General features: G+C 44.5%; 3 protein-coding genes and 1 long non-coding RNA gene across 4 annotated transcripts; 2 read left to right on the top strand and 2 right to left on the bottom strand.

Annotated features, from left to right (window-relative positions):
• The first annotated feature begins 13,985 nt into the window (after positions 1–13,985).
• Positions 13,986–23,535, top strand: LOC311204091 (fructose-1,6-bisphosphatase 1). The gene is made up of 7 exons (XM_084278959.1): positions 13,986–14,187; positions 16,654–16,816; positions 17,725–17,817; positions 18,817–18,960; positions 20,200–20,337; positions 22,078–22,197; positions 23,137–23,535. Exons 1-7 carry the CDS (start codon positions 14,018–14,020, stop codon positions 23,326–23,328), a joined length of 1,020 nt encoding a protein of 339 aa, XP_084135085.1. The 5' UTR covers positions 13,986–14,017; the 3' UTR covers positions 23,329–23,535.
• A 6,305-nt stretch (positions 23,536–29,840) lies between these two features.
• Positions 29,841–50,846, top strand: LOC311204139 (fructose-1,6-bisphosphatase isozyme 2). Its single transcript, XM_084279025.1, has 7 exons — positions 29,841–30,078; positions 32,659–32,821; positions 33,727–33,819; positions 38,292–38,432; positions 39,653–39,790; positions 46,073–46,192; positions 49,632–50,846. Exons 1-7 carry the CDS (start codon positions 29,906–29,908, stop codon positions 49,824–49,826), a joined length of 1,023 nt encoding a protein of 340 aa, XP_084135151.1. The 5' UTR covers positions 29,841–29,905; the 3' UTR covers positions 49,827–50,846.
• LOC311204140 lies at positions 48,630–54,461 on the bottom strand. Its single transcript, XR_014618003.1, has 4 exons — positions 53,874–54,461; positions 51,155–51,224; positions 50,893–51,084; positions 48,630–48,868 (listed from the first exon to the last, which is right to left on the bottom strand). It is a non-coding gene; the product is annotated as an uncharacterized lncRNA (long non-coding RNA).
• A 5,961-nt stretch (positions 54,462–60,422) lies between these two features.
• Positions 60,423–65,583, bottom strand: CTSL (cathepsin L). Its single transcript, XM_084278655.1, has 8 exons — positions 65,551–65,583; positions 64,912–65,047; positions 64,439–64,561; positions 64,205–64,357; positions 63,639–63,863; positions 61,990–62,158; positions 61,557–61,674; positions 60,423–60,835 (listed from the first exon to the last, which is right to left on the bottom strand). The coding sequence occupies exons 1-8, from the start codon at positions 65,562–65,564 to the stop codon at positions 60,736–60,738; spliced, it is 1,038 nt and encodes a 345-aa protein (XP_084134781.1). The 5' UTR covers positions 65,565–65,583; the 3' UTR covers positions 60,423–60,735.
• Positions 65,584–70,913: the final 5,330 nt, after the last annotated feature.

Genomic DNA, 70,913 nt, shown 5'->3' with positions numbered 1-70,913 from the left:
CTGCAGAGAAGGAGGAGTTTCAGGCCTCCCAGACCTATCCTTTCATTGAAAAGAGCTCTGTAACACTGTATTTTCCCCAAGCCATTTTAGATAGCAAAGCTCTTATAAAAAGCATTCAAAACAAGGAGTTCAGGGGGAAGCAAGAATACACTTGCTAAATATTTGTGTAATTAGTGTAAAATCAGGACACACAGATTTGCTGATAAGCTGATTTAACTTCCAGGGGAGGATATGATCTCTACCAAGAGGCTATACCTGCAGCAAAATTCATTTATATGAAGCAAAATAACCATCGCTTGTACCCACTCGGAAATTTTGTACATATTCAGACAGGCCTTTGTGTGCTGAACTGGCAATCTCTGGCACTAATGTGTCATTAACACTAAGTGTTAATGCTTAGAACTGCATGTTGTTATTAGGAAAATGAAGACATTATTGCTGAAAGACAATGTGGAACCCCACAGGCCTTTTCCAGATCCAAAACTACTTGCTTTGGATGGTAGACAAGAAAAGGCTAAATCATTGGAAGAAAAATTGGGCTAAATGTGAGAATGGGTTTGGGTTTTTCTGTGATAAGGATATCATTAAGCATTTGCAGACTGGCAAGTTGACAAAAAGAAGCACTCAGTGGGGTTTTCCGTTACCACCTTGGTATTACTGGGGTATTAATACAGCATGATGAGGTAAATTTGGTTAAATATGAATGTTTTCAAGTTTATGAGTTGAAGACTGTGTCATATAAAAATATAATTTAAAAGTAGAAAAAAGAACTGGTTTGTGCAGATTGAAAACAAATACTTCAGAAGGCAGCGCTGGCATTGGTGAAACTATCTGTATTTCTGCCACGAGATTTTCGCAGTATTACAAGCATCTGCTTCCATGAAGCAGCACTGTTTCCTACTCAAAAGTGCTGGTGTAACATTTTTCTTCCTTTCTTGCTCTTCTCTTTGGCTGTCTCCATCCTTTCCCTTTCCCCCTCTCCATTTTTATTTGATTTCATATCTTTTTTTGTTTCTAAAAGCACTTAACCATAGAATTTATATATGAAGCATTCCCCAAAATGCCATTAAAATCAACAGTTGTATGCAACTGCTGTAACACACAAATACCCAAGAAAGAAGCAGCCAGGTGCTCTACATCTTTTTTTGTCCCTCAAAACCTGTACTGCTTGCTGTGTGAGATCCCAGGAGCCTGTTAATCTTCAGGTGCCAGTCTTGCAATAGCTCTTTAAGTCCTGTTCAGCTGTGAACACCTCTTGCTGGCAGCCATCCACATACATAAAGCAGGTTAAATGTATGCTGCAGGTTCCTGTTCATTGGAACAGGAATACTTTATATCCTGTATAAATTGGAACAGAATCATCCTTTTGGCCGGATACAGGACAATGGATGTCAGACCTCACAGCTTTTGTCCGTAGAGCAAATTTGGATTACTGCACCCTAGGGGGTATAAAAGACAATCCACTGGGGTGCAGGAAGAAAGCTATTTTTTACCATTAGAAATAAAATTTTAAAATAGCATTTGGTGTTTATGACAAGGTTTTAAAATTTCTATTTTGTGTCTATATTTTTATTATGTGCATTAGTACAGCAGTACACGCATGTAATTTGTAAATAAATATCCATATATTGGAGTGCAGACTCAAAAGTATTTTACTTATAGGGGTGCTTAATGAAAAAAGGTTTGGAGACTGCTGCCCTGGAGCACCTAGTTCACCTTAAGCTATTACATCTGTGATGAATAAAATGTGCTTACAATCCTCTACTTAGGCCTGTATCTGTGGCGTGAAAGGGAAATCCTCTCAGCCATATAAAAACAAGTATCTGCTTTCCTCTATAAAAAATAAGTTAAATTGGCTTCCAGCTGTTCCTTGTTGTGCAGCGCTTGCTCATCGTTTGCAATTAAGTCACAGTGGAAGCTGAGGGCAGGACGTTTTGGCTCCTGCTGTCTCATAAGGATCTCATGTCACAAAGGACGCATAGGGTCTGTTTAATTGGTTTGGTATTCAGCCTATAAATGGCTGAACCCATGATCGGGGCTTACAGATGGAATCAAGGACTGCACAAGGACAGTTTGCCATTTTTTTCTTAATGTTAGCTAGAGAAGTTAGGGATCTGTTACTTGGCAACCTCACCCACTCTAGGCACTGAAAATTACCTTTTCAAACTCAATATATGTTATTCTTACAGGTTGCTCTTTTGTTTGTTTGGGCATTAATGCATTCTCATAGATTTCCTTCCTTCTGTTTTTTCCTTCCTTTTCTTCTGAAGGTGATCACGTATTCGGTATGCGCAAGCAAACTGTAGTCACGCAGAATGACGTGTAGGCCGCAGAATGCCGTGACGGAAAGGTGACTGACTGACTGACTGACTGACAGGGAAGTTTTGAACGACAGCACAGGTTGTGTCCACACGAGCACTGCAGCAGCTCACCCATAAAGCCAGGGACATCCTCGTACCCCCATTTTCACCTCTTTTCTCTTACTCTCAGATGGTGCAGTGTGTTAGGCAAGGACTCTGGTTTTGTTCTCTGCCTGTACAATGCCAATAATTACTTCTGTTGCTACAGCATCATGATAAGCAACAGCACCAAAAATAAGGATTGCAGCCATCGCAACAGAAACACTTAGGGATGTCACATGGAGAAGATCTAATCCTGTACGGCTGAAGCAGCCTCACTCACCCCTGGAAACGGCCTGGACTGACGCAGTGTGAGAAGTACTCGGCAAGCAGGAGCACCGACCCCCGGGGTAGTGAGCATGCCGTAGGAAAAATGACAATTATGTACCAGCAGTAGGTTCAAAACACAGGGCCAGCTCAGTTTCCTCTGCCGCCACCGGTGCTAGCAGCGTCACAGGAGGCTGCCCAGAGCAGGCCCCGCGCCTCCGAGAGCGGCTCTTGCGGCAGTTCGGCACAAGTAACCATTGCCATCTGATGGCGGAGCCCTGGTACTGCACGGCAGCTCCCTGGCAGCGGGGAGGTGACAGTGACCATGTCGGTGGCTAACCGCCAGGTTTCGTGTTTTCTGACACCGTTTTTGATGATTCTCTCATGAGGAAAATCTTGTTTTCTCGACCTAAGCAGGGTTTAAGCAAGAGAAAAGAGATAACTTCATGCTTGCAACATTAGAACCCCTTCTCCTCTCTGACCAACGTGTTTCAAGCTCTTCCTTAGAGACCGGATGCTGGAAACTTTTATTCTGCTTTTGCTTTTCCCTTCCCTAGGACCTTCTGCAGTGTCTCTCACAGACGTTCAGGCAAGCACAGGACAGCCGACATTGAAACCTCTCTGAGCGCACATACTGTGACTTCGGTGGGTTGGCGTTTGCCAAGCCCCATGCTGCTCTTTCAGGTGGCAGTGTGTCTTGTGCTTGGGCAGACACTACTTACAAAGACCTTATAGATAAAGACGTACCTCAGCTGCCAGGGTGGTGGTTTCACTCTCTGCTAATGCACTTCAGACAGCATTTTGTGTAACTGCGTCTCAGCCTCACCATTGTGAAGTTTGTTTGCCAGCACTGCCAGGCTTACTGCTTTTCCAGCCAAGGCTCTGTCCCTGCTTGCAGGTCAGTTAGTGTCAAAGGAGACATACTGACGGTCTTCATGTTACTGAATTGAAATAACATCGTATTTTGCACCTGGAAAAGGGAAAAAATTGGTTACTACTAATTTCTTTTAGGAAGAGAAAAATAAGTAGCTTGGAATTCTACATCATATTCTGTGCTAGAATATCAAAGTGCTTTGCTAACTGATAGCCTTCACAGCTGATCCCACAAGTGAGGCAACTCTGATGTGTTGCATTTCTCTGAAAGCAACAACAAAGACCAGTCAAATAAGTCAACTTTTGTAACGCGTGGCTTTTCACTTCCTTGATTTGGGAGAGCCACTCATGACTTTGTAACTTACCAAAACCCAGAGTCCATTGAAAACTGGAACAATGCGTCAGTCACCCGACCCTTTTAAAACATGACTCTTGGGTTTATTATCCTTCAGCATGCATGAACTTGCTGTTCTAAGAGTTCTCACTGTTTTAATGTCACTTGGAGAGTACTGTCTCACCTTCGTAAAAAGATACTACATTCAGATGGGAACAGTGCTGGATATCTGCTGGTGTCCTACTCAGCTGTGCCATATTCTGCACTAATGCCTTTCTGGAGAGTGAAAACAGAGGCAGTGTAGGACTTTTTTCTCATTCATACACACACATGAGACTGAAGTGGAGATGTGGTCCAAATCTATTCAAAAAACCTTTTCCTCATCTTACTTCTGTGTGGGAACTGCACCTAAGAGGTTAAAACCACAGATGTCTGCTTTTGTCTTATGCCAACACTGTGGATGGAGATCTGCAAGGTCAGTGTAAGAAGCAGCTAAACTCTTACAGGAATCTTCCAGCAGCAGGATGTCCATGTTTTGGCCAGAGATTGTGAGATAAACAGATAGATGGTTTCTAGACAGAATCTTGAAGGCCACGGTGCTCAGAGTGAGACCTTTTGCTCAATTATCCATTAAATGAATATTAAAGTTGGCATCCTTGAATAAAGTTGACACCTTCCCCACAGAGGGGAACAGCTAAGTTAAGGGTACAAAGGAATTGAGGAAAGTACCCCTGTGGGGAGAGAAGACCCTGAAGAGCCAGTTGCTGGACCATGCTCCATCTCCTCCGCCCAAGACAGGGACGCCTTCCTGGTAAGTATTGCGGCTTCACCTTTTGGTGAAGAATAGCTGGGATAGCAGTTTGCTGGCTCCACCATCCTACAGTAGCACTGCTGAAGGAAGTGCATTTATCAATGGCAGCTCTGAACTCTCTCTATCTGTCATTTTAATAACCTACCAATCTGCTTCAACTTTGTGAAAACACCCCAGTGAAAGTCCTTTAGGGGACTCTAACAGGCAAGTGTTCACTCTGCTAAATGGCTACTCACAGAATCCTTTAGACATTAACTGTTGACCAAGTCTTGGACTAACCTGGACCTACCCGCACCTAGGCTCCTCTCCAAGAAGGAGTTTGAAAACAAGGGGATCCTTTCTAAACCTCAGCCACGGGTCCTCCCTCAGCCACACATCTATTCTTCCTGGCAGGTGTGTGAAGGCAGCAATCACCTTCCTCAATACTGAACACAGATAGCGTTAACTGGATGTTACTTGGCCAGGGTGTCTCTACCCTGAAGGGACTTTTCTCCCTTTCAGTGTTCATGAGGGCAGTTCATCATGCTAGCTGTTTATACCCACAATCCTTTCCAGATTTCCCACTGACGCAGCTGACAGCTGCCACCATCTGGCAGCATGTTCTCAGAATTCAGCGTTCTGAGCCACCTTCTGCTCCATCACCTTCCACATGCTCTGTGGCAGGGCAGACATCACACGTTGCTGCTTCAACAGGTCTGTTCCCATCAACCCAGAAAAACTAATAGCCACACCAGGCCTGCTAGAAGTGTGTATGTGTGTGTGTGTGTGTGTGTGTGTGTGTGTGTGCATGCGCATGCAAGCGTCTCCCATGCTTGAGTGCTATCTCTGCAGTTGCACATCCCTGTCCCCACTCACACAGTGGCAGCATCTGGCCTTAGTGGAAGATTCTTCAGCAGCACAGCACTTCTGACCTTTCTTAGTGTCTCCCTCTAATCGTTCATACTGGTTCTTTTAAGATAGGGGTTAGAGGAGCCATTTCAAATATATCATCAAAAGTGATATGTTTTTCCAAGGTGGATGATGTAACAGCCAAATATCCCCTGTGGAGTTAGGGTGCACTGGAGAAACAAGGACATGCCTGTGTTTTGAGGTAATGGGGTGGCATCCCTTTTCGCTCTCTCCAGTCAATGCTGAATGTCCCATGGGCAGCACTGAGAAGACTTAAATAACTCTTCCACCACAAAATTTGTCTCCTGTGCTAGGGACTCTACAAAGCTTGACCCATCATTACTTCAGATGCTAGCTTGGGCAGTTGGCCAAATTTTCTAAGTTGTTTCTAGGGGCAGAAGAACAGGGCAGAGCCAAGAATTTCTGTGATGCTTACAAGGCCATGGTGTGATGTTTGTACCAACACTTTTCATCTTGAAAATATGTGCATCTCAGCAACAATGGCCACGACATGTAGTAGTGTCAAGGTGCTGCTCTACCGTGGGGTACTATGTCTTGGAAACCACTGCCTCTCCCATGATCATCAGCATCTTGTCTCGGGGGATAAACTCACACCTCACACTGAATCTGGACCTTAAAAGGAGCAGGAAAACACTGGTACTCACAGAGGAAAGATACCACCGCCATAAAAAGGAAGAGATCCTAGCTAAACACCAGTGCTGAGTCCCCAGCTCAGTTTGAAACAGCACCTCATGTAGATGTTGGCTCTCTTAGTGACTCTCACTGCATGCCACAGGATCTGAGATCCAGGCAAGACATTTCTGGTATACTCAGAGAAGCATGGGCCTGCAGCCTCTGCTGAGCTCAAACTGCATCCATGAATTTTTTTTTCCTCTTCAAGCACTGATTTCTATCCTGTTTCTTTATAAAAAGCATACAGTAACACTTTGTCTAGTTTGAGAGCTGGAAAGAGACTGTGGGACAGTTTCTTCCCTTGTTGTTGAGATCTCCCTCAGCACACATACAAAAAATCTCTATTTCCTTGGAGTCACACTGAAAAAGAGCTTCTCCAGATGGATCCTTGGTATCCTTGTTGCCTCCTCCATGGGTTCATGTTACTTTCCTCAGATTCACAGAAATTAGTTCAACCAGCAATGCCTGCCTTTGTTATCAGGCTCCTGAGTGGCAGGGCCATATCTTGCAATTTGTTGTGTATTTTTTAGGTCATGGTTTCCTATTAGGTTATCTATCAGAAAAGTACCTGGCTGGTGAACACTCAAGCAACAGACAGAGATGCACCTCCTAGCATCCCTAGTCCAGTTACATACAGAGGGAGTGGAAGGGGAAAGGAGTAGAGGAACATGCAGACTCACAATCTCCTAATGGCACCTCTGGCTGCCACCATGGGAGGTGGACCGTGGGCTAAATACTCTCCTCAGCTCTTACCGGTGTTCTGAAATCAGCTGGGATCCCATATACCTGGATGCTGCAGGTTGAGCAAACTGAAATATATTCCCAGGTGATCAAAAGCCTGATTCTGATGTTGCCACCTACAACACCTTCTCCTTGTCTTGACATGCATTGTGCCTTGTGTTTATGTGATGAGTAGGCACTGGGAACTGTACTAGCACATATGCAAAGCAAGGCCTGGGGTTTAGCCTACACAAGCTATTCATACCTGCATGAGTCATGAAACTAAATTCTCAAGCAGTCTTAAAAATTATCCCTGGCATTTTAACCCTGCATGTGTATTCATGCATGGTGAATTTACTTTTACAATGGATTGTTCTGTCAGAATCATAGAATAGACAATGACAGAATGGTCCAGGTTGGAAGGGACCCCAAGGATCATAGAGCTCCAATCCCCCCTGCCACAGGCAGGGACAGCAACCTCTAGGCCTGGATCTACACAAGGTTGACCAGGGCCCCATCCAACCTGGTCTTGAAGACTTCCAGGAACAGGGCATCCTCCACCGCTCTGGGCAGCCTGTTCCAGCACGTAACCACTCTTTCTCTAAAGAACTTCCCCCTAACATCTAATCTAAACCTTCCTTCCTTTAGCTTCAATCCATTCCCCCTTGTCCTGCCATTATCTACCTGTCAAAGAAGTTGATTCCCCTCTGTTTCTCTGCTCCCTTCAGGTACTGGAAGGCTGCAATGAGGTCCCCCTGCAGCCTTCTCTTCTCTTCTCCAGGCTGAACAAGCCCAGCTCCCTCAGCCTCTCTTCGTAGGGGAGATGCTCCAGCCCTCTAATCATCTTCGTGTCTCTCCTCTGAACCCTCTCCAACAGTTCCACATCCTTCTTGTACTGGGGGCCCCAGACCTGGACACAGGACTCCAGATGGGGCCTCACGAGGGCAGAGTAGAGAGGGACAATCACCGCCCTGTCCCTGCTGGCCACTCCTCTCCTGATGGAGCCCAGGATACCACTGGTGTTCCTGGCTACAAGAGCACACTGCTGGCTCATGTTAAAGTTTCTCATCCACCAGTATCCCCAAGTCCTTCTCAGCAGGTCTACTCTCAAAGAAGCAAGTATATAAGGTCAAGACAAAGCTTCTCAGCATGCATCTCAAGCAAGACCAATGACCGTGCCTCTTCTGTACTGCACTACTGCCTGCAAGACCCACTCCCAGGCTAGATCCCTTGCATGTTAGAGGCTGTGCAGAGAAAGCACTAACTGGCTGTACATGTGTTATTACCAAAGGAAATGGTTTTGCTACTACTGCCATCAGTAAGTGAGGCTACTTGCAACAATGGTGGGAAGCTGTAAGCTAAAAATCTGACTTTAGAATAGGATTTTATAGCTATTTAATAACCAGTTAGTGGAAAAGGATTTTGAGCTACTGATTACTGATTTGACCTACCACAATAGAATGAACTCCATAGAAATGTATAGGTATCTTTCTACTCACCTCTCATTCCAGTTTTTGAAGTCACAACACCTTGTGTGTCTGTCCTAGTTGTGCGGGCTGAGCTTCCTCCCTGGTTCCCCAGCACTGACCCACCATGTGCTTGGCATGTGTTTACTTTCTTCTGTACTGCCTGCAGTTGTATCACCAATGAAATATCATGTTAGCCAAGCAAAAAGAAATAAACAGAAAAGCAATTACTGTATTGTTGAATTAAATGTGTCATTTTCCCATTTTCTCCCAGTCTCCCTGAAATTGTGTGAATTCTCAAAGCAACCAGCCAGCTTTTCATTTTAGCACTAATTTATTCCGTGGCCCAGGATACATTTTTTTCTTGAATTTTCTTTACTTGCCTACCTACTTCACAAGGCAATTATATTGATTATTTAATGCTTTTTCAGAATTTAGAAGCTGTGGGAAATTATGAAAATGGTAGATTAAATCAATTTTTAAAATACAGTAACTACCAGTCCTTTGAAACGGTTTTATTGCCTGTGCTTTTGGCGTTGAACAGAATGCAGATGGTAAAGAACAACAGGGAATAACCATATAAAAAGCCACTCAGACTCATTTTCAGAAGCTTACACAAAGGGAGTCTTTTCTAGATACGATACCATGTCTCTGCATCATGCCCTGTAGTGTGTATCTCACTAACAATGAGTTTCAGGTCAGATGTCCCTCAGACTGCCAATCAATTTGGAAAAGCCCATCACTCCCTGCTATGTGCCTACATGTAAGAAAGGCCTTACAGTTGTGCACTTGATATTACCAGAACACTTGATATTACCAGAAATTACCAGAGCTGAAAAAAGGCCTTATGGACCTTCAGAGGTTTACAGAATCATAGGCGTTGGAAGGGAGCTCCAGAGATCATCGGGTCAAAGCCCCCTACCAAAGCAGATTCCCTAGGTCAGATAGGTGTCCAGACGGGTCTTGAATATCTCCAGTGAAGGAGACTCCACAGCCCCCCTGGGCAGCCTGTCCCAGGGCCCCTTGTCCTGTCTCCACAAACCATTGAAAAGAGGCTGGCTTTGTCTAGCACAGTTGAAATATTTATAAACATTAATAAGATCCCCCCTTCGCCTTCTTTTATCAATGCTGAACAGCCCCAGTTCATTCAGCCTTTCCTCATAGGGAAGCTGCTCCAGGCCCTTAATCTCTCTGTGGCCCTCTTTGAAAATGATCCTTGCTGACACCGTCCACGTAATTCACCCCAAACAATGGGACCTGAAAAACCTGAATTGATTATACTTTGAAATACAGTGATATAATTCGGGATTTAAGCCAGCAACTAAATCCACAAGGTTGTTAATGGAGATCTGTCCCAGCTGTGTAACTTAGGTCCAGGGTCTGAAAGCAGAGTTTAACCTTTTATACCAAGTGTTCTTCCTCCAGCTGGCTTGACTTTTGCAGGCTCGCAGTTAAAATATTTTAAAAAAAACAAACCAAACCAAACCAAATTCGATCTCTCCCCCCTCTCCTCTCCTCTCCTCTCCTCTCCTCTCCTCTCCTCTCCTCTCCTCTCCTCTCCTCTCCTCTCCTCTCCTCTCCTCTCCTCTCCTCTCCTCTCCTCTCCTCTCCTCTCCTCTCCTCTCCTCTCCTCTCCTCTCCTCTCCTCTCCTCTCCTCTCCTCTCCTCTCCTCTCCTCTCCTCTCCTCTCCTCTCCTCTCCTCTCCTCTCCTCTCCAATTGTATCACACGCACTTCCTTCCTTCCCAGGACCCACTGCCTGCACGCTAACTTCTCCGTCACACCGCAGAAAACTGGGAAGGTGCCGTCCTCACAGCAGCAGTTCGGGCTCCCAGGAGAGGGCAGCAGGCAAGCATGCAGCGCAGGAAAATCCCTTGGCACTGCATGTAAATTAACACCCACATTATAGTCCAATCCTGCCTACTAATCTTTGGGAAATCCATAAAACTGTCAGATTTAATGATTAATATCAGATTAATTCCATTTTACAGCTACTATAGTGAGAAATTACTTTTTAGCCAATTTGTACTCATAATTACATATCCCTTTGAAGGTTATGCCTCCTGGTATCTTCACCTGTGTCCAGAGATGTTAAACGCTTTGCTATTGCAATCATAAACAAATATTCTGGAATGCATGAATATTCCAGCAGGGGAAATTCATGTAGGTGAAACGAAGCCCTTTGTGAAGCAAAGAGTACAAAGGATTGGTTGTCTAGCTAGAAATCAGTGTGGCAGTTTGACACATGAAACTCTTCCCTGCCTGCAGCTTTGTACATGCTGCTGCAGCTCCTCCCAATCCATCTCCTGCAGCAGCCAGGACCAGCCTCAGTCACCCCCCCCCCACCCATCACCCCTTCACACTGCTCCAGCCCTGACCATCAGGGCATACCAAGGTACAGAACATCTGCACTGGTGGAGTCACGATGCCTTTTGAGTCAACTCAAACGTGACCTGCTGGACCTCCATCGACCCATCTGGCACCAAAGTTCCACACGTGTCAGACTTCTGTGCTGATGAACAAAAATAAAAATCAGCAAAAGTGGGATGTAAAGCTGCCTTTCCCACAGGGACATGCTTACTTCAGAAAATGCATAAAAAAAAAAGAAAAGCACCTGTGTGAGGTTTCCCTCCCATTGTCTTTTTGGCTGTCACATGAACTAAGAAGAGACAACATTCACAATAAAATCCTAATAAAATACCTTGGGATTTCTCATCATCATGTGTTTTATTTTCAAAATAATTACAGGTTTGGAATTTCATGTGCTGGGAGAAAAGTTTGTTTCAAAGAAGTTAGGTGTTCTTGGATGTTTACAGTTCTAATACAGCTGTGAATTGTGTCTAGTTGAATGCCATCTGTTTGCAAGTAAAACTGTGCTTTCTTCTACATAGAACTGGCCTGTTTCAGCAATGTTTAATCAACCAGCACTGACCTTTCTTCTCAAACGCCACAGATTTGTTTTCAACAAATGTTTAACTACTGATTTCTAAAGGGAAAGGTTCACAACATGCATAATCCACTTTTAATCTTACACTGATTTTATTGTTACCATATAGCATGGTTATTGTATATGGGTTTTAGGAGATTAATTTTTTTGTCTGTATTCCAAACATCTCTTGACACTTGTGTTACCTCCTTTTTTCATTTGCCTTCTGACATCTTTCTGTGTTCTCTTAAGATACATGAAAATACCGACGAAGAGGAAAAACAGTAAGTCTGTAGTGTAACAATGGCTAAGCTAGTGACCTTTTCCCTTATGCAATGCGTGTTTGAGAACTGATCCAAAAAATCTCAGGGTGTACCTATACTGCAGTCTCTGGCTAGCACAGACAAACTTAGCTGGTTAGCTTGGCTACACAGCCACTTGTCCTGGCTGGAAACTCATTGCAGGCAATGAATTCTGCCAAAAAAGTTGGGTAAATGTCGGGCAATTTATGGCACTAAGCTTTACATGCTCACAAATTGTCTACCCTCAAACAATTATTTAGTTAATGTCAAATCAACTTGAGTTACTTTGGCTGCAGAAGATTATATACAAGCTATATCTGCTAAAAATAATTACAGTACTTCCCCGCAGTGGAAAACGAATGTCTGCATGGGCCGGTGCAAAGCCAGCATGCCTTTGGTGATTGCTATTTCAGTTCACAGCTTGCTTGTTTATACCTGGCTTCAGTGGTAAGAATGGAGGAGTAAAACTCTTGCCCCACTCACCTTACCCATTCCAAAAAGCACACCGATTTCAGCTCAGGACTTGAGAGTGTGCATAGCCCTACGAGTAAAGCAAAAGAGCTCAGTTCTCCTCAGGCATGGATACTGAAATCTCAGGTTATGACCATTTCAAACTATCCTGACTATTCCACACTGAAGTGCAGCTCTTCCTGCAGGTTCCTGACGTCCTTCTTAGGGTCTTCACAATTAAGGTAAATTGTCCTAAATCAGCAGCTCTGGGTTTTGTTACCGTAGTGCGTGTATTCCCAGGCTGCTCTATCTTACTGCCTTCTTCCCAGTTTCAGTGCATTTATCCAAAATGTTATGGGCTCTTTGCTGTTAATTCTTCTCAGCTATTCAGACTGAAGTAGCAGCTGTAAAGAACTGTTTACCCTTCAAGAAGGAGATAGTTTCAATGTTCTGTTGATTTTCCCAAACCCACCTCTGCTTGAGGAAAGCTTTTATGACGCTGTGCTGGTAACCACGTTCTGCAGAGGCTGAAACGCCCCGTTCAGAAGGGCATCAGAGCTACTCACACCGAAGACCTCTGGTATTGTCTGTAATTCTGTGAATGGGCAAATTAGGCCTAAGTTGCATGTGCTTGCAGAAGACATTTACCTTTGGGATACCTGATGTATAGGCATGCCATGTGCGTTGCGTGAAGAGCACCTCTGTGAAGAGGTGCACGTTTCAGAAGGGTTTTGACTTGCGTTTGATGCCACCTGGAATGATTCCAGCCTGTGCTTTTCGATTTTAGGAACTGAGGCTGTGCTTATCCAACTCGCGGGTGTGTTCTACTGAATAGGAGTAAAAATTTCTTGGGTTTACCTCCTTAGATAAGGCAAGCATAAAACAATCTGTGTAACAAGAAACCTGCGCTGCGCAGAGTGGATCATCCGTACCTAGATGGGTGTTTGCCAAGTAACTCTGAGAAAGGGTGTGTCGAGGGTCAGGTGTTGGGTACACCTGGTTTCACTGGATTTTTCTGATCAAACATTAGCCGCAGGACGTATTGCTCGACTTCACTTCACAACCAGGGAGACTGGAGTCAAAAGCAATGAGGTTCGGGAGGGTCTAGCTTCCTAGGTGTGTCTCGCAGTAGCGTTTGTGTGAGGTGCTCCCTGTAAAGGTGGGACCTGGGCTACAGTTTGCTATCAGACAGGCTCGGGGAGTTATAAAAGTTATAAAAGTCTTCGCGGGTCCAGCGGCTCTTTCCTGGTGCCTTTTTTGTGGTGAAGGGTAAGCTGGTACGCGTGGGGTTACCGTGATCTCTTTAAACAGGAGAAGTTAATACTTGACGGGATGGGTAACTCATTGTGTGTTTTCCCGGTACCGCCGGGTCAGGGTAAGCGGGTTCCTGCGAAGCGGGGGGTTGCCAGCCTCGCTCCGTAGGTTGGATGCAGTTCGCCTTAAGCCCACCCGGGCGTTGTGCAATCGAGCGGTGAAACGAAGCGGACTTCTCAGTCCTTTGGGCGCCCTTCCAGGAGCGTGAGCAGTGCAAGCACCGCGTCCTGCCACGACTTACTTTCGGTGCCATTTGCACACGGGATGCTTCAAGCACCGCCCCCCCTCCCGCCCCCTCCCCGCCCCCGTGCATGGGAAAGACACAGGCTTTGGTAAAACAAAACCCCATACGATTTGCGGGGGGGTTCCCCGCCGCGGTTATTGTAGGGGGCACAGGGGGAGGTGGGTTTGGGCCCCTCTCCTCATCCTCACGTCCAGCCTGGAGAGATGAGGGGGTGGCGAGGGGGGGGGAGGTGGGTACCTCCCGCCCCCCGGCCCCGCCCCCTCAGGCCCCGCCCCACCGGGGCTAGTGGCGGCAACGCCGGCAGCGGCCCCACTCTCCCGCTGCTGCCACCATGACGGACCGCTCCGCCTTCGACACCAATGTCATCACCATGACCCGCTTCGTCATGGAGGAAGGCAGGCGGGCGAAAGGTACCGGGGAGTTCACGCAGCTCCTCAACTCCCTCTGCACGGCCATCAAAGCCATCTCCACCGCTGTCCGTAAAGCGGGTATCGCCAACCTGTAAGTCCTGGGATGCCCGGGATGGGGATGCGGCGGGGGGGAGGATGTCGGCAGCATCCCGCACCTCACCCCTTGCACGCGGGTCCAGGGGATCCTGCCACTTGCACGGTGTCAGGGATAGGGAATGGGGGGGTTGTCACCCGCAAGGCGTGCACGTGGTGTTGGATCCACGCACCCTGTCGCACAGAGCTGCAAGGGGCTCCTTTCGCATCCTGAACTCCTGCTTTTCTGAAGGGAAATAGCTCCTCGGGCTTTCTAATAACATAAAGCACGCGTTCTCTGACAGATGCCTGCTGCTGATAGACCCTCACGCAGATCATCAGCAGGTTTTGGGTGCTTTGAAGCAGAACGGCAAGCAAACAGACTGAGAGACAAAGCCTGAATTATTGCTTGCTGTACTCAGTAGCTTAATATCAAAGCACCGTTTGGTGCTATAAGGCCTTTAATCAAATCCAGTGGAGTTTTTTTCATCTTGCATCACAGCAACTTGAGTTTCTGTATGAAGCTTTGGATGTCTAGCCCTAAGGCTTTTAGAAAGAGCATTGTTTAGGAGCAGTAGTGCCTGTAGTCAGCCAGCCAGAGGAGAGTTGCTCTAGAGATGCATCAGTGGGAAATTAGAGCTCTTGAAATGTTAAATAACTGAAACTGGTGGTAAGTAACTAATCTCCCTAAGTATTTTACATCTTGTTGATAAGCCAAACTGTATGCTGATCAGGGCTTTAGAGGTGGGCTCCTTCATTACTTAATGGAAGGTGTGGAAGAGAGACAAATGAAGTTTACTCTGCAAACCACACAGGGGAAAATACAATAAGCAACAGGCCTGTGGCAGTACAGAGTAATGTTTACTACAAAATGTACCAGAGAGCTGAAAAACTTGGCAACTGAAGTTAATTAAAAGTCACCGGGGGAGAGAATAAAGCCCCCCACTTTATATCTTTCTGAACTACTCTTCTCTGTCTTGACTTCTTGACACTTTATGTATCAGATAGCTTTGTAGTCATGATGTGCTAGCCCTTTCATGTGCCCCCTGTGTCTGTCTGTAAAGACCAGGGTTTCCCATGGGTGACCCGATTTGTAAGAGTCTGACATCCTGCTACCTCTGTGTCTGTTGACAGCTGCCCACAGGTTCAATAGCTGTGCTGACAGCCTTGCCTTGCAGTCCATCCCCTGTGGTGGACTTGACTCTCCACCAGCGCTGGGGTAGCTTGTGAGCCTCCTTGAGCACTACATCTCCCACCGTGCGAGATGCGTTTTATAACCAACCAGTGATGGCTTTGCTTGGCTGTTGGGGAATGTGAAAAGCAGGGATCACCATCTCTTTGGGTCGTCTCCAGGCTCTGCTGTATGCTTGGTGCTGCCCAGCAGTGGAGGTGCAGAACAGCTGGGGAAGGCAAAGACCCTTCCCAGCTGCAGTCTCCATGCAGGGCACCGTCCCCTCCCAGGACTCCCCAAGATTCAAGGTGTGAGAGCTGTACCTGCTGGACGAACAGTTTCCACTCTGAGGTTGAGGACTTGTGCCTCACTCACAAGCACGGTGTTCAAAACCGTGGCTTTCTAAAAGCACTTTTGTGCTTGCAGAAAAATCTTCAAGCCACTGTAGCAGAGAGAGACAGAGAATCACACTAGGTCTTTTTCTTTGTCTCAAGCATTAAACTGAAGAAATGAAGTGTGTTTGAAGTACTGTGCTCAGCCTTACTACGGAAACCTGAAATACCAGAATTCAGCCTAATCAATGAATCGTAGCCCGAGACATCTGAATGTATGCAGAGCTAGCTGTTGTTTTTCTCTTCCAAGAGCTGAACTTCCCCTCTCTGTTTTGCATGCTTTCAAAATCACAATCACACGGTCTCCTGGTACTTCCTGAAGCCAGATGGTTTGGTTTTGATTCGCTGTCAGGGTTTTATTTGTGTTTCATGTTTGTATTTCTCAGTTTTACTCCCAAGGAAATGTTTACCACTTACTATGAAAACTGAAAACATCGAACCATAAATATGTCCATTTACCTGTGAGCACAGAGTTTCTCTAGGAAGTCATAGTGTAACCAGTACCATCTGGTTCATCATTACTTTTTGTGTTTTCCAGTAAAGTTTTAGGTTTTAGGCTATGCAGCCATAGTGTCATGGGAGCCTAGGATTCAGGGGCAGTGTTTACATCTTGAGGGGGAGAGCTCATTCAGCAGCACCGTTACTGTAATTCAGCCTGTGATGCCTGCTCCAGCTGTGTTTGTCTATAGTCTAGGGACAATTGACAGGTGATTCCTTGCTCTCTGTTCTGGTCCTATAGATTTACCATCACAGCCTATGTAGGAAGGTCTCAGCAAGAACCCGCTGGACAGTAAATAAACAACAGAGCTGACATATCATGAAAAGCACTGTTTGTTTTACAAGGTGTTTTACAAATACAAAGCTGCTTTGGACGATGGAGCGCCCCGTTCTCACAAAACGTTCTCTCTTACCCTTGCTCTAGCTATGGGATTGCTGGGTCTACCAACGTGACAGGAGATCAAGTAAAGAAGCTGGACATCCTTTCCAATGACCTGGTGATTAACATGCTCAAGTCATCCTTCAGTACCTGTGTTATCGTCTCAGAAGAAAACAAAGATGCTGTGATAGTGGAAAGTGAAAGACAGGTTAGTAGCCTTAAAGGTTCTCCCAGCTTGATTACCATTCAGCCTTTGCAAGTCTAAGAAATTGAAACTGGAGAGCAAAAATGTCAATGTTTGTCCTTTCTGTTATTTCTGTTCTTGAGATTGATGCTTGGGTTTGTTTATTTGGTTGTTGTTTTGGTTTGTTTTTTTTTCCTCTGTTGTTCTTCCCCAGCTTATTCTGTTATTGTTAATTTTGGGGTGTAGGGAAGGAATCCCCAAAACAAGACCAAAGACTGGCTAAGGTAATCTCTGAGCATCTACCCATCCATTTCATTAAGGAGTTTAAAGTGGAACATGCACTGAAGTGCAATATGCAGTTTATGAATGTCAGGTGTTAAAAGGCCTTTTTAATCTCTCTCATTTTAGCTCTGCATAAAAAAGGCTGATGTTATTCACTTGCTTGTTTCCTTATAATTTAGAAAGCTATTCTGTTAGAGATGCGAAAGTGGAGCCTAAATGGTAGGTATTACAGGATGTCTACCAAAGTGGATCTGCATTAATTAAATAGATGAAGTTACACTAATAATTAAGAAGTGTATATATATATGTGCACACACTAAATATTACATATATATACACACAATTTACATATTTATTTGTGTGTGTGTATATGTATAAAAAATTGTGTAGGAACAATTCACCTTTCTCTTCATCTATTACTTTAAAGATTTCCCAGATTCTGCTGCAGCAGAAATCGCACAGTTGTAATAAAGAATGAAATCTGGGCCAAAGAATTTGGGTTCACTTCCTTCATAACCTACAAAAGCCTTTTAGCTTGAATTGCTTTGAGAGTCTCTGAGAAAATTTTCCCACTGAAGTATTTTTATTTGAGGGAAGGGGATAAAACGATGTCACTAACCTATAGTTATTCCCTCTTTTGTGTTTTCTAGGGTAAATACATAGTCTGCATAGACCCTCTAGATGGCTCATCAAACATTGACTGCCTTGTTTCCATTGGGACCATCTTTGCCATCTATAGAAAGGTAAAATGCTTTCTGTAAGAGAGGAAAAAACCTCTTTTTGTGCACCTTTTAATGAAATACAATTGTATGTGGAGGCTTAATAAAACCTAGCTACACTTGTTTGTGAAAGGCTTTCAGGACTAGCTGTGAGTTAAATCTGCTATTTCACGGACACTGGTATAAAACATACACAAGGGATTTGCGCTGTTCTCACAGAGGATTAGCTACCTTTATGTGCATGGAAGTCTGGCTGATACTATCCCTTACAGACAGATCAGGTCTTAGATTTCATGAATATTTGTGTTGAGACAAAATACTACGTGGCTGTCATCTAGTTGGGGAATGTGCTTTCAGGCTTTCTTGTGCTCTGTACTAATCGTTCTGTTAGCCCGAGGACAGGCTTCAAACACAAACCAGAGCTGAAACATGGCATGTGCATTCGAAGTGTCTAATTCACTCTGAAGCCTTGTTGGAAGGAGCTTGAAATACCGGACTTACATGTCACCAGATGGGGGGAAAATTCTGTCAGATAAAACACACCCAACTGTCCATTTTAATCAACTCTTCTGTGTTGCCATACATCCTGAAGTAACTATTTTCAGCTTCATTTTTGTTTGAAGTAAAAGAAAACAAAAATAATCCCAAGTACTTTTGATCGGCTGTGAACTCCGTGAGTCATGTTTCATGGCTTGCTTTTCCACTGTGCCTTTGAGTTTTCCTCTGAGCAGTGTTCATCATCACCTGCAAGGAGGTGCGCAGCTCTATATTATCTTCTTAATCCTTTCCTGCTTCCTGCATTCCAGCTGGGCTTATACAAAAGCATTTCTGGATCAATGTGTTTGTCCCCTCCATATAATTTGGATTAGTGCATCCAGTAGGAATCTCAGTTGTGGATCATTGAAGCATTTGTGCCACCTCATGCATGGATGTGGAGCAGAAGACCTTCCCTACCCCAGGGAGTCCAGTCATGTAAGAACTATGGAAATGAAGTAAAGTTGGCTGTGCTCCTTCTTATTCTAGGTGACCCCTGATGAACCTTCTGGGAAAGACGCTCTACAGCCCGGGCGCAATCTTGTGGCTGCTGGTTATGCTCTCTACGGGAGCGCCACAATGCTGGTGCTGGCCACTTCTGCTGGAGGTGTCAACTGTTTCATGCTGGATCCGGTGAGAACATCTTCTCTTTCTTTACTGGGGATAACAAGGTACCACCTGTAAGAACTGCTTGTTGTTCCCCCCCAAAAAAAATCAAATGAAGGAGCAATTTCCAAGCTAATATGGAGAAGTTAAGTACACTTAGTAACCCATCAGCAATAATGTCAAAGAGATGTTTGTGTTCTGCCTACCTGCTGCAGCAGTGCTCTGAGTGATGCAACAACGGGAAGACCAGTGAGTCAGTGAAGCAAATAGCTGGCGTGTGCCAAATCACGTGATATTTAAAATGAGCTGTTTTCTGCAATGCAGAACACCCTTTAAGGCTTATTTACCTCCTCCTTAATGCTGGGACCTTAGTAAACCAGAGAAGTAGAAATACTGAACTTTCTTTAAAAACCTTCTTTGTTTTCAGATCCCACCATGATGTGTCAAAGTAAGTGATGTCTGTGGGTGTGTTTCATATTCCAGCACACATTGTCTATGTGGGTTTTAAAATAAAAGTCATGTTGATCATGGCCAAAAGTAGTTTGCTTTAGTGACCCCTGTTTTGTTGTCACTTAGCCTGGCTAACTGATGTCAGTACCAAGTTTTTAGGACCTGCAGTGGTCAGCCAGCAAGAAATAAAACTTGCTTCTCCCTGTCCAGTGACAGCTTAAGTAGCTGCATGTATTTTTGTCTGTGTTCAGATGGCAGATTTAACTTCAAGCATGCCTGCATGTTATTTTGTTTATTTTTAGCACTAACTTGGAAATTGACTTTAGTGAAAAATAAACAGACCAGTCCCCGATTACAGAGATTGGCTCTCTTCACTTCAGGCTTCCATCTTTGCCCAAGCTAAAATGAACTGGAATTTATTAATGTCTACAGCTATTTGGAGATGTTTATGTATTGCTTCAACTGGCACTCTCAGTTTCCAAACTCCTTAAAGCTGTACTTTTATTACAAGTCTAGTAACAGAGTGGAGAGCTAAATAAACTTCCAGGCAGCAGCATTTTTTTGGCATAAAAACGTGATAGAGAGCTGGGAATGAAGAAGCATGCATGACCTCAGGATTCATGTTCTGTCTGTGGTTTATGGATAAACAAAACACTTTGCATCTAGACTGCAAATACCACTTTCTTGTAGCTCCTGAATTATTAAAGAAAGTGGTAACTGTGGTAAATTTTTCCTAAATTGTGTGTGTGATTGGGTTTTGCCTTGGTGCATAAATAGATGAGCAATTAACAGGTCATTTTTCTTTCCTGATGTTAGGCAATTGGAGAATTCATTTTGGTGGACAGGGATGTGAAAATCAAAAAGAAGGGAAATATCTACAGTCTGAATGAAGGCTATGCTAAATACTTTGATCCTGCAGTCACAGAGTACCTCAAAAAGAAGAAATTCCCTGAGGTAAAAGATCATTTTTCAGAGAAACTTTCTGATAGCAAGCAACGCTCACAATTTCCAACTTTGTGATCAATCACTGCCTCATACACAGCTCAGGGCTTGTTTTCCTCTCTTGTCTATTTAAATTCTGTCTCCATGTAGGGCAGACAATTGGGGCAGCATTTGATGTGAACAGATGTTTCACCGACCTTCAGTACTGCACCACACTTACTCTTTTTTTCCTTTTTTTTAAGTTGGTTTGGGTTGGTTTGGGGTTTTTTTTGTTAACCTTCCTTCCTGGCTGAGGCCCTGAGTAACGGTGCTGGAGGCAAAACTGCCTGTTTGGTAGTCAGTTAGAGGAGGTGTCATCTAAAGATGAAGAAATTTGATTGGCATGTTTTTTAGATTGCTGTTTTCCTCACTGTACTGTCCAAATAGAAGAAGAGCTGAGTGGGGATGGCAGTGGGTTGTTGCTGGGTGGTAACATAAACTGGGTCCTGAGGGGGGCCTCTCAGCTGGAAAACTGGAGTAGTTTTCAGGGTCCTCTTTGTGGTCCTGCAGTTTTCTGGTATCAAGAGGCCTGGAGCTCTGAGGAGTGCCTGTAAAAATCATGTCTGTTCTCATGCCTTCCATCTGTCATCACTGAAGTCATTATGTTGCCAATGAAGTGTAAACATTTACTATTGTTGAGTGTTCACGCCCCTTCTTGACTTCCTGATCTTGCTTTGAACTAAGGCTGGTGTTTTCATCTGGCATTGTGCCAGGCTTAAGGTGTTTATTTAGATAATAAAATTGACTCTCTGGGATATAACAAGGAAATGGTATCAGTAGTCAACTGTTAAATTTGCCTTACTGAAAAAAAGAAGTTGTAGAGGTTAGCAAAAATGGGTAGAAATAGGAAAGATTGCAGAATCACAGAATGTTAGGAGTTGGAAGGGATCTTGAAAGATCAACCCCCCTGCCAGAGCAGGATCACCTAGACTAACTCACACAGGAACATATACACATGGGTTCTGAATGTCTCCAGAGAAGGAGACTCCACAACTCTCTGGACAGCCTGTGCCAGTGCTCTGTCACCCTTCCAGTGAAACAGTTCCTCCTTACATTCACATGGAACTTCCTCTGCTCCAGCTTCCACCCATTGCCCCTTGTCCTATTGCTGGCCATCACTGAGAAGAGCCTGGCTCCATCCTCCTGACTCTCGCCCTTTACATGTCTATAAACATTAATAAGGTCATCCCTCAGACTCCTCCAAGCTAAAGAAGCCCAGCTCCCCCAGCGTCTCCTTGTAAGGACGATGTTCCACTCCCTTAATCATCTTGGTGGCCCAGCACTGGACTCTTTCCAGGAGTTCTATGTTCTTGAACTGAGGGGCCCAAGAGATCGCTAAGATCACTTTCTTTGTCCCTTGGTTTGTTGGTGGTTTTTTTGCTACAAAGGAAAAAACGGCAACATTACTTCCTTGCACTAGATCTTTTTTGCTACTAGAAATGTGGTATTTTCCAAGAGTTAGAGCATTGCACTTTCTGTTGTTGGCACTAGCACTCATCCATCCTGAAATCTCCTGTCAGTTCTTTTCCTTGGATTTTCCTACTTACAAAATGAAAAGGAAATGGAAATTTTCTCCAAAACTGCTTTGAATATTATCAGTCAATTACAAGATGGAGAAATCAGATATTAGGACCACTAAGGTGGGGGGGGGGGGGAGGTACAGACTACCCTGATGTGCTAACAAATTATATTCATTTAAATATATTTCTGTAGGATGGCAGTTCCCCATATGGTGGGAGGTACATTGGCTCTATGGTGGCTGATGTGCATCGCACGCTGGTGTACGGAGGAATCTTTCTGTATCCTGCTAACTCTAAAAGCCCCAAAGGAAAGGTAAAAAATAAGACAAATTATAGAAAATGTTACATTATCTAGGTATCTCACTATCAGTAACTTGATTGTAGAACATGTTTTTTGTAACTTGGTGTTTTGCATCTCTGGGTTGTGGGTATGGCCACCTCTTGTGCTCTATCACAAGTGACAGCAACCTCTTACCAGACAGCTATCTAAGGGGTGCTGCTAAGCACCTGTTTCAACTGTACTGACTTCTCCCAAACATAACACAGATTGTGGAACATACCAGGGATGTGCAGCCTGTGCAAACATGCTTCTTTGCACCACCTCAGCCCTGAGATACCTATTTTGAGCTGGTATTTAAGAAGCCTAAGTGTAGTGAGTCCCTTAGGAGAAGCTCTGCCAAAGAGAAAAAAACCACCTGCACCTTGTAATGCTGGTAACTCCTAGCAATGCTGCTCATCTGGAGGAACTACGCCTGGCTGCCTCTGCTAGGACAACAGGACAGTCTGTCAGGGAACATCACACACTTACAGGGTGACAAGGGGACTGTTTATTCAGCAAAGACCTTTCATCTGTTTTGTAATTGTCCATAAATTATTGCTTCAGGTTGCAGATAAGATGCAGTTATTCATTAGAGAAACGTAATGGCACACTTGCGGCCAGTGCTTTTTTCTTTTCACACAGACCTACGTGGTCCGCTGCCTTGTTAAAGGTTGCATCTTACATCCGAGCTTTATCTCTGTGTAAAGAGCACAATGCAAACATGAGCTATGGAGAAAGCACTCAAACTGGGCAAACCCAGTATCCACTGTGTTTTGTTTAAAAGAAAAGAAATAATTATCAAGCGGTAAGTTTATATGAAATACATGTACCTGGAGAGGTGATTGGTTTTAAATCATAGGCCAAATATATTTACATTTCACAATCTCAGCATCACCTGGGCTGACCACTGCCACTCTGATTTTTGTCTTATAGCTGAGACTGCTCTACGAATGCAATCCTATGGCTTTTGTGATTGAGAAGGCTGGGGGAATAGCAACAACTGGGCATCAAGCAATACTAGATATAGTGCCTGAGGACATCCACCAAAGAGTGCCTGTTGTCTTGGGATCTCCTGATGATGTGAAGGAGTACCTGGAGATAGTTAAGAAGCATTCTGTTAAGTAAAGAAAGGCAGCTGCAGTCACTGTGCAGAGGGGGATAAATGAACCAAAGAACACACCACGGTACTGCAAGACTGAACTTCTAACCACTGTAGCAAGGAAGCAAATGAGCCATATTTTCATAATTTTTTTTTAAAGTCTGGTGCAATTGCATTGTGCAATGAAAGGCATTTAAAGATTGCATTAAAGGAAGCATTAAAAGTAAAAGCAAGGGGAAAATATGTTTGTGTTTTCATTTATCATCTGTGATCAGACAAAAGCCACTGCACTACAAGGGAACACTGAGTTGCATTCAGTAACTAGGGGAAGACAGCTTGCTCAGACAAGCCTCAGGCCATCACCAGGGACTATCTGACAATGTCCCCGTCTAAAAATCTTGGGGGTAGGGCTCGGCAGCCTCCTGCAGTAGGTGACCTTTCCTAGACCATTCTTTAGTTCTTTGGCATTAAGTATAAATGCCAATGTGGGCACCTTCACACGTTTTCTCAAGGCCCCAGAAGCTGCTCACTGTACGTCACCCTGGGCTTATTCTGACTGAGAATTAACATTTGTGAAACATGTACACTAGCCTACGTTAGCTCTGACACATGCTGTTAATACTGCCAATTGGCAGTCTCTCAGATCCAGTCACACAAGGATGGGAAATGACATTTTGGAGGTCGATTTTGAATTGGGTAAAGAGCTGGTGTAGACAGCTTGTCACCATCCTGCTGTGATGAGCTGGCTGTATTTGCCAGAAAGTAACCTGCTTGCTTGATTTAAGAATGCACCTGTGTGTTGGTAGCCGTCCCCACCAGACCAGGTGTTCTTTGTGTTATTTTGGGGGCATGCAGTACCCTGGAGGAGGACTCTGCTGTGCAAGCAGAAGTAAGCTGTGAAGATCCCCACAAAGCGTAGTGACATTCAGTGTGCTGATTCAGGGCATGCTGCTGGGAACACAGCGTTAGTGCCTGGGAGCTGGGTGGGCTGCCCAGCTGCCTGTGCATGGTTTATGGCCGTGGCTCATGAGCTTTTCTGAATCAGTCCAAATCTCCAAATCTTTGACATTTCTTACTGCCCACTTAGCTTGGCTGAACTCAAACTGAGGGACACATGGATGGCACTGCTGGATAGACTGCCACTGAGCATTCACTCAAGCCACGGTCTGGGAGCCCCAGTCTAGGGGTGCGCTGAGATGTAAGCGTCCCTGTCTGAGGATTTTGCACACATCTGATCTTTGTTCTTGTAAAACAAGGAAAGAGTGTGGGGAAACCCAGGGGCCATGGTACAAAGGCATGCTCTGTGAGGGCTCACGCACATAATAAACTTGGGGCTCTTGTTCTGACACAGGTTGTGTTTGGAGGATTTGGAGATATACTGGGAAACATCAGATGGGTGTACATCATAGAATCATAGTCCTGCAATGGAAGTGACCCATAAGGATTATCAAGTCCAACTTCTGGTTCCACACAGGGCCAGCCAAGTCAGAGCATGTGACTGAGTGCATCCTCCAGACGCTTCTGGAACTCGGTCAAGCTCGGGGCTGTGACTGCTTCCTTTGGGAGCCTGTTCCAGTGCCCGACCACCCTCTCAAAAAAGAACCTCTTCCTAACATCCTGCCTAAACCTCCCCTGTCACAGCTTCATGTTGTTCCCTCAGGTTCATCACTGGTCACCAAAGAGAGATCAGTGCCTGCCCCTTTGCTCCCCCTCATCAGGAAGCCACAGACAGTGATGAGGTCTCCCCTCAGTCTCCTTGTCTCCAGGCTGAACAAGCCAAAGGATTTCAGCCTTTCCTCATAAGACTTCCTCTCCAGACCCTTCCCCATCCTCACTGCCCTCCTCTGGACACTCTGCAATAGTTTTGTGTCCCTCTTGTCCTGTGGCACCCAAAACTGCACACAGTACCTGAGTTAAGGCTGCCCCAGTGCAGTGTAGAGCAGGACAATCCCCTCCCTGGACCAGCGTGGCCGGTGTACCCCGGGATACAGTTGGCCCTCCTGGCTGCCTGTGCACACTGCTGGCTCATGTTTAACTTGCTGTTGACCAGGAGCCCCAAATCCCACTCAGCATGGCTGACCTCCAGTGTGTGTATGTTTGTACACATGTATATATAAATATATATATATATACACACACATCTATTACATATAAATATATCTATTTTATATATATATATACACACAGATGCTCAACTGTTCTCCAAAGGGTGCTTCTGGCAGGCAAAGAATGGCTTAGTTTCTGCTGGAAATGCTATTTCTGTTAAGGCTTTGTTAGTGAAGACAGAGCTGTCAGGGACCTGAGCCCTTAGAGGATTGGGACAGTCTTGGAAATTCCCACCAAGCTCTCGTCTTGCTTGTGTGCTCATTTTCTCTCTGAGAGGGCCCATGTCTGGCCCTGCACAGGATCCAGCTCCTCTGTAGGGCAATCTCTGCTCCAGGAAACCATACTTTGCCTAATACGCACCTGCAAACTCAGGCACCCCATGAACCATGACCATGCGGTATGCTGATTTCTGATTACTTGCCCTCTGGGAGAAGGCTCAAACCTACATGTCCCAGAGGGGTGCCCTTGTTGCCAGTCTGGGACAGCCTGGTAGAAGAGGGTTTGGTACCTTGACCTGTGAACGCTGTGCTGTTACGTCGGAGAGGACTTTATGCGGCCAGACAGTGAGTGGGACAGTGGTATGCTGGGGCACTCCTTGGCCTGAGCTTTTCTTTAGAGGCAGCTCTTTCTTGTGTGAGGGCAAATGCTGCTTCTGCTGCCTCTTTGTGTCAGCAGCCAAGTCTCTCTCAGTTTTTGGTGAGGGAGCTGGAGCTGCCTACCTCGCACACTGCAATGCTTCTGAAAGGAGCAGCACATCCCCACACCCAGCATTTCCTTACTTGCTGGCTGTGGCACATACCCCACAGCACTTCAAAAGGCTCCAAGGTCACTAAATCATCTGCAGCAGGCAACATGCTGAGAAGGACCCTAGACCTTTCAGAAGGTTTGGATGCTGCTCCTAGAGGCAAATGCCTGACAGCTGCTGTCACGCACAAGGTTTTTAATTCAACCTGCCCCCAGAGCTGTATCTGGAGACATTTTTTTATTTAACACACTAAGCTGAGGACAGTTGGGATCCCTTACAGCTTTTTTCTGGCTTTCCATATATCACTTTGGAGTATAGACCTTCACTATTCCGTTGGCACTGTTTGACAGGGAGTACCCACAGCAGCTGGTTTTGTCTAGTTATAGTAATTCCTCAGCTGCATTCTGCCCTTAACCTCTTCAGGAATCCCTGGGCTGCACATGTCTATTTTTAAGACACCATACTGGCAGCAGGTAAAGGTTATGGAAGGAAAGGCAATACTGCCCATGTTTGCTAGGTCAGTTTCCAGTGTTTTGGTTTTGCCCATAGGCTGACATTTTGTGGTGAGCATTTTCCACCTTGTGAGCTGGGTTTTTCTTTCGATCTGTAATATGTAAGCCCACATTTGACCAACATCCCCATGTAGCCACCACCGGGGAGAACTATTCAGTAATCTCCTTCCACGGGCCCCTTACCAGAGCTCACCCTGCCTGTAAGCATGGGGAGGAGGGTCGCCCTGTCACCACACCACCCACCTTTGGCCCCTGTTGCAGTACTACCCACCAGCCCACTCAGAGGCTAAATTGTGGTATTTGGTGAAAGGTCGCTGGCTCCAATTTCAGCTGCTGCTCTCCAAGCGACTAGCATTGCAAATCGGTTAGGAGAGGTGTCACCTTTACGTCCCAGCGTGAGCCTTTATGCCAGTGGAAGTGCAAATAACCCCCCCAAGAGCTCTTGTGTAATCTTTACACTACAGGGCAAATCTGCCATGGATCTGTCAAATTGAGGTGGTGGGTTGTTTGGGTTTTTTTTTTAACCTTTCTGTGCTGCTCCAACACAGCTTACAGAGTGGTTCTCAGGTTGATGAGGAATCATCACGCATTTTTGAAACACCCCGACTTCTCTCCTTGACTTTCCCCCAAATGGTATCTATATTGCTTAATCATTCGGTTCAATCATTCAGGTTTTTACCTTTCAGTAGGATCACAGTATTTCTCGAAGCATCATGTTTTCATGCAACCTTGTGCCTTTATCAGAGTTTTACCTTCTTATTTCTTTTCTTGTACCATTGTTGGCTGCAATATTTCTGGAAAAACTGGGTGTAGAGACTGTGTACTTTATATAATGACTGTAAGTTAGGTTCTTATTGAAAGACTATTACTTGAGCAGCAGCTGAAAGCATTGTGCTTTATACATACTGTGTCCGGTACCTGTAAAAAGCATTTGGGGATTTTTCAGTTAAAAAAAAAAAAAAAAAGAAAAGAAAAATAAGGCAAATAGTGGACTTATTAGCTCTGAGGACACCCTTTAAACCACTAACTCCAAAACAAACTTTGTGTTAGAAGATTTGAACTTTGTCTTTTTGACCAGTGTAAAAGATCACTTGGAATCATCAGTTAAGATCTGCACGTGATGTTTTGACAAACGTCAGAAGGTACAGGCCAGCCTCTACCCCATTTCTTATTTACTAAATTGATTTGGTATTTGGTATCCCAGTGGTAATCTAGCTCCGTAACAGAGAGTTTGCATTAAAAGCATTTCAGTACTACTGGTCAGGCTGACAACTGACATGGTGAGAAAATAATGTGCAGAATGTAATGGCTGTACTTTAGGTCAACAGATCTGTTTGCATGTATAAGGTGAAACCTGTCCCCTTCTTTTATTAATAGCACCATGGGCTATCCCAGAGCTCTCTACATATGTTATATTTTGGGGTTGTACTAAGTCTGTTCAGAAATATAAGTACCCTACCTTCTCAAAAAGGGGTCTGAAATGATTGTCCCGTGATGTGAACGGCACTGTATATTTTTAACTAGACCACAGTGGTAGAAAAGACAAAAATAAGTCTTTAACATCCCCTTCTCCACCCACCACTGCCTTAGAGGAGGATGAGGTGCCAAATCTGCCTTTTGCACCACCTGAGGAGCTCTGCTTGCCCGTCTTTCCTGCTCCTTAGAATCAGACTTGAAAAGCATCATGTTCCCAAGATAAGCCAAGCTCCGATTGCCACAGCTCAGCACATGGGATGCAAGCAGCACTGAACTGTGTCTGTCTTCTCGTCACTGGTGTTCAGTGCCATCAGTCTCTGAGCCATTTGCTTGAGGCTGGTTTTAGTGTAGAAAACCTTGGCATTTAAATCACTTTACAACTCTCTAGCAATATGTTGTTTGTAGATGAAGAGACACTAGAGGAAATGCTAAAGAAACACTAAAGATTAAAAAAGGAATGCAAAAGAGAAAGCAAAACTCTCTGCCTACAGCTGCAGTTTCCATTAACAATGATAACAAGAAAAAAGCTATGCATACGTTTTGGTACTGAATGTTGTCTCTGTCTTCCTGGCATGGTCTTAGTGCAGTAATTTGGGTTAAATGAGTGATAGCAATGAAATTCAATGAACCTTTTCTTCTTTTACTCCAGATTTTCTTGCTTTGCATGTGGACTTTCCATGTCTTCTGCTTACAAATAAGCGAGAGCTGCTAATAAGTAAAAGGAAGGGTGCAATATATAATTGTTTCTACTGCCTTACTTAATTGAGAAGACAGTGCTGTAATTAAAATCCACAATTCCAATGTTCCAGATAGCACATATCCAGTTCACTGATATTTCTGTCTACCTTCACATTAGTATCATGTGATTCAAATGTACTGTTCGGTTGTGTAATTGCAAACTTGGACATACCTATGTTTACACAGTGCACTACAATAACCAAGCTAACGTAAAATTTCACTTTGGGAGTTCTGACAGAGACATGCTTACATCCGATAATCCTCATTTGTAAATTATGGAAGAGATAATTACTTTATAACCAAACAAGCCACAGCTCACTGGCGCTACTCATTCTTGCAAGCCCTATAATATTACAAGTAGCTCAGACTAGGAACAAAGTCATTAAAATGGGATTGCAGCAGGCCAACCAGCAACATAAAACATCTTTAATAAACGCATGTCTAGATGCAGCCTGCACCTCCTGTTGATCCCTCTGGGATGTGCCGTATGCCTTCAAAACCCTCCTCTGCAGAGCAGGCCAAACAGGGGTGAACAAGCCAGGATTGAGCTGATGTGGGAAGGGAACTTCACTGTCCAGAGTCGCACTGTGGTTGGTGCTCTGATGTGTGGTTACCGATGCCCCGTGTCTTCATTTCTGGAGCCTTGCAAATTGTGCACTTCTCCTCAGCTCTCTGCAGAGAGGCAGCTACAGGAAAGCAGTTTCCAGCTCAGCAGACATCGAGAGTTGTACACTATAGTCTGTCTAGGGCACAATTAGAACACACTGCTAGATCTGCAGATCACTAATTTCAGTGTGTGGGGAGGGCAGGAGTGCTTGCTCAGCTGCGGTCCCACCTCAGGCTCCTTCCCTGCATCCTGGAGCCAGCCTGGGGTGCAGTTATTCTGAGCACTCCATCACATGGTCTCAGAAACTTCTTAATAACCGCGGAGCTGCGACGCAGCCAACAGCTTCGCCTCAGGATCTCAACGCGGCGAGAAAGCACCTTGTTCAGCTGAGAGGACAGGAGCTCTGGTACCCAGCAAAAATGTCTGACAAAACCCCCTTCGAAACGGATATGCTGACGCTCACGCGTTTCGTTATGGAGAAGGGACGCCGCGTTAAAGGAGCGACAGGGGAGCTGACACAGCTGCTCAACTCCATGCTGACTGCCATAAAGGCCATTTCCTCTGCAGTCAGAAAGGCAGGCCTTGCCCACATGTGAGTCCTACCTAGCAATACGGGGAGGAAGAGGAGGCAGAGAGACAGCCGCTTGCACAGCAAGTCTGGGGAGAGGACAGGAATTCAGAGTTATGTTGGAAGTGTCTTTATAAGCCGAGTGGCATGAGGTCAGAGCCCAGATTATCAAGAGTGGGGAATGGGAGATCTCTCTTTCCGGAGCATTTTAGTATCGGGTGCAATATAGCCGGTTAGACTAATTACTGTTCTGTAGTAGTTTATTCTTAATGTGTAAGTCTGACGTTCAATGCACTGTGCACCTCCTTATCCCTTGCAAATGTTGATATTGATCTATTTTAAAATCTACCGTGAATTTGCAGAATATCACACCGTGATATTTTTTAATGCAGAAGATCACACTGTGATATTTTGTGCTAACACACAAGCTGGGTGCTGAGCTGTGCAAATCAGGGTTTGGCTTATCTTGGGAAGCTGATGCTCTGCCCCACTGCAATATAAGCAACGGTCTAAAGCAACCGCCCTGTCAGAAATGCCATATGCTGCCATGCATGAGTGCATTTTCCCTTCCTTCCTCGAGTAGTATCGGGGTTACAGGTGGGCAGCCTTCAAAGGCCCTATATGGGAAAAAAAACCGTAACAGTTTGACATCTAGTGGTTTAGGAAACAACAAAGAGTTGCCTTAGTGAATCCTGGAATGAATCCCACTGTTCCTCATTCAGCCAGGTGAAAGAGACATCAGCATCATTCTTTGAAGGGTTATGCATCTGAAGTGGTTCAGAAAGCTGTAATGTCCTAATAAAACTCTGCATTTAAATTATGCATTTTTTGTTATGTAATGAAATACATGCTTCTGTACATGCCTGTGCATGTACATATGCATATACATGCATTAAAAAGGACAGGGAATATATTTGTGTAAGACAACATTTGTGATTTGTCCTTTGGGGTTTTTTTTGTGTTTGGTTGTGAGGGCTTTTCCATGGAAACGCCAAAATGCATGACACTGTGGTGGTCTCTGCTGTTGACTGTTTGATCAAAGACCTCAGTGATCTTTGCAGATCATGAATGTAATAACTCATTACGATCACCCTCACAGGCCACAATACATCGAGAAGATGTGAAATATAGCAGCAGTATCAGGCTCCTATGCCCTAACCGTGAAACTGTGCTTTGTACTTCCTCAGGGAAGCTGAGCTGTTTTGCCTCTTTGATTCAGGCAAATAATTGCCTTTATCTCATTTTTAATGCAACCTCTGAAGTATTTAGTAAGTGGGGAGGATCTCTATTTGCTAGACTAGAGGTAAGCACAGGACCAGTGTGCTACATGGATCCTCCTTTCAGAAAGAAAACTTGTTACGTTAAGGAGCAAATGACTCTAGAAACAAAAGTTTCAGGTGATGAACCAGAAACATTTAAAATGTCCAAACATACAAATTAGCAACTTACACCACTCCAATTACTGCAACTAACTATGAAATTTCAGAAATTCTGGTGGCAAACTCAACCGTGGTGATCAGCTTGCATTTGCCTGCATGTGTGAAGTTAGAGAGCTCGCATTTTTCTAAGCCCTCTAAATAGGAGAATGAAGTGACTTCTTTGATGTTAAAAAGCTCAGCTTGAATTTTTAACAAATTTGCTGTTTGAAAGTAAGGAGGATTTTTTTCCAACCCATAGACTTGAGCTGGGAATGTACCTGAAAACACACTAATTGGAGAATGGGATGTTTAACACTCCCTGAAAACCACCATCTTTTCTGAAAAACTCAGGCAGCTTTGAGCTTTGAGCAAGACAAAAGACATACCCTGCCCCGCAACTAAGGCCCACTGTGGACCAACATCCTGCAGATTAATTAGTTGCCCTTTCCCCCTCCCTTTTTTTTTTCTCCATAATGAATAAAACCACTGTATATATTCCCTGTGCAATTCCTTATACCTATAAGATGCTCAGGCCATGAACATTAGTTCCAAACACTGCTTCCTCAATGGGAAAACTCAGAAATATGTATACTACTATATATTACATCATTAGTCTATTGCTAAAATCAGGACAGTGAATGGAAACATCATCCTAACTCAGCTGAGCATCACCAAATACAACTGACCTCAGTCCTGAGATACAGTTCAGCATGGGGAATTATATGGGCATGTCTTTACAGCTTCTGAGTTTGGGGTGGTTTGGAACTGAGTGGATGCGAGTTAAAGGACTGTCATTGAGCTTGGAGCAGCCAGTGGCAGGAAAAATGAAGATCCTAACTGCCCCTTCTCCTTCCTCAAAGATGCTGTCAGCTGCTTTGTGGGGCTGCTCAGGAAGCCTGGCATCCACTGACCGGGCTGTGGCCTCTGCTCCCGGACTGGAGAACATCCAAGCAAGAGAAAAATTACCCACACAAAGCCCCCCAGTGATACCCTTTCTCTTTCTCATGCACGTTTTTATTTTTCAGCAGCACCAACCATCTCCCAACGCACCTTAGCAGTTTAATCAGAGATCAGACGAGTGGGAAGATGACAGGAAGGAGCCACCCTGACTTCCCCCCCCAACCCTCAAAACAAATCCGGAATGTTAGTTTCCCTCAGGTTTCTGCATATTTTTACTTTTCTTCAGGTTTGGTATAGCTGGAACTGTGAATGTGACCGGTGACGAAGTGAAGAAGCTGGACGTATTATCCAACTCCCTGGTGATTAATATGCTCCAGTCCTCCTACAGCACCTGCGTCCTGGTCACGGAGGAGAACAAGGAGGCCATCGTCACCCCGAAAGACAAGCGGGTCTGTGCACCTCCTGCCTTCGCGGGGTTATGGGCTCAGGCAGCAGCAGGTGGCACTCTTGTTTCATGTATGAAACCTGGGCCTGGCCTTCCCGCGCCCCCCTCAACCCCAGCCCTTCCCGGGGGAATTGAGAAAATTTGCGCCATTACGGCATTGTTTGGTTTAATCACTGTGGTGGATGGCATGGTTTCAACAGCGAAAGGAGCTGCGGAGGGTAAAATTATTACTGAAGTTTTGTGAAGGGGGGAATAATTATTTTGGAGCTTGCACTTATACCCCAGGCCCCAGGTGTGAGTGTACTGTTACATTCCCTGCCTGCCGGTGTAACGGTTTTGGGTTACATTAATATTTAGGCAAGATAAAACGAGACGAGAGGCTGGCAGAAGCGGGGTTTACATTACATGTCCAGAGGAAACACCTGACTGCTTCATCAGGCTTCCCTCAGGAGGGGATCCTATTGCAGCACGGTGCTGCTCATGCTGATGTAATCCACCCTTTCCCCAAGATGGTGTCTTTCTGCCTTCTTACCCTCCCTGCCTCACCTCACCTCACCTCACAGGCAAACTGCTTCGTTTGGAACAAAACATATGAAACAAAAACTTGGGAAGATGCTTGCTTCCAGAATGAGTCACTGCTTTTGCTTGCAAGCAATTTCTTGCATGGCTTGGCAGCAGAGCACTGCTCCTTTCTGTCATCAGATTTCGTGCTGTTGGAGCAGAAACATGCCTTCTCCCATTTCTCTGGCACGCTCTGCAGGGAGTGGGTGTTGTGCTGCAGGGTCAGCTGCATCAGGCGTGCTTGGAGGGCTAAATGCAGTCATAAAAACAAGGGGTTGGTCAAGTAAAAGGAAATAATAGCACAGGACTATATGCCATTTAATGCTTCCCTTGCCATTTCTGTTTTAGGGTAAATATGTCGTGTGCTTTGACCCCCTTGATGGCTCATCCAATATAGACTGCTTGGCACCTATAGGAACAATATTTGCTATCTACAAAAAGGTAAGAGGATGAACAAAGCACGCACGGCACAATTCCCTCGGTGAAATGTCTTGGGTATATCAGCTTGCTTGGTTTCTTTCCTAGGTTCTTTATGTGTCTTTGGGATCAACAGAGCCTTAGAAATGTAGAAGATGTAACGATTGAGATTGGCATGTGCTAAAATGCTTCCTGAATTCCCAGGAATCACAGAATCAAAGAATGATAGGGATTGGAAGGGACCTTTAGAGATCAGATAGTCCAACCCACCCTCCCCACTCCACCTCCCCTCCCACCCCTCCCTTCCTCCCTCTCCTTCCCCCCTTGCTAAAGGAGACACTCAGTTAGGTGGCAGCACTTCCCTCCTCCAGACACGCAGCAGGCACTTAAATAAAACCCTCTCACCACCAGTTAGCCGTTGAGCTCCCTCGGAGATGCTTTACTCACTGCAGGAGAGCTGAGGGGTGTCTCAGTGCCTATGAATCGCAGTATTTGTCTTCCTGGATACTGTCTGGGGAGGGCTGATGGTCACTACCTGGACCGTATCATGGTTAGCAGTGTTGTGGCTGCCCGGTAAGAGTTGCTATGACTGTTATAGGTGGCGATTTATGCTAAGGATGGAGGCTACCTGGGGCTGAGGGAAGCCGTCACCTACAGCCACTGGGGCCTTGCCAGCGTGTCTGCTCCCATGGGGCTGCACAGAACAGCAACCCCGCAGCCAATTAACAACCGTTAATAGAGTCATGCCAAGTCTTGTGATTTGATTGCTAATCTCCCAGCAGTTGGTGTTTTTCCTAAAGCCTGAGCTCACAGTCATATGACCACGGGAGACCCTCAGCCACCACTATTGCAAGGTAACATTTGCACTACTTGAGAGTGCAGAGAAGGCACTGCAGATTCAGGCGCTACACTTCAAAGATAGGAAGACACGTGTTTAAAATCTGCTCTCAACTCATAATTTTCGACTAGCTAGTCCTCATTTTCTACACTTCTGGTAGGCAAAACACTATGGAGAATACACTTCGACTAGTAAATGAAATAGTTATGGCACAACCTCAACAGGGTCATGGCACCAGCCAAGCACTGTTGCGGTTAGTGCAAGCCTCCATTACAGATGGAGCCCAGGCCTGACAGCACTGAGATGGTGCCTGGGTACAGCTTGTGTAAAGAGGAACTTAGGGACTGCCTTCAGTACCATCCACCACCTTGCTTTTTGCAAGGAAGAGAGCTTAGCTGAATGGATGCAATCCATACTGCTTGCCCTTACAGTAAGCAACAGGGACCCCAGTCTTTTCATCCATCTCTCTAAAGAAAGTCTAAAAGGCTTTCCACCTCCCAGCAGTTGTAATAGGCAATAGCTGTGTTGTCCATTGTTCTCAACAGTGGTAAGCACTGTCTAAACATTAGATTTCTGTTTAGAAGTGTTGTGTTCAGTTACTCTGCATAACTATAAAGGCAAGTGCTCATTGTGATTAATGTAGTTTGGCAGACTGAAATACATTATATTTCTCTACCATCTTTAACTGACCTGTTAATGCATATAAAGACTATGGACTGCCCAGTCTTCCCTAGGATTCTGCTTCAGATTAGGAACATTTCCCAAAGAACTCATGTTATTCCCAAATGCTCAAATTTTCAAATAATTTGCTGATCACAGAATCACAGAACATTAGGATTTGGAAGTGACCTCGAAAGATCATCTAGTCCAACCCCCCCGATAGAGCAGGATCACCCAGACTAAATCACACAGGAACGCATCCAGGCAGGTTTGAATGTCTCCAAAGAAGGAGACTCCATAACCTCTCTGAGCAGCCTGTCCCAGTGCTCCTTCACCTTCACAGTGAAAAAGTTCCTCCTTATATTCACATGGAACTTCCTATGCTCCAGCTTGAACCCGTTGCCCCTTGTCCTATCACTGAGAAGAGACTGGTTCCATCTTCCTGACTCTAACCCTTTACATATTTATAAATATTAATAAGGTCACTCCTCAGTCTCCTCTTCTCCAAGTTAAAGAGGCCCAGCTCCCTCAGCCTGTCCTCATAAGAAAGGTGTTCCACTCCATCATCTTCGTGGTCCAGCCCTGGACTCTTTCCAAGAGTTCTATGTCCTTCTTAAACTGAGGGGTCCAGAACTGGACACAATATTCCAGGTGTGGTCTCACCAGGGCAGAGCAGAGGGGGAGAAGGACCTCCCTCGTAATAAACCCCTTCCATAGTTGTTGTTATTCTAATATATATTAATATATTTGTTGTAACTACTGTTTCTAAGTTACTGGTTTCATGTGGGTGAAATTCCTTCAGCTCTTCACAAAAATAAAATACATTGCTTTGTACAAATGCATCATATCCAAATGAAAACCTTGCTGCTAGGATGAAGCACAGTTTGTCAATTACAAAAGCAATTTATCAATTTTCCCTGGGAAGTTAGAAACAATGTTAAATTTACAGACTTTCACTAGCATAATTCTTTCATTAATTCCAAAGTACCTGTTAATTAATGTGCCCTTTTCTCAGACAAGACAATTCTGTAGCAACACTATTAACTTCAAACACTATTAACTTCAAAGCCTTTGAAATAATAATAAGTGCTTTACTGGTTGTTACTGAAAGGTAGTGTGAAAGGAATAAAAGTAAGATATTTATTCCGGTGGATGAGAATCACATAAGAAAGAAAACCAGCACTTTTCTACAAAGTCCAGACATGGCCTATGCAATTCTTTGGCTGCTCACAATCCAGAGCCACCACCATGGTGGCAGGTACTGTTGCTTTCTGCTGGAAAAGCAAAATCACTGCACCAGTTTCTTAGAGAAAATGATCATGAAACAAATGCCATCCTAGGTTTATTTGATTTGATTTTTCCACCCAGCTTTTACTTTCTGATGGATGGGTATTATTGTTAAAAAGACAAGAAATGTCAGACAAGTGGGGCTGAGGGAGGAGCCTTGCTGAATCAGCATTAAGCAGAGGAAGGGGTAGGTCCTTGACAGTCACAGCTGCTGAGTATCAGGATGTAGTGACAATAAGTATTTTTGACTTGGATTCTTCACAATTTTCCCCCCTTCATTGTCATAAGGACAACAACGGCCCCTCCATGTGGTTGCTCATAGAGAAGATGTAAGAATTCAGGGCATATGCAAGTGATACTCATAAAACACGTGATACAAACAGAGACAAAGAAACCAAGTCTTTCCAGAGCTGCTCCCAGGGCTGGTGAGAACTCCCTCATGTGATGTGGGCAAATTATACATGCAAACATTTTCCAATTCAGATATCACCTGAGGAAACCCCTATAGCCAGACTATGTGGACCTCGTTTCACCTGCTTCATACTAACAATGAGCCAGAGTGACTTGTAAGAGCTTCTGTGCAGTCTCTCTGCCTATTTCAGTGCTTTGTGTAAAGACCTCTAAAGAGATTTGACTACCCTAATTTCATAGTAAAAATATAATAGCTAGGAAATCCATCCGATAAAGCCCATGCAATCACTGAGAAACTAACTGAGTTTGAATCAATAAAATGCTAAACCAGGACCTGAAGAAAGGGTCTGAGAGGGGCTGTCATTTCAATCCCTTGTAAACCACCACTGAAACATCCACAGAAGATGAACCACAACTGACATGCTTTTGAAGAAACATTGGGGTCAAGCATTCCCTACCCACTTTGCAGTGCCAGGAGGTAAGGCCGGAGCCAGCCTTCGCAAATACTCCTGGCTGTTCTTTCTCCCACCAATCCAACTCTTGTAAGCCAAGGCTGAGGCGCACCCCTGAAGCTGGTTCGACATATTTGCACCAGGTCTGCTTGGACTGTTGTTGTTCAGTGATAACTGAAGTGCCAAATCAAAATATGAGTGTCACAAATTGATTAAAAGTCTGAAGTGAAATCTCATGTGAGTGTTCTCTGTAGAGTTATATATGTATACCTGCACACCCCCACAAACACATCGCATATGTAAAAGCAAGTGTTATTTTATATATAATATGAACATTCACATCACTTCTGTTACTCGTCTCTTCACCAGCAGAGACCAATGCATAACCTTGATTCCATCATGTTGCACCATCTACCCTTTTATTCTGCATCAATGGAAACAATTTGTCTGTCCTGTTAATTAGTGCGTTAACTTCAGTTATTCCCTCCAAGGGGTGTCAGTATGACAGCTTATGTTTACATTTCAAGAAAACTGGTGTCTTTATTCTGTCTCAGATTTCTGGTGAACTTGAATTAATAGACTGAGCTGTAATGCTAAGGTATCAGCTTTGTTGGAGGCATTGTAATGATTGCATGACATCTAAAATAACAAACTCAATGTCCTGTCCCAGCATGTACATGTACTTGTACCAAACTTGCCTTCAACTAGTGGGGACACTCTTTATTTTGGTGATCTCAAAGGCCTGCCTAGGCATTACAAGGAAATCTGCCCCACATTGTTACTGGAGTGTTGTTTTTCTTGTTTCTCATGAGAATTTAACCTTCATTCCAATGCTAATTTTTCTTCAGGAAACAGATGACGAGCCCTCTGACAAAGATGCTCTGCAGCCTGGACGCAATATCGTTGCTGCTGGCTATGCCTTGTATGGCAGTGCTACGCTGGTCGCCCTCTCCACAGGGCAGGGAGTGGACTGCTTCATGCTAGATCCGGTACAGTCATGGTGTTAAGCACATTGCCACTGTCTTTTAGAGCTTTCTGTGCTTGGGTTTACTGGCTTTTGTTACTCCTTGTCTCTATAATCTAGTCAATCTACATTATTTTTTTAATTTTTTTTTCCAATGTCCTGGAGCATCCCACCTTCACCTTACAAATATTCACTAACAGGTGGGTATGTAGGTTGCAATACCTCTGGTATTTTTTTTTCTACTCAGTGAAAGACAGTTAAGTTAAATAACAAACCCTCTTCATTTAAACCAGGCTGCTGGTTCGCACAAACACTTAAAATTTACTCTAAGCAGGGTTTTTGCCCCCACTTAGAGGACTGCTGCTTTTTTCTTGTTCTCACTTTTTCTGTCTGTGGAGGAACCTCAGGACATTCACTGTTTAGCCAGGGACAAGGACAGTTTGTTGATACAGTTCATGCAGAGTGATGCCTGACTTCCTGAGTGCAATTTCGTTTTAAGGCTAATTCCCCTAAGTTGGATACCCAACAGATTGCAAAAGCAGAACGATACCCATACATTCGGAAATACGCTGCTCCTTGGCATCCAGCCCAGGAGCCCTACAAGTGCTACTGGAGGAATGCAGGAAGGAGACAGGCCCATTTGAGAAACCAGCATTAGATGTGGGCAATAACACAGGATTATTTTTTTATATATATAAAAGGATGCATTATTATCAAAACTCCTTTTAAGTTTTATAAATAGGCTCATTCCAAATGGGAAGAACTGGGAGCTGAACTGCTCTGATGAGAGGCAGAGGAAGCGAAGGTAGAAGTTGCACTCAAACTGCAGACAGCATCACCAGAGGGGGTAGCTGACCATATTCACTTTAAGATATTTATATAAGATATGCAATAAGAGTTAAAAAAATCAGATAGGAGTGTAAATTTCTTAATGTGTAACCTTATGCTTTGTGGACAGAGATTCACGATCCATCTGCTTTCAGGGCTGACTGGTGCTCATCTGACATGCCATTATAGTCAAATTGCTTTTTGTTTATACTACCAATGTGACAAGTTTTCATGAACTTAGTGCAGACTCTGTGCTTTCTGCTCTGCTTGAAATACTGTGAAGTTATACACAAGACTGGTGCTGAAAGGATCAAGCTGTGCTTGCTTTTCTGCCATCTCCAGTGTGACAACTGTTGCAGAAAGTCAACAAGATGTTCTGCTGTTTGCTAATAGCTGGTCTATCCTGCTCCTCTGTAGGGCCTTGGTGAATTTATTTTGGTGGACAGAGATGTTAAAATCAAGAAGAAAGGGAAGGTATACAGTCTCAATGAAGGTTATGCCAAGTATTTTGATCCAGCAATGACAGAATATTTACAAAGGAAGAAATTCCCTGAGGTAAGAAAATATTATTGCTGTACCCAAGGTACTGGGCACCTGCAAGCACAGCCTTACACACAGTCCTGGCTGATGGCAAAGGATTTGAAGGCCTTGCTGAGTTCACCCTCATGTAACCCTTCCATGTAATCATGTCTAACGTGGGTAAGTATGTATCTGCTGCCCTGACATGTAACTTAGGCTTCACTCTGTAAATTCATAGCTTGTTCACCACTGTGGGGAGGAAAATGTGCTGTACCTGAAGAACCGGATTTTTTTACAAAGTTCTGAAACTGTGCCAGCGAAATGTGGGGGGTGCATTTGTTTTCTGGCTTATCTGAATATGCAGCTCAGCCATATGTGCAGCTGTGCATTTGGGGTGAGATCCCACATACTGCCCAGAAGGTACTTGCAGGGATTTGGGTGGCATCACCTTCTCCTTCCTGTACACGCTTCCACCTGAGAAATGCAGCATCACTACTGCACTGTAATCTTGCATCATATGGAGCATGAACCAACCCACAGGTTGAAAAAAAGAAAAATGGTTTGAGGCGCAATTACACTATATTTTGTTGTTAAGAGGATTATAATGTATATTATAATGTATATTATAATCCTGAGCTGAGAACACCCTGTGTCTGATGAACATCCTCTTGGAGACATACAGCCCCATATGGCCTCTAGTCAGTGCTAGGAGGACACAACACAAGTGCTCAATGTGGAAAAGCTGGTAAGTCTCTAGAAAGTCTAGCTATGTCACCAGTACATCATAAGGAGATATGGTAGCATGTTGCAGCTCAGCACTGAATCTGGCTAGGAAGCTGGTTTTAGTGCTCTTCTTGCCAAAACCAAAACCGATAGGATTATTTTTTAAACCCTGTACAGGCTCACGTGAAAGTCAGGGTGCTGCATAAGGGAAATGTAACAAATGAAAGCTGAAACCACTGTTCTGCCAAAAGCTCTGTCTGAGCTGAAAATCTGAATTTACTACATTGGATACAGCTGCAAAGCTGACGTCTTATCAAAACCTCTTTCCCATATTACCTTGATTGTCGTTGCAGCAAGTGTCATGTCACAGCATTTAAACTACAGTCATTTGTAGTATTTAAGGTTATTTTGAAACTTCGAAGTCTGCTTTCAGTACAGCTGTGAAAGGAGAAGCCCATCACACAATGTTCATACTTCCTGAAAACCAATCCAGCTAGGGAAGAGGAGATCTGTCCCCATTATGCTGAACTGTGCATTCGGTATATTGCACTAACACTGGATTTAAGAATTTGTGTCTTTGCAAACCACCCAAGTGTTTCTTTAAAGCTCTTAAAGAAGTAATCAACACCAGGCAAGTATGAAAAGACTGAAGAGATTTCGATCTTTAGTGTAGAGATCAAGCAGAGATTTTCCACCACAGGCTCAGAGAGCTCTATCATGTGAATCACTAAATCCTTAGGTTAGGAGGCAACAGAAAAAACTCACTTGTAAGAACTGTGTTATCTCAAATCTGAACTCCTTTTGAGGAAAGCCTATTGACAGTATTGTAGTAATGCAACAGAAACTGGTAGAAGGTACTTTTGTTACTTCAAGGCAATTGGCACAGTAGTGCATGGGTTATTTGGGGCAGGGGAATCATCCTCAAGGGTGCTGAGCAAGCACCTGGCTTTGCTGCTCCAATATGCAGGGTTATCTGCATGGGAAGGGTCAAGGAACCAGCATTATGGCTACAAAGCACCAGAAGTGCTCTGCCTGTCTGAAAGCTTGTTATGAACCTGAGTTTTTGAAAAAGAGTAACTTGGTTTCTTGATTTAAAAAGGACACTATATTTGCACCAGGGGACAAGAAGACAGAGAAAGGATTGCCACTCTTCCATAGCATGAAACCTGCTTCCTGGCATTGTCTGTAAGCCTTACCAGCTACGGCTACCTTGGTGCTGCTGCTACCTTCCCTGCTCCACCCAGGTGAAGCATTGGACAGTTCTGGCCTGCTTCTTCCTCTGTTCAGCACACAGAAGGGCAGTGGGGGGTATCTGCTGGATACCCCCTGCCCGTGACTTGACATGTGAGGCATGAGGGACTCCTTCTTACGAGGCTGACCACTCTCATCCTATGGCCTTGTGACCACTAGAAGCCAAGAGGCTAATTATTAATTTCAGCTATTTGGCACTTCTCTTATTCCTTTTATTTCCTTTGATCTTACTTCTGTTCCCTCCTTCCTGTGCTTCTTGGTCAACATGCTGTTCAGATGACCCTCTAATGTTGCCACAGAAAACCAAAAAGTTAAAAATAAAACAGGAAAACAAAGCAGGACGTTGACCACAACATGTCCCATGTTCTGTATCACTGTCACCAGTGATCAAACATTACAAATCAACCACTTACAGGGAGAGATTTTCCCTTACTATCTAAGAGCAGGATCGCAGATCAGGCAGTTTGGACTACAAAGCCATGTTAGACCTCAAAGTTTCTTGTGGACCACCAATCACCAAAGGCATCAATTCTGAATTAAAAACACTGGAAAAGTGCTGCTCTTCTACAGGTCAGCTGTAAATCTCCTATCATCATCATGGTCCATCTCAGTGGGAAACATTTGTCTAGACACATCTCTTCTAGAAGGAGAGTCTGGAGTAAAGATATTTTTTTGTTGCTGAGCATCACAAAATCTCTTGCTGCTTAACCAGTGTGAAGAGCAATCTGCTATTTTCAGGGCTGCCTGTAATGCAACACATTTACTCCAGTCTGCACTCTCTAACAGGCACTGCTGAGCTAGAAACCCTATCTGCAAAAATTTCACTCTAGTTCCTTCCCAAAGTCAGTTCTTCCTCCAGTAATGTTTGCAAGGCCTTGGCCCCCAGCTGGCACCAGTTCACGGATGGTAAAACTCAGGAACATGCTGTGGGCATTGTTGGATTTTGCTCTTCCACCCGTTTTTATCTTCTCTTCCTACAGCCCCAAGAGAATTTAAGACTCATTGCAGGTTGTTGATAGCGAGTCACACAGTGAAGACCCTCCGGTTAAGACCCTTGAAAATTTACCCTCAACAGCACATTTCAGCATGGAGCAGCCTTCTGCCAGCCAGCCCAAATGTGCCTGAGTGACATAAAAAAACTAATAAAAACACTGTCCTTTTGTCACCATAACTGTATGTGGAATGAGGGATGCAGAGTGCCACTCCTGCAGACTGTAGAAAATAGTTTTTCCCCCCTGCTCTCCTAGTTGTCAGAGTTATGCAAGAAAAACATGGTCTTGTTCTGCTGTGGAGGAACATAGCAGAAGAACAAAAGAAGTGATGAAGTGACTTCCATCACGCTGTGAAATAAAAAGAACAATAAATCACAGGACATGTCTGCTATAAGCCATTTTCATTCCTCTGCATTAAGCAAAGAAAAGTAGCCAGAAAGGTGAAACCAAGAGCAATCACAAGTTTATTCAAATGCTGTGGATGCTGACCAAAGGAACATCAAGGCCTTCCAAGTCTTTCATTAGCATCAGCCATACGCAGGCAGGCTGGCACTGCTCAGAGCTGGAGACGAATTTCCCTAGCATTCCTGCTCTCTTATTTTGGTTGAGAAGAAAGCCCGGGCGACACGCCAACACGCACGCAGCACCCTTTAACTTTCTCATCGGTAACAAAAATGTGTCAGTGACCAAACTAGTAAAACCCGAAGGAACATTTCTGGTAACTAAAGGGACAATTTATTCCTCCCATGCAGGCAGCTGGGCGCCAAGGGAAGTGAGAGCTTTATTTCTACCTGTGTTTCAGCTGTCCGTGCACACACAAACTGTGTACATGACCTGCCTGTGACTAGGAAATCCAGCGGGACCCAAATGTACCTGATGTTTTGTACGCACGTGGCTCAGCTCTACAGCTCTCATGGTCAGTAAACTGCAGAGTCTTTATTTGATAATGACACAGAAGCAGTCCATAGTCCTCTGTTTCAGGGCCTGTTTATGACTCAGGCTGGAGCACTTCACCTACAAAGAGAGGCTGAGGGAGCTGGGCTTGTTCAGCCTGGAGAAGAGAAGGCTGCGGCAGGACCTCATTGCAGCCTTCCAGTCCCTGAAGGGAGCATACAAACAGGAGGGGAATCAACTTTGTAGAAGGGTAGATAATGGCAGGACAAGGGGGAATGGATTAAAGCTAAAGGAGGGAAGGTTTAAATTAGATCTTAGGGGGAAGTTCTTTACAGAGCGAGTGGTGAGGTGCTGCCACAAGCTGCCCAGAGAGGTGGCATCCCTGAAGGTGTTCAAGGCCAGGTTGGATGGGAGCCCTGGGCAACCTTGTGTAGATCCAGGCCTGGAGGTTGGTGACCCTGCCTGTGACGGGGGGCCTGGAACTCTATGATCCTTGGGGTCCCTTCCAACCCATGCCATTCTATGATTCTATGACTCTATGACATTTCTTTTGTTTAATCATTTTTTTCTTAAGACTTGCTTCATCACCTGCTGAAACCACAAAGGAGAACTCTTCCTTTCTATTTTTAAGGGTAGTTTTAGACTGTAACCACATCTTTCCTTGACAACTGTCATTTATTAGCTGCAAACTTAGCCTCAGTCTCTCTTTAAGAACTCTTAGGGTGTTTTTTTCTCACCTTGGATTTTTACAGTTGCAAAGTTACAAGTGCAAAGAGCTGTGAGATGGAGAAGATGTAATTTGAAGTCCAAGTATGTAATTATTTGCAGGTAAACCATGAAATATAAGGGACCAAATACTTAAAAGTATTGTTCAGTTGTGCCTGGAAGTAACATGACCAGGTTTAAGCAAAACTAAATAGAAAAGCTCCAGGTTGTGTCTTCTCCGTTATGCCTTTGACACTTTGTATTGTTTACCCTCTGAATCATCAATACTTCTCCTAATGTGTACAACAAGAAAGCATACTGGCAAATATCACCAGTACAGATGAACAAAGACTATTACTTAGGCAGGAACAGTTCTCTGTTCCAATTTTACTACCAGCTGTATCAAATATCCAACTCTTAATGTAAGAGTTGTGTATAACTGGCTTAGGACTCAACTTCCTAGTGTCATGTTGCATTATATTGTGTAATTTCATGAGAACTCTTCCCATTTTAGAAGAGAGTAAACATCAATACTTTGCTGTTGCATAGAACAGTTTGAAAAAAAGTAATTTCAAAATAGAATTATGTTTTTCTCTATCTGTGTTTTTTTCTTCTCACTTGTGGATTGTTTTTTCTCCCAGCTAACCTCATGATTTTGCTGGGAAGGGTGACTACCTTGTGATGCCTGAAAGTCTTTGAGCTGGCATTGCTGAACAAGTTCTCTATGTATTTCTCTGGATCTGGTATCAGCACAAGGCGAGCTTTGTAGAAAGCACTAAGATCTTTTATTAAACAACTGTTCAGACAGAAAACCATGCAGATGTCTTTGTAAACTATTTAGTATTGCAATACGTAAATATATGTGCATATATGTGTACTAAAAATACATGTAGTCCCCGTCTCTCGTATCTGGGGAGGAGAAAATTCCTCCTCTGCATCACTGAAGACACACTAAGAGATATCAAAAGTCCAACTGACGTCTTGGCACACTAGCTTTCAGAAAGCTCTCATTCAGTTTACACATGTATTGTGTATCTCCCCTTCATAAAAGTGTGGTGGCACATCACTGTTCTCAGGCAGAGCTGACTCGGTGTCCTTAACTTTTATTTGTGCAAGACAGCTTGGTTGTCTTCTGTATTGTCTACCCTAAAATTTTTGTGACTGGCAAACCTGAGACTGGTACAAATACTTCTCTGATTGCTCTCACTATAATGTTCTCTTCTTCAATAACATTAATTTCTAAGCTGAGAGCAAGAAAAGCTACTTTTGCTAATAAATTGTTATCTCCCAAACTAAGCCACAGAATGAATGCTATGACCAATTCAACCACTTGACAGATAAATTAAAAGGAAAAAGCTGGCGTCCTCTGGGAACCATCTGGATGTGTAGTGGAAAGTGACATCCCTCCTCATGCCCTGGCTGAGGAACCAGTGAAGGCTCAGCAAACACATATGTACCTTGTGCTGATAATGTGGAGGGGCTTTCACCTGGCTGGGGATTGGTACCAAATTGTGCACTCTAATTACAGGCACCCTAATTTCTATACTGTGAATGAAGTGCTTTTAAATGTTTTAGAATCTCACAGACAATGACTATGGCTCACAAAAAGCTAAACTTTAGGCTGGTTTACACATTCACCATGTCCACAAGCAGCCATTGATTTAAGCAGCTTTGATGGCTGTTTTGGAACAAAATCACATTTCGCCATGCTACCTAGACTAGTTGGTATAATGCTTTACTCTATGTTTTTCAGGATGGCAGTTCCCCATATGGTGCCAGGTATGTGGGCTCAATGGTAGCTGATGTTCACCGTACATTGATGTATGGTGGGATCTTCATGTATCCTGCTAATCAGAAGAGTCCCAAAGGAAAGGTAAATGATTTGACTTACTCTCTGGTGAGCTTAGTCAGCCTAATACCTCTGATTTTCCTGGAGATGCAAAGGAATAATTTACATATATAAACAGATAATGACTCTCCGTCGTTGGAGAAAATTGCTAATGGATATGATGGTCAGCAATCAAGTTTAGCCAAGAAACTTACGCAGTTGCCAATTGAGATCAGAAAACTTCCTGTGTCCTTTTCTATTACAAACTAGTCAAATAATTTTCACTGCAACCAAGGGCTTTATTCCTTTTTCTAAAGAGAAATATTTCAGTACCATAGAAACTTGTTGAGACACCTATGCACAGCTGGCAGGCGTGACACAGGCCCAAGGAAGCCCTCAGCACTTTATACTAGCAACGAGAGTTCAGGTGGGCTATGCTGAAGCCCAGACAGGGATTTGTGCCATGTTAGACAACTGAGTTTGCCCACCTACTGTTTCTAAAGTGCACTGAGATTACTATCACCAGTCCTGCAAACATAGGCAAATGCTCCAAAAGACTCTGCCAAGAGAAGGTGAATTTCACGCATGCTGAGATCTGTATTCTGGGAAAAGATGATTTCCCATTTAGACACCAGTACAAAACACACTGTGACTTAATGCAGTCCAATGCAGTGCAGCAGCTCCCTGAATCTGCTGGGCCATGGACATAGTCCTGCAGCATCAGATTCCGTTATTATTAAATTCCTAAACAAGTATGTTTTAAAAAGCGACCTGGTTATACAGCTGGTTGGGCCCACAATAACATGCAGGTCATGCTTAGGAAATAGTTGGCTCAATGCGTAGTAGAATGGTCATCGTGTTCTGACTCCAAGACCTTCTTCTTCCTGGTCAACACCATACTTCAAAACTTCCATTTAAATGTTTTTGTATCCTTGGCTGGTATGTGCAGGAATTTGCACTCATAAAACTACTTGCCCCATTTCCCACACTGCTATCAGAGCAAGAGCACCCTGGTGCCTGCAGTACTTTAGGGACAGAGGACCACTGTTTCCATCCTGGTGAGCACCTATCTATCATAATAACAGTGGGCCCATGTAGTCTGGAAAACAAGGAGAGGAGGAAAAGAACTCTCTTCAGAATACACAACAGAAAATGGCTGCATGTTTGTCCAGGCAATTTTGATTTAAATATTTGATAGAGCATTCCAGAAAAATGAAACAAAACCCCCCATTAAACAGTGTGTGTATCAGAGCAAGAGACAAAAAAAGGAATTTGCTGCATGTGGGAGAAGTGGGTTTGCTGACTGGCCTCTCCAAGTTAAACTTTTTGTTTTGAAATCTGCATTAAGCCATTGTTGAAGGGAAAAGGTGAGAAGTGGGACAAAACAACAAGTGTACAAAGTCCTTATTTTCTAGAAATCAAGATTTCCACGTGAGTTAGCCTACACTGACTGTTGGATTGATCTGGCTTATAGTGTCACAGTGAAGAGAAGAGAAGCAAAGCTGTACTATCATTAAAACAACAGTTTTCTTCTTTCCCTCTCAGGATGCACGTGTATACATGTCTTTTCACAGAAACCTCTTTTTGTTGACGAGATGATGCCTTTGTGGCAGGTACCCTCGAAAAACAGTCTATACACTTTATCGATAGAGAGCTGAGAGGAAGGAAACGTCACTGGCATTGATCCAAAGGCTTTAGAGCAAATCTAAATGACATGCACGCAGGCCCCAGCATTTGTTTCTCCTCCTAAAGAAGGAACGAGAACAGAATGCTCAATAGACAGTGGGGAACCAGGCAACAAACATATCCTCTTTTTGAATCAGACATGTTAAATATTTTTCTATGAATGGTAAGCCTGTCTGAAGACAGAGCCCACCTTGAAGACTCCTAAGAGCAACTGCACTATGTAGTCAAAGTTAAGCAACACGAAACTCAGCACGTGGTTCCACAGTGGTACCGCTGCTGTTTTCTGGCTTGTGATGTTCTGGAAGCTGGCCACGTGCTAAGGAGAACAACAAAGGGTAATGGTCCTGTGTTGCCTGTCAGGTGGCATCTTTGTGCCACAAGTGGCACTTCAGGGGGCTTTCAGCCTTGAAAAAAGAAGACTGAGAGGGGATCTTATTAATGTTTATACATATCTGAAGCATGGAACACAGGGGGAAATGGCCAGCCCCTTTTCAGTGGTCTGTGGAGACAGGACAAGGGGCAAAGGCTGCAAGTTGGAGTACAGGAAGTTCTGCACCAATATGCAGAAGAAGTTATTCACAGTGAGGGTGACAGAGGCCTGGGACAGGCTGCCCAGGGAGGTGTGGAGGCTCCTTCTCTGGAGATATTCAAGACCCATCTGGATGCCTACCTGTGCGATCTGTCCTAGGGTAGCTGCATTGGCAGGGGGGTTGGACTCCATGATCCCTCAAGGTCCCTTCCAACCCCTAAAATTCTGTGATTCTGTGAAAGATGAGAATGGAAGTAATATGCACTATTTAAGTTTGTGAGGTATCATGGATTTATTGCAAACAGTGTGACAGAGGAATGACGGGTAGTAATGTCCCGCGTCTGATGCGTTTCGTTGTCTCTATGTACGGTTGCATTCTGTCGTGCTTCCTTTTTCTCCCCAGAAAGCATTCGCTCTTTTGCACGTACAAAAATCCCATCAAGCATGATACATACTGACATTGGCATACAGGAGCACTTCATAGACCCTCAAAGATTCAACTGAACCTGGAGGAAAAAATGTCTGTTAAAAACCAACCAGCTATCATCTATGTTCTCTTAAACACTGAAACTTTTGGTCTGTGTCCCAAATAAGTTTCCATTTCACTGGAACAGAGACACCCCAGAAGTAACATTTTCAAAGATGTGAATAGATACCAGGGTCCAAAATGGATGTGCCTCCACACCAAAGGGGGTAATTAACGTGGTTACTTCTGAAAGCAGAGTCACTATCCGTGTGAGTTTAGGCTACTAATACCTATTCACATTTCTGAAGGCTGCAGTCAAATCCTGAAACTTGAAACTGGGAGCATCAAGTTTCAAACTCCAAAATAGCCTGACCTAACAAAATGCTATTACCCCAAGCCTCGAGGTAACACATGAAGCCTGTGCATGAGAAGAGATTTTAGCTTTTCTTTCCCAGTACTGTTGACTTAGCTGGCTTAACTATTTTGCTGATGCCTGTGGACCTGACAGCTACTTCTGACATTTTTGACAAAATACAACTTCGCTGATGCTGCACATCAGTAGGTCAGCTTGGAGATGATGGTGATGGTGCTTGGAGGCAGGGTCACTGTACTCTTCCTCGAAGCAGAATGTGGTAAGGGAGGTGAGAGTAACAGAGGTGGAGCTGACAACGAGACATTGCTACTTAGGTCAATTGGTGTTTGGTACAAAATTTTAAAAAACCTTAAAAGGAAGGTTAGGTTCTGGTAAGTCCTTTGGTGTAATTTCCCCCCAAAGCAATCACGTGTTCCTTCTTCCTTTCCAGCTCCGACTTCTCTACGAGTGCAACCCTATGGCATTCATCATTGAGCAGGCAGGCGGGATAGCGACTACAGGGACGGAGGCAGTGTTGGATGTGAAACCTGAGAGTATTCACCAGAGGGTCCCTCTTATCCTCGGGTCTCCAGATGACGTGCAGGAATACCTTGCTTGTGTACAGAAACACCAGAAGAGCAGCTAAAGGCCTTTCCACATCAGACCTTGCTCATTCATCTTCAGTCTACAGGAAAAGCCGTACCTTTCAAGACAGTGGATTCTAGCAATTAGCACTCATCTCTCATTGAAAACCCCACTTTATGAGAACAAGAAAAGTAGTGAGAATGGCTGTTGGGAAAAACAAAACTTTCATTTCTCCATGCAGGCAAAGGTAAAAGTCCTTTCACGCTGATTTATGCAGGGCAAATGTAGAGACAGAGGCCCCATTTGATCTGAACCTAGACACCTGACATTACATGGCATTGTTTGAGACAGGATTTTCCCATCGACGTTCACAAAGCCGTTACCCGGATTTCCTGCTGGAGGTTTTGTTGCAGGTGCTTTTTATCTTGTCAGCCCCAAGAAGATGAAAAGTCTCGTGTTGCCTGAAACAGCCTTTTTAAGCTCCAAATTATGTATCCCTTGGGTAATTAATAAAGATGAAAAGGCTGCAATGTTGCCAGGGTATTTCAACTCTCGTAAACACAGGAAAATGCCACATGTTATTCAGAGACAGGTAACCTTCAGTGGCACAAATCACAATAAACCATTGCTACAGATGTGGCATTCAAATCATGCCTATTCCCTGTTTGCACACTGTCCTCTGCAACAGATGAGCCCTTGCCACAAAGCCACTGTTACACCAGCATTTGCTTTTGCTTTGGAAAAGTCCCTTTTCAGGTTGAAGCTTGTGCTTTCATACACGCTACACTGCTGTTCCCAGCCCCCTCTGGCACTGACACCACCTAAGGAGATTGGGAGCAGGCATTCGTAGAGAAAAAAAATAGTAACTAAAAGAAATGTGTGATTACATTAAGTTGTAAGGGTGTGAAATCTGGGGTTTAGGTCCCTTTTGGTGTTAGACATCCCGATGGCATGCTGGCACAAGGCTTCATTAAGAATGGTCTATGAATTTCAGATGCAGGAGTTAAAAATACCTCTACCAAAAAGCTCCAATGATGATTTTTAAACTTACAACTACATTCTATTACTCATACAGAAGAGGCAGGCTGAGTAGAGGTGCACAGAAAATCATACAGGACAGGTATTACCCTTAGGCATTGTTATTCCAGGGGTGAGGATGTGATTTCAGTCCTCCTTCAGGTATCAAAACCCTCTTTCTGCAGATCTTTTTCTGGCACTCTTCAGAGCTGTAACACTGAGAAGTGCCCAGGATCAGCAAGCACAGCGTGTACTTGTGTATTCTATTCCTTCTCAGATGCTTCCATAACCCCTGCTACCAACTGCAAAACACAATCAACAGTTAAATCCTGGAGAATGAAGAGAAAGCAGGAAAAAAATGGGAGGGCTTACCTAGTAACCTGCTTTATACCAGAGAATGCAGTTGTGTACTCTCACTATGGAAGGTAGTGAATCAGTTTTCCTGCAAACAAAATATGGACAGTGTATACATATACATATACATATACATATACATATACATATACATATACATATACACATATATACATATACACATATATGTAAAATGTGTCTGTGTTTATACATATACTTTATACATACAAAGTCATCCTCTCCCCTGCAATCCCCACAGAATACAAATAGTTGTTGATGTCACCCATTTATTGAGAAACACTATTGCACTTTTTAAGTTGGAAACCTAAAAGCAGCATAATTCAAGGCCAGTATAGTAAACTAACAATACCAGCACTGCATCAGAAGAGAGATCTCTTGTCACCTGGCCCTGTTTCCAAAGGGCTGAGAGGGATGGTTAAGGACAGAGTGGAAACAGGGACTTGGTACTCCCTAGTGAAATCACAGAGGCTCTAAACCAACCACTTCTTAGGGGCATGCTGAAAGGAAGTCTGTGTTGCAGTAGGTATGCACACCCTGTTGCCTAAGATCTGTGTTTGTGTGCTGTTTGTTAAACTATGTATCTGTGGCCTGCAACTGGCCAGTCATTCGGTGCTTTAGCACTAGCATAAAGGCACCTGAGTTGCCTTTAAGTGCAATTTCACAGCACAATCTGTGTATAATCCCAGCTGCCAGCTTTCCCATGATTTTTTTAAATTATTTTTTTCCCCTGAGTTTGCACCAGAAGCACCTGTTAGTGGTGGAGGTAGCACTGGGTCACCCATCTAACAAACAACTGCAATTTTGGGTGGCTGGTATCTACAAAGAGAGATCAGTTCCTTCCATGTGTAAACAACCCATGCAACCTCCAGATAAGGATTAAGAAAGCAGCGACTTTCTTCAGTGTGAACTGTGGATTGTCTTCGCCAGGGTCCCACTTAGACCCACTGCACCTAGACAGTTTTCCTAACTACTTGTACTCTGCTACACCTAGCACAGCCCTGCAACCAGACTGCTCTGCAGAGCCCTCCTTAAAGCCTCGGGACAGAGTTCATGAAGTTTCCCTTGCCGACGCTGTACCCAGTTCAGATCTGTCGCACAAACCACAGGGTGCCTGTTGTGGGAGGTCACCATGTACAGAGCCCTTGCGATAGTGTACCACAACTTCCCTTCATGGTCAGCTGGGTGTCTGAGGGCAAGCAGACAGCTGAGAAAACAAGATGCAGCTTTTTTTTTTTGTTTGTTTGTCTGCTTTTTTTTAAGAAATCTGGTTCCTTTTTTAGTGGTTGAAGTGGTGAGAAAGGGGATTCACCATATGCTGCTGTCAATGCTGCCGGGAAGTGCAGGGCAGCTGGTGTGAACCAGCATTGATGACTGAGGTGCTCTGACTCTGCATCCACCTACAGACGGTGATGACTCTTCAGAGGGTCATCAGCCTGACACAAAATTGAAAATGCATGAATACATCACGTACGTGGAGGAACGGACATGCATTTAAATATTAGCTCACACACGTGCCTTCGTATCAGTATACAATTGTTTCTTGACATTACTTGTGGGGGGGGCAGGGTTGAGAAGTATACCAGTTGTAATGTACCAGGTGGGTAACAAACGTGCCTGGTTTTAAAGCACCATTTTCTGTCTTGTTGCCAAATTTCCAATTTCAGGGAGCCCATGCACCTATTTCAGAAGTGAAGTAAAAGCAAACTGCCTAAACCCGGTGGCACCCAGTAACACACAACCCCCTCCCCCCAGAAACCCCACCAGCCTCTAATAAATGAGTGGTTGTTCGCTAATTACTTCAACTGCAAATTAAGCTAGTCTGAACAGCCAGCTGTAAAGAGCTGGCCTTGTGACTGTGATCACAAGATGGGAGTTGGGGGTGGGGGATCAGAGAACAGGTTGGGGCTGGCGGGCTTCCCACCAGCCTCTCGGCACCCAGCCTTCCTGTGCAGGGAGCTCACCCTTCCCTGAGAAAGCCGGGCATCTGAAACAGGGATGCTGTTTGAAATGCTGGATCAAATGTGGCTTTGAGCATTTGCATCCAAAGTCAGTGTTTCATTCTGTTTTCCATGAAATGCAAGGAGCTATGTTGTTCTTTTAGTAAAGCCAACTGATATTTCTGGAAAAATCAGGCAAGGCTTTTCTTCTTTTATAGAACAGACGCAGTATCCTTCAGGCTAATTACAGACAGAGGAAAAGAAAGAGGTCTTAATTTACATAGCTTATACTAACCAGTTGGTCTCATTGTGAGAATAGGGTGGTTGGTACACATGGAACAGAAGAGAGAGATGAACAAGAGGAAAGATGATAAAATCAAAGGCTCTAAAGATAAAAGTATCTGTTGTCCATAGACATCCAAATCCCAAATGTGGGTAAAACAGCAAGCCAAATGAACACACAAGATAGAGGATCTGCACACAAACAGTTACCCAGAGGTACAGAATCCAAGAAGTTTTAAAGGGACACTCCCTACCATTCATGCTTCGTGTCATCATGGAGAATACCCATAAACTCCATGCACTGCTACTACAAAACACTTACAGGTTTTGTTCCTAGGTTTCTGCAAATACAGATGTGGTTCCAGAAAGGAGAAAAATAAAAATCTCAAACCAAGCATGTGATCTGATTGCACTGACTGCTTTTAGGAGTACTTCACAAAGACAAGGGACAGGGAGGTTTTTCCCACCAAGATCTGCCCTGTGGGGGTTTCTCTCACCTGATGCACTGATTAGCATCATGGTCTTGCAGGATTCTGTTCATCTAGAGCCCAGCAAGTTCCTGGTAGCAGCTTTTGCAGTTCTGGCCACTATGATGGATGAAGGGAGTTTGGTGAGCTGGCTTGCAGAGGGTGTTGGCCAGAACAGCTGTGTACTCACACGTCCATGAACAGAGCTTGTCATAAGCGGTCTTGTCAGCTGCCGAGCATCACCCAGCGAGCATGTTATCGCTTTAGAAGAGACACCTCTGCGGAGGAGATAGCGCACCCCGGGTTACCCAGTCAGCTGTGCCTCAGAGGAACGTGCGTGGCCAGCCTAATCCCATCCCGGGTCACCGCCCTGTCTCATCCAGGCAGCCTGACGCTCAGATGCGCTGTCAGCACATGCCCGGGAAAGAAAGAAACCAAACTGTCCCCACGCCCAGCCGATCACGTGCTGCGAGGAGCAGAACTCCAAGGGAGCTGCGTGCCCAGCGCCTCTTTACCGCGTGACGCACTATCTGTGTTTTGCCCTTTTGATTGCCTGGCTTCCTGTTTTCTTCTTGCATGGACAGGTTTTTTTTTCCCGAACGACGCTCTGTGATTTGCTGCTCCAGCGCAGGGAGAGCAAAAAGAGACTGCTCCAATGAAAAGAAAGCAGGGAGGGTGAAGAGAAAGGGCCATCCAGGGAAACACAGAACCGAAATTTAAACATGGCAAAAGGAGAACAGCCATGCTTACCTTTTAGCTCTGTTGAAGATACACTGGGAGAAAATACAGCCAAGGGAGGCGGCCAGCCTTCTCTCGGAGGCGGCCACACAGCTGCTGATCAGCTGCACGGCCTCTGCCAGGCAGCCTCACTACTGCTTTCGGCCTTTTTCCTCTCCCACTCCTCAGCTGCCACCTGGTTTTGATTAAAAACTTGGTGGGGAAGGAGGTTCTCTTGCTTTTTCATTTACAGAGCACTTGGAAACACCGCAACAGTGCAAAAACTTACCGCTTTATAGTAATTCCTGACGGGCTTCCTGCAACCACAAGTATGCTCCTGAAATGCTCTGTTAGATTGGGAAAGAAAAGTGACCCATCCTCCTAACAGCACTGAATCAGAAAACACGGATCCCCTCCGACTCTTCCTGTGACTAATAAGCAACTAACAGCAAAACAGCAGCAGGATTTTTATTCCAAACTTTTGCACAAGGCATTGCCATTTCTACGTACACACAGTGTCCTTCCTTCAGCTGCAGGAGAGCAGTACCATAAATCTCCAAAAGCCAATGCGAGCACGGCTGATGTTTCCGGAATATGTTTCCCATTCCAAAAAAACAAAACCCACCCAACTCTGCTGCCAGCCAGCACTTCATGCCTGAACGAGGAAAGCAAACTGCAATACTAATAACCATGGCTGAGCAGGAGGAATGCTGAGAGGGCTGTTGAGAAGAACTTGCACTGACAGTTCTGGCGTTGCTGTGCTATTGTGGTAACAGGCTGTGGTACAGGCTTGGGCATACGCACACCCAGCGAAACTGGGCACCTGCATGTGCAGCAACGGACTGTTCAGAGAGGTCTGTGGGCAGCCCTGCCTACAGTTCTTCTGCGACTGGTTACCAGCCTCACGAACTGATACATTACAGAGATCTGTTTAGAGATACACTCCCCAAGCGGGGAAAAAACACATGTGACTAGGTAGCTCTGAAGCTGCCTTTCTTTCATCTGACTTCTGGATTTTAAGCAAAAGCAAGTTGTGTTCCAAGGCACGTGCTGCAGCTTCAAGGAGTTCTCAGCATCCTGCTTCAGCATCAACTTCCCAGACAACCTAAGATGGTTTGAGTGTCTAACAGCCCAGCATTTATTTTGAACAGTTTTGTGTCACTACATGCATGCTATTTAGAAAGCTTTCACTTGTAATTAAAAAAAAAAAAAAACCAACAAACAAACCCAAAAAACTCCATAATCATTAGAACCAGAACTTATAATATATTTCCATCGCAGTGCCTGAGATTGCGATTTTCCCTTGTAGGCACATAATCATTGCAGTAGCTTCAGGAGGCCGTTGGTGGCACCCCATGAGAGCACACCTAAACCACCCTCACCCTGGAGGAACACACATTAACAAAGAATTTTTAAACACAAAGTTAATTCCAGATAAATGTCCCAAGAGGATCACTTCTCATTAAGCATATGGACAGCCCTCACCAGGCTGGAAAATTACCTCCTCCTTACTGAGATCTCAGCCCAAGTACAAGCTTTCCCTCACAACCTGGCCCTCACAGAGCCAGCCTTACCCGGGACCATCTTCTGAAGGTGGCTGTGGAGAAGAATACTTCACTCTCTGACTTTGCTCCATCTTTGCCCAAACCTGAAGGACTGCAGAAGGAAAGGTAGCGGGTATCAGAGCTGCAGCACCACACCTGGTAACACACCGTGGTGTTTCTAAAACACGCGTTTTGCAGCATTGCTTCATTGAGAAAGGCTGCTAGGTTTCACTCAGAAATAGCTTTTGGTTTTCCTTGAGGTGGTGAGACCTGTAAATGAACAAAACAAGGAAGAAGTGTTTGAAGAAGAACTCAGTATGTGTTTTATAAACACCTGTTCTCCTCACAGGTTCTCTGCCCCTTCCCTCACAAAGGTTGGCAGCAGCTCTTAACAAACACCAGCACAACGGACACAAGAACTGCTGCAGAAATCAGATTTTAAGTCTGAAAAAAAATACATCTCCATGCAACTTAGTGTGAAGAAAAGAAACAAAGCATGGACATGGTCCCTGTAAACACAAGTTTACTGATTGGTATCTAGGTTCAGTTTTGTTAATCGAATATCTGTGAATGAAATTTTGTGTCCGATTATATCCCTTCTTCCAAATCCCTTCTTCAAGTGGCCCTGCACTTACCTGAGGTTTCACTAATGCTGTGATACAGCCCTGATTACAGTATGAGAGAAACCATCCTCATTAGTGATTTAATCTTAAAAAATGCTTTCTTCAAAACAATATATTAGTTCAGTCTTAGCATTTCCAGCTACGACTTCCCAGCAAAAAGAGTGAAGGGTATTGGGATGGACTGCCATGAAAAATGGGCCCTTGATCTGTGATATAAAGTGTAAAGGGAGCTAGAAAGCAGAAGCGTCCCCTTACATTATCACAGCCGTCAGGGTATGCTCAAGTCCCTGTTAATATGTTAATATCCTGAAGTTGCAGTTAATCTCTGATATGTAAAAACTGATTAATCAGTATTAAGCTTAAAGGGATACATGGCATTTCATCAAGGAGATCAGTTAAGGAGAAAATACTGCATAACTGATGTTCAGAAGGTAGAGTTTTTGTCATCTTGTTTTGGGGTTTTTTTGAGTGGATATTCCCATTTTCCTGTACTGCCAGTTGTCTCAGAATGACCTGTTTGTGGAGTGCCTTTATGCAAATCATCAGTTAATCATTCACTACAAACTTCACTGGTTGAACTCATCATGTTTACTTCCCTGTTGTCCTTCAAAATATTTTGAAAGTTACATTCTTGTGTGGATTGCGTAGGGCAGTAATAAAAATTATTTATTCCACTGTTGACGTTGGGAATTGATTTAACATTGGCACAGGTGAAAAACAACACACTTTTTTAAAAAAAAAAAAACATCATTCTATTCTACTTGGCAGCCACAGATAGGATGAGGAAATAGCAGTTTCCTACATGATGGTTAAATTCATTTCTCATTGGAATTTAAAGCAGCAGCATTCGTGTGTTAAGTGGAATCATGTCCCTTCATGGTGTTCCTTTCCTCAAGAGTACTTGTCTTTAGAAGCTCATGACCAACTGCTGATAAACACTGTCGCACCAGCCAGATCAGAGAATGGTTACTCCTATGAGAGGCCTCTGGGACAAGGACAGTCTATTTGAGAAACACCAGCACGTGAAAACCAAATGCAAACCCTTTTTTTCTTCCCAAATTTAAACAAAAGTTCATTTTCACAGTGAAGATGTAAGCAGGCAATGACTGCAGAGCTTTATTGCTGCAAAGAACTTCCATGTACCATCCATGCAACATGGTGCCCAAATCACACACCTGGATGTGCAGAAGACCCCACTAACGACAACAGTAGCTGTAATTCAGAGCCTAGACAGGGCAATCCAGAGAGGATATTCTACTGATAGCACATGTGCACTTCAAAAAAAATACAACTTGTAATAAGGGCAACTTCAGCTATCAGTAGGAGGGAAAAAAATTAATATTAACAAATAAAACCAATAAGAAGATTGGAATAAGATCCCCAAAGAATGGCTGGAAAAAGACTCCAGACCTTTACTGGGAACAACTCAGGAGCTTTCTGTGTGCATATATAACCTGCAATTGCTTATGTCTTCAGAAATTAAAAACTTTGAAGAGAGATGACTCTTTCCCCAGCAGGACATACACCCTAATGGTATCGTTTACTACTTTATAATAGTAAATGAAATAAGAAACAACTCTAGAAGATAGGGCCACTGCAGTGGAATCACAAAACCGGATTTAATGGAATTTACTTGAAAAGTAAAAGGTTTTAAATTTCTACCGGTGTGCCTAGCTGGAACTTATACAAAACACAAATGTTTACAGTATCACAAAAGGTAATTTTGGGTGAAGCTGTTACTTAAGAAGACTCTGCAAATATTGAGTTATCTGTATGACCTGGCCCACCCTGTCCCCTTCTTGATTATTCCATTCAGAAGAGAGGAAGTTCAGCCAGACCAGTCAGCAGGTTTTAATGCATACAAACAGCTGTACTATCACATTTTACTTCTAAAAGTCAGAGGCTGATGCCCCTTTTGTGAGCTACATTCCCATTTATGTGCGTATGCTTTGGAAAGCTGTTTGCCTTTCATTTCCCATCTGTTCATGAAAAATATCTGCCATTCCCAGCAACTTTTAACCTTGGCCTTTGTAACCAAACACCTTTCGCCACTGCCTGTTTTTTTGCAGCAGTCCAGCAGGCTTTGTCCTGGTCTAACCCTACACTGGATCCCTGGTGTTTTAGTCAACATAGAAAAGTAGTAACACCTTAGGTGCTACTAAGGTCACAGCCATGCTAGCTTCCAGGATTCCAAGGTATTTTGAGACAGGACTCTGCCCAGCCCCAGTTCTGAGGCAGGAAGAATAAAAGCAGCCCCTGCTTAAGGAGCTTACATGGAAACATTTCTACTTTGTCTCCCATTTTGAATGTAGAGACTGCTGCAGTTGCTTTCTGATCATAAGCCTTTAGTGGTCCATGTATTCATTTGCTCCACAGATTCTGAGGAGCAGCGTGGATGCTCTGCATAACATGCTTTGCAAGTCAGCTTAACAGCTGAATTCTAACCAGTATTTCTGCTCTTTGGCTTGCTAAATAGCCACTGGGTGAGGGAGGCTCTTCCTTTGAAAAGCTAAATTTGTTGAGAGACTTAGGTTGAAAGAGTTCATCTGCAAGCAGCACATAGCCCCACAACTGAGCAGTGGTTAGGTTTGATTATTCTAGATCACCAGTGTTGTTTTTCTTTCCAGATAGTGTTTATGAAATGCAAGATTAAGATTTGTTCTATCTACAAGGAAATTCAGCTTCATGCAGTTGTAGCCCAAGTGTTCACTTGTCTACAAGCCTATGAGATTCAGGAAAGACACTGTGCATGAAAACCTATGGGCCCATAACTTCTAGACTGGTGCTACTTAAGCTGCCAAACTAGCCCCCTTTACCTTCACCCCAGTGAAGGGGGGGGGGGGGGGTAGGTCTGCACCCAAACAGCAAGACAAGTCTTCCCCCCACCCAGGATGTTCTTGGCATTATAAATTTCTCCTCTCCTGCAGAAACTACTGATACCCAGAACACATCTGAACAACAGTATGTAAGAGCCAGCAATCCGATACCTCAAGAGGAGAAAGTCCTCTCAGAAAATGAGGTCATCACAGTGCATCAGCCACTGACTATCCAAGTATTAAGACAGGCCCAGCTTCACATTCCTTAAGAACAGGGTTCCTTTCCATCCCCCACTTCTTTCTCCAAGCAAAGCCTGGGCAGGGGAAGAGAGAATTAAGTGTACCACACATCCTGAAACCCAACTTTCTCTTTGAAGAGCCCAGGTAGTTTATATGTTCCTGCTATATCCTATAATGTTCAAAAGCAGGCAACTGCTCCAGCTACAGAAGTGCAGTAGTGTGAGGTGCTGGAAGAAAACATTAGTGCTATTAAAGCTAGTCAGATGTGAGATGGTGCATGCAAGACAGACTGAAGACCTTTGTTACACTTTGAAGTACAAAACCAGAGACAGTATCTCCTTCTGGGTCACAGGACTAAGCCAAAGTTCACTTATAGACAAGATCTGGAGAGGAAATAGTTTCAAGCATGAGGGTCAGATTCAGTCACTTCTACTTCACTTGATAAATACAATTTTAAGTAGGAGGTAGAAAACAACATCATAAATGCTACACCCTTTTTAACAGCTGTGGCCAGATAGTTGCTAAAATGTGACCCTGAAGTAGTGAGGCACACATACAGATTTTAGTTAGTAAAATGATTTAGTGTGCCTATTTGATAAAGAGGCTCAAGTGGAAACAAACACAAACCAAAATGCCAAGTTATCTGTACACACTGGAATTTAAGTGTTTATTTAAAAAGTAAACCTTTGGGCACATTGCAATTCAAAAAAATACAAAGAAGAGCCTATTAGATTAAGCCATCAAAAGCCAGCAATATTACAAGCTGTTTGCATACCAACATTTACATTAATTTAAAATAAGTGGCATGACACAAACAGGTAAGACATACTTTAAAAGTTTTTAAAAAACAATCAAAGTGACTTTTGAAGGATGCAAGTCTACCACATGTGTGAACATGGGTTTGGTCATGAAGTTTATATCCCCTCTTGAACTGAAATGTTCAGTCTTCAGATTATACAAGTGGATAGCTGGCAGCTGTTGCTATTCCACAGTGGTTCTTCCTGTCCTTGGCCATGTAGATATATCCTTTGTCACCCCACTTCTCACCCCAGCTGAAAACAGAAGTAAAGGGATTGTTTGCATATTCAGAAAAGACTTTAATTACAGCCCCCAATAAGTGTTTAAATTGAAAACTGCCACCTTCCACATTGTTGGAGACAAAAATAAATGTTGCTGCAGCCAAATTTCAGTGCTTTCCAGCAATTAAATGCATGTTACAGAAGATGCACCCCAAGCTTAGAGAAGTAAAAGGCACAGCCATCCTCTTGTTAGGTGGAGACCTTGATGTGCAATCCCAGGTTACAGGCGCCTGGAGCTCAGACACTGCTCCCAGACAACTTTAAGGGTGGACCAAGACTGCAAGCAGCATTGAGGGTGGTGGCCCAGTAATGCTGAGAACATGACACAAGCTCATGTGATGTGCCCTTTGGCATTAATTTATTGTTTTCCCTCCAACCTAGGAAGCAAGTCCAACTTTAAAAGTTGAAGTGGCACCCTATTTCACACAAGCAAGCAGTGTTCTGCTTCCAAAAAATCCATTACAAACCCACCACCTGCTTTCCTGCTGCTCCCCTCTGTGCCACTACTTTAACACCCACTAGCATCATTGACTGCTCCAGTACTGAGCTCCCCTGGTTTAACTGAAAAAGCAGGAGGATGCATCTGATTTTCCACAAAGATTTTAGTTACTGTTGTCTCCGCTCCCCTTAACTAGCAACAAACTACCTTCCCTCCTCCCCTGCTCCAAACAGGTACAAGGCATAGGGGTCTTACCTGTTCTTCACAATCCAGTATTTCTTCCCATCTACATCTTCCCCCTCAAAGCCATAACCTACAACCAGAACACCATGATCCAGGTCTTCACTGCTGCACTCTGGTTCATAGTAGATACCTGTGGAGGAATGAGGTCACATGTGAACGAGTCCATCTGCAGGAAATCCTTCTCCCACTACAGGAGCCTAGCATTTTAAGTTTCAAATGTTGCACAGCTCCTTTTCTTGAGAGTGAAAGGAGTGAAGTGTATCATGGCAAAAACTGAGGGACAAGAACACACACATGCAAGAGAAGTGTGGAGAACCTAGACTCCTGAATATGTCTTGTGTCACAGGATCATAGTTGGATTTTTTCACCTATTAAACTGAAGAGTAATGAATGCCCATTATTCAAATAAAGTTTTCTGCTAACAAACTTGCTAGCAAATCCTCACCTGACTGATAGAACTGGAATGAAGAGTGGCCTGCATCAATAGCCACAGACACAGGACCCACAGCTGCTACTGCTTTCATGAGAGCTCTTTCATGTCCTTGAGGGATGTCAACAAAGCCTGTATCATTAGCAGCATTGTACTCTGCCTTGTAGCGACAGTCTTCATCATCCTAAAGAAAGAAAGCTCCTGTTATTACTTAGGTCTCCACTTAACACAGGTGAGCATAGGAACTACCCAACTTTGTGGCTGCTGCCTTGAAAACAGAGGACCGAAGAGGATAAAATTGCTTCAGCAGTGCCTTGAAGGAGACTACCAGAAGGAGAACACAGAAGCTGATTTGAGTTTCCCCAAAGGTAGAGAAAAAGGAACGGACAGTGGGCCAAAAGGAAAGCTTTACTGGGATGCAAACAACCATTCTGGAACCCTGCCTTCTTTGGTGGGCAGGAAAAGTCTTTCAGGGAGGAAAGAAGCCCAGAATGCATTAATGGGCAATGGAAGAGTGCCAAGTATTCATTAATTACAAAGCATTCCATTAACTGAGCAAGCAGTTAAAATCCACAAGCCTGTCAAGATTGAAATATTGTACAGAACGATTTGCTAGTTAGTCATTTGTATTACTTACATACAGCATCCAGGTATTTTGTGCTTCTTCACATTGTCTTTTTTATAGTGAAGTCTGGACTGTTAGTGCCACAGACACTGAACTCAGAGGCACCTAGTTTGGAAGTCAGGCCATGTGGAATTGGATGAGATTGAAGTAAGCACATCCCTCCTTTATCTGTGTGGCAAGATTAGCACTACAGTTGCCTTACCCCAACTGAGGGAACATGGAGTACACCTCAGTTGCTTACTTTTTGTACTCAACACTTCCTATAACCAACTGGAGTTTCTGGAAGAGCTCAGATTAGGGAAAAAAATTGAGATCACAAGGGTACAAGACAATAGGAACACAAGTTCAACGACTTCTATGGTGCCCACATTAAGTGGCAGTGTAGTCTTGTATATTCAGTCAACACAAAGCTATGCAACAATACTGTACAGTGAACAGAACTCCAAGTGGTATAGAGCCCAAGCCATGGGCTTCAAAACACCATAATTTACTCCTGTCTGTTTACCTTTTAGATCATTAGTCACTTCAGAAGTCTGGCCACTATCTGGATTTACAAACACTTAGTCCAGAAGTAGAACTTAAGTCATTGCTAACAAGTGTTCCAAACCAAATCACACTATCCACAAGAATTAGCTGTTTATGGATAGCAATCCCATAATAGCTCAGTTACAGGAAGCTGAATTGCACCCCTATGACTGAGCAGCACTGTTGACAAAGGCTGGGTTCTGGTTTGGTGTGTCAACCAAGATAAGGCATGATGCCTGATAGGACAGCAGCAGTGAGAGGGAGGAATAAAAATGTTTGCTCTAGTTTTTCCAACTGGTCTGGTAAGATTTTGACCTCAAAGGCCAGTGCAATATGTGTTTCCTCCTGGGGCTAGCAGTCATTCTAGTTTTCTTAGGAAAGATGTAACAGGAAGAACATATGTACTGATTACTTCTTAAGGCTTCTTCCTTTCTAGGCATGAAGTTTCCCAACACATAGTTTGGCCACACAAAGTACATGGCACCTGCAATACAAGTTCAGCTATTACACTTACCTTTGCAGTGTAGGGGTAGGATTCCTCTGAATCAATTCCCCCATTGTCCTGCACGTACTGAAAAGCCTGGTCCATGAGACCACCATTGCAGCCCTGGTTCCCCTCAGGGCGAGAACAGTCCACCAGGTTCTGTTCACTCAGCGAAACAAGTTTCCCGGTTTTTCTGAAGTGCTGCCCTTCGAGAGCTCCTGTTGTGCTGAAAGCCCAGCAAGAGCCACACTGACCCTGAAGCAAGAAGTGAAATCCCAAGTTACAAATCTAGACAGATTAGGCAATTAGTTTCCTTACTGCTGATCTAAACATGAAAAAACACAAAAGCCACAAATCCAGCTTCAGTGTCTTACATGTAGCACATTCATGCCAAGATACTACAGCCTTTTCAGTTCTTACCTCAGAACACCTCAAAAATCCTGGAGAGGTAGAGTTGTTTTAGTAAAATGGCACTTAATTTAGTACACATGTACTAGGCTTCATTAAACAAGTCTACAGTGGTTTTCCTCTAAAGAAGTAGAGGAAGAATTCAGAAAACTGAACTTGTAACTGGTTAAAAATCCACTAGAGAGTACCTGGTCTTTAACTGGAGTTACATATCCCTTTTCTCTCCAGTCTACTGATCGGGGGACTTCCAGGAAGTTGGGCTCCAGAAACTGGGATCCTCTGTACTTCCTTTCTGACTTCTGTGTATAGCCATTCATCAGCTGTCTAAACTCCTCAGTTGTCTGAAGAAAATTCAAGACATGCAGTCACCACCTATTACACAGCATTGTTCAGAACCATATGTTTCATGCCTCTATACATACCATGTCACTGAACTGATTCATCCCCAACTTGTAGGTGTGTTTCCCTAGTGTGTACTCCAGATTGTGAAGTTCAATCATTTTCAGATTCTTCTCCCACACCACTCTCCTCCAGCTTTCCTCTCTCTGAGGGGCCAGAAAACAAGATGCTTCAAGCAGAAAGTTCAAAGAAAGTTCACTTGTACAATAAAGTGCTTTACTATGGGTTACATACTTGGGCATGCGTCAACTACTCAAGCAACAAGCCCGAACGTTGTTTAAAAGATGGCCTTTTTGCTATCCTCAACAAAAAAAGTGTACGGTACAGCCAAGTAGATCCACAAACCCTGGAGAAGGGCTGAGGAAGGGGATTACCCCTCCCAAGCGCCGACCATAGCCAGCGCTAAAACAAAGCAGACATGACTCAGCTGGCGGGGCCCAGCTGACTGCACTCGGCATCTGCTGAGCTGAGCACGTATCCCCAGGCGCTCACCTACCTCATGGTACTCCTTGTTGTGCCACGACTTCCACAGCTGCCAGTGACCCTCCAGTTCGAGGTCAGTCCTCGGAGCGCCGAAGGCCAGGGCCAGGCAGAGGCCGAGAACGGTCAGGCAGAGTTTCATGCTGGCAGAGCTGCCGGGGAACGGGAGGAGCAGCGGTCACACACACAGCACGGCACAGGCCAGCCGCCCTGTGCTCCGCGGCCCTCGGCACGCAGGGGGATGCCAGGGCCCAAACGAGCCTGTCGGCCGGCTCACAACCTGCCCCTCTCCCTCTTCACACGCCGACCGCAAGGGAGAAGAGCGAAAGGGGCACCCGAAACCAGCCCCCCGGGGCAGACACGCTGACCGCCCCACCGGGCCCTTGCTGAAGGCCTCACGGACTAATCCGGCCTCTGCCCGGCCGCCTCCTGGGAGCGGGGCCCTCGGCCGCGATTGTAAACAACAACTCGGAGCTGGTGACCAGCAGCCTCCCGGGGAAGAGGCCAGAACGGCGGTGTCGCCCCTGGCGCCCTACCCGCGCCCTCCCTACCCGCGACCCCCCTCCACCACTCCTCCCCCTCCCCGCCGGCGCCGCTGCAGGACAAGGACCGGGCCGGCCCGCCGCCCCGCGAACCCTCCCGGCACTTCACTCACCTCATCTTTCCCATTCCAAAAGCTCCGAATGCGTGCCCTGCCAGCCCTCGGGCCTGGCGGCTCCTTTTATACCCGCCGCGACCGTGCCCGCCCCGCCGCGCCGATTGGCGGCAGCGCCGGGCCTCGCCCCGCCGGGCCGCGCCTCCCGCCGGGGCCTGGGCCGCTGCCGAGGGTGAGGGGTCTGCGTGGCCACGGCGCGCCGAGCCCGGCTAGCCCGGGGTGGACTGGCCGTCGTCAAGCGGCAGCGTTTGGCCCCGCTGCCAGGCGATCGAACAAACCGCGGCAGCCCCTGCGGCCGCAGCTCATGAAGCCGGTGCGGAGCCTCCCGGGAGACATCCCGCGCCTCTGAAGCCGCTACGCTGGGCGACGCTTGTCTGCATATTTATTACGAGCGCCGGCAGGCTGGAGACAGTGGCAGCACGCTCAGCTGGTCAGGGTTCAACCAGGCCTAGAGCTGGCAAAGGGCAGGCTAAGGAAAAACAAAATCTGGGGAGAGGAGGCAAAAATGGCGAGATGTTTGCCGTTGCACGTCCAGCCCCGCTCCCATGTTCTGGTGGCTGGATTGGCACCGGTGGTCTCAGGCCCTGGGTGCCCAGCTGGAGGCCAGCAGCGGGGCAGAGCGCGTGCCCCTGCACCCTCAGAGGGGTGGCAGGCCTTGCCGCAGCCAGCTCCTGCCCTGGAGGGCTGCTGCTGTGGGTTGTGGGGTTTGCTCAACGTGCTGGCACTGGGCAGGTACGAGGGAGCATCTCCCACTGGCATGGCGGTCCCAGCAGTGTGGTGATTATACCAGCAGAAGAAACATTTCCAGCAAAGTCCTTTTTATTTCCCCACGATTTAATGCCCCTCCCTCTGGACCTAAGCCTGATAGTAGTCTGTGACCGGTTTTGTCACCACTATGGCTAGTGTTTGCATGTGTAGCTCTCAGTCATGTCTGCTGCAAAACGCTGTTCTGACACCAGGAGTTGCAGCACAGGTGAGGTATTGAAAGATGTACACGTGGACTTGGTCCACACTTAACCAGGAGTAGACAGACTTTGATTTTTGACAGGAGACTTGCCTCTAGTAGCAGAATAACTGCAACACCTGTGTGAGGCTGCCTCTTAAACTCTTGTACGGCCAAGGTTGCTGATGGCTGTAGGTTCCAAACTTGAAAGCCTGTATTTAGACTGAAAAACAGGGTTTTGTTCACGGTTGCATAACAGTAAAAAGGAAGAAATCCTGATACATACTTCTCCCTCTTTTGGTGTCATAAGACATGCAGCATGAGATTGAAACAAACATGTAGCAGTCTCAGCAGACTCAAGGAAGCCCCACAGAGCCAAATACGTAAGAGAAACTGGAGGGGTTCTCATGTCTTTTGAAAGTACCCATGCAAGTCTTCTGCCATTGAACTAGTGTATTGATTCCACAAAAAATATGTAAATACACCCAACAGTGGTTCTTCTTGATGTGAACTTCATATAGTTTGACCAAGTCATAGTTAGGTTATTTTTTTGGGTTGCAGGTTTTTTGAGTTGTGCAGGATTTGAATAAACCTTTCTGCTGATGCTTTCTGTGCAATGGGACTTCTCCATGAGATTTATGTTAGCGACGTTTCTGCAGCTGTGTCAGGTATCGGCTGAGCACTGAAAGGCTGCAGTTAAGTTCTCACTGAGTGCTGGGTGAGAACTTGCTTTCTAAACGGGCAAGAAGTTTAGCTGGCATGACAGGAGGTAAGGTCAAAATTACAGAAGGTCTTGCTCCATAAATCACATGTCTGCTGCTCCTCGATGCACCCTGAGATACAGCAGGACGAAGTGGTGCTTTTGCAATGGTATGAGGTGGCCTGTCTTTGGGAAGATACCATGACTGCATGTGATGCCCCTATGCTCCCTCTCCTCATGAATACTGTTACTGCACGTGCACACACAAATGCTGGATACCAAGTTTGCCCTACAAGTTCATTTAATTAACACACATAGGGAAATGTTAACTGAATTTGTTGGAAGTCCTTGAAGGAGACAGGAAGACTTTTACTTTCAGCATATTGACTTTTGACTTGTACTGAGTCACAACTGTTGTGTGGAAGTATCCATTCTCCAGGTATTCTAGGAAGGAAACCTGGGAGCCCAGGTGCAGAAACATAAGCCTATGCAAGGGAAATCTGCATGGCAACCATTAGGGTGAGAACCTGGTCATCACAGGAGTGCCATGTAGAAACCTTTGAGAGTAAGCTGACCTAGGACTACCTCAAACTCCAGAATAAACATCTCCTCTCTGAGAGTTGTATTATATTGCTATCAATTTGAAGACTGCCAGCCATGCAGCAGAGACTGTTCACAACTTCAGTCAAGGTAAAAATGCTATACTGCCCTGCTGCTAGACATCCCTCTGTCCTGGCACTGCTCCTACTGCTCCTGTCTGTGCACCATGATGTGTGCACATTGCCAAACTGGAAGCCCACCATGGTGGTGGTGATCTGCTGAAGTGAACAGAGTGTTGTTGGCAGCAGTTGGAGGTAATTAATGGTCAGATTCTGCTAGAAATACTTTTCCATGAAACTGTGCAACCTTGTGACACCCTGCTGCAGCCACACCAGCCACAGCTGCCTTTGATCTATTGAAAACATCTCTGTGGTGACTAGCAACAGTGTTGGGGGCTTGTGTGCCAGGCACTCTTTCCAGGTTAGCAGGGAGAAGGGGTGAAATCAAGAGTTCCTTCAGTTCATCTGTTTAAAAGCTCAAGTGAAGCCATGCCACCCAGTCCAGAGAAGACCCAGAGAGCCGTGATAATCACAGTAGTCACAGTTCTTTCTGCAATAACCTAAAAATCAAAACACCGAAGGAAGAAGATCCTTTTCCATTAATTTAAATCTCTCCTTTTTGGAGTGTAACTTTCCAAACTGCTTTGGGAAAAAAAAAAAAAAGAAAAAAAGGATTGAGGAACTCTATATATGCAAAACTGCCAACTATTTTGCTAAAGGCTTGCCACTCTTCTCAGGACACAGGAACACCACCTCTTAATGACTGGTCATGTTACCACCCTGTGGCTATCTGGCCGCACAAGATACCAGAGAACAGAGGCCACACATTTCTCAATAGTCCCCAGAACTTGCATAGCAGTGTGCTGCCTCTGCTGCAGCTGGAGGGGTGACACCATTGATCTCCAGGGAACCACCTCATGAACATGTAACCCAGCTGCTACTGCACATCCCAGAAGCGCAGCACAATCTTCCCTCTCTGGAACCGCTCCACTTATTCAAAGCTGGGATTTCTGAAACTTGTTTTGTCCCTTTCCTTCTTTGTTCTCCTGGCACAACTGCACAGAGAAAAGGACCAGCCTGTATCTGCCAGAAACAGATCCAGAAATCAGAAATGCAAAGCTCCTTTGTAAGAGTATTTGACTTGCAAAGCTGCAGCAGGCTGGCAATGTACCACAGCCACCTGTGCAATGTGAACAGGGTAAGGTATGTCACACTTAACTGTACAAGCATCTCCCACAAACCAGCTATCTCAAGGTAGCTCATGTGCCATGATTTTTGCTGAAGTAGAAACCAGTGGTTTGTTTGGGTGCCATTTCTCAAAACAGTAAAGAAAGGACATTTTATTTAGCCAGTGCATTACTATGAAGACTAAATTTTGGGTCTTTCCTGGAATACAGAAAGCTGAAATGGCTGTGACTCTGAACATGTTTTTTTTTTTATATAACAGGTTAAAATCCTGTGGCTTAAATCTGGTTTCAATCACTTTACTACACCATGATTTAAGAATGGGGTTCTACAGCAGCAGGGTCTTATTCAACGTGTGTCTTAGAGTATTATCTACCCTCAAATAGAGATTACTGTATTTCATAGAAAGCTTTTGCTGATAAACTGCTATTAGATGCTATCAAGAAAAAAATATTCTAGTCGTATATGTACTTCTGTTCAGCCATACATTGGTCCAGTTTAGAAAAAACATGAGTATTTCAGAGACCACTGTGCTGATTTTACATGCCAGCGGCTGGTTTATTTGTAAGAAATGCCAGACTCATCTTTGCCTTTAGGAAAATGGCACTTTAAGAAAACAGGTGAACTTCCTTTTTTTCTATGTTATGGTAAAGACTCTTCTTACAGAAAGAAAGCACAGAGTATTTGCAACAGCAGAGTGACTGTTTCAGAAGGCTGGGAGGATGTAAGAAGGCAATTATAGGACAGATATCCCTGTGCTATCTTGAGAAATGCTACTGATTTTAATACGTATTTTTAGTGCTAGTTTCAGAATATAAGTTTCAGGAGCTGCTTGATTTGCACATGGTTGGTAAATGTCTGCCAAAAAAGGATGAGTGGTTTCTCTTCTTCCTTGCAGCTCCTGGAAAAGTAAACAGCCTTCCTCCAAAACTGGGGCATTCCTCACCAAGGATCTGAGCTGGCTCTGGACTGTATAATGTCCCTCTAGCATTAACAACGTTCCTAAGCGCCCACTTAAGAATCTTTGTGTTGCATTCTCCCTAGTAAGAAATCAGATTCAAACTGTGCTTCACCCGTAATGAAGTTAGTTGCATCATTATTAGGTTAGAAAAGTAAGTTTATCTGCTTCGGGGAAACATAGGTAGGGTTCTGTGAGACCTGGGAGACGTCTGGGGAGCGGTGACACAACCTTTCTGAAAAACGTCTTTTTTTTCAGCAGTCTTGTGATCTCCCAGAATCATCATTTCCTCACCCAAGTGCCAGATAAGAAACTGCATTCCAGCCTCTCTGCAGGCCCACGAGGTAAAGGCGACTTCATTTGCATCTCAATGTCTTACCTAGTCACAGGATTTGGGGAATGATGCAAGGGACTGCTTGCCTTGCAAGAAAGACGGGGTGGAGGTCTTCCTACCGCCGCTACTTCAGGGCTAGGGTTTCCCAAAAGCGGTGTTATTTTCCTGTGAGGGTTTCTGATGAAGTTATTTTTGTATTGCGTGGAAAAAATTAGTTGTTTTTGTTTCTTTTCTTTTACCTTAACTTTTGGGTTTGTTTTTTTTTTCTTAAAGAGGCCAAATACTGAGCCAGCTTTGAAGCTTTGACCATGGTATATATTTCAAACCTCAATTTGATTGGTTCCTTGTTCTTTACTCAGTGTCTCCTCCTGATACCCGGTGGATAGTAATGTCTGAGTTTCAGCACATCTGTGGTTTTAAAAGCTAAGTAGGGAAATAGTGGGAGGGTGAGAAGTATCATACTGAATTACTGATACATAAGTTGTCAAATATAGAATAATTTCCACATTGTATTGATGTTTTTCTAAAATTTAGAGGACCTTGGTAGGTTTTTTCCTTATACTAAAAGGGATTTATTATTATCATTCTTATTTTTACACAAAAGAAGTTACTATTTCCCAACTCTTTAAAACTTTATTGTAATA

Source organism: Gallinula chloropus (genome assembly GCF_964237585.1).
Source record: "Gallinula chloropus genome assembly, chromosome: Z".
NCBI lineage: Eukaryota > Metazoa > Chordata > Aves > Gruiformes > Rallidae > Gallinula > Gallinula chloropus.
The sequence above is the reverse complement of the archived record's forward strand: the minus strand, read 5'-3'. Positions and strand labels throughout refer to the sequence as shown.

Coding starts and splice junctions, on each gene's coding strand:
- LOC311204091 (XM_084278959.1), top strand. CDS start 14,018: ATGACGGACCGCTCCGCCTTCGACACCAATGTCATCACCATGACCCGC. Junction 20,338..22,077: donor AAAAGAAGAAATTCCCTGAG/GTAAAAGATCAT, acceptor ATATTTCTGTAG/GATGGCAGTTCCCCATATGG. Junction 22,198..23,136: donor CTAAAAGCCCCAAAGGAAAG/GTAAAAAATAAG, acceptor TTTGTCTTATAG/CTGAGACTGCTCTACGAATG.
- LOC311204139 (XM_084279025.1), top strand. CDS start 29,906: ATGTCTGACAAAACCCCCTTCGAAACGGATATGCTGACGCTCACGCGT. Junction 32,822..33,726: donor TCACCCCGAAAGACAAGCGG/GTCTGTGCACCT, acceptor TTTCTGTTTTAG/GGTAAATATGTCGTGTGCTT. Junction 38,433..39,652: donor ACTGCTTCATGCTAGATCCG/GTACAGTCATGG, acceptor GCTCCTCTGTAG/GGCCTTGGTGAATTTATTTT.
- CTSL (XM_084278655.1), bottom strand. Junction 64,358..64,438: donor TGAATCAGTTCAGTGACATG/GTATGTATAGAG, acceptor AATTTTCTTCAG/ACAACTGAGGAGTTTAGACA. Junction 63,864..64,204: donor TAACTCCAGTTAAAGACCAG/GTACTCTCTAGT, acceptor TTCTTGCTTCAG/GGTCAGTGTGGCTCTTGCTG.